We start from the raw sequence: 72,089 nt of genomic DNA, 5'->3' as shown, positions 1-72,089 counted from the left end.
GGATCATCATATATTCAATCCCTGCATATCAGGCTTTTTAGAAATTTATGGAGGACAATATAGTGTGGTTGCATTTTTTGTAGGCGGATCATCATATATCCAATCCCTGCATATCAGGCTTTTTAAAAATTTATGGAGGACAATATAGTGTGGTTGCATTTGACTGAGCGATGCATCACCTTCCATTTTTCGTTGGCGGATCATCATATATCCAATCCCTGCATATCAGGCTTTTTAAAAATTTATGAGGGACAATATAGTGTGGTTGCATTTGACTGAGCGATAAATTTTTTTCACCCGTTTATCGGGCTTTTTAGTACCCTAGCTAGTTATGACACACACACACACACATGCTCGTTCCAAAGCGGACGTCCGCACTATCGCTAAAGTGCGGACGTCAATTTTCTGCAGTGTTTCAGGCTGCGATGGCGGCTTGAATCTGGCTGGATGGAGGCCGGAGGCATCTCAGACCGCTTATGGGCAGCGATCGAGGTTGTAGTTTTCTGGGCAGCGACCTCACTTGCAACTGCAGGTTCTGGACAGCGCTGCAACCACGTTGCCAGTGACTCCACCCGACTGCACACTTGTTCGTCCGACCCCTGGCCTCAGTTTGGCAAGCAGCGCAGCACAGTCGCGGCTTGAGCGGGGCTGCAGCATCAACGTCCGTACTTTAGCGAAAGTGTGGACGTCCTCTTTGGAACGGCTGTGTGTGTGTGTGTCCTATCTAGAGTGAGGCCTCATTCTGAAATTAATGTGTGAGGTTGGAGTTTATGGTCACTTTTCGGTCTCATATCCACATCTCGACTGTTCAGTTTTTAGGTACTAATGTATAGATCATCTCTGCAAAATTTCAGTCAAATTGATGGCCATTAAGACAATCATAAGTGCCTTAAAGCTAATACAGTTCAGGGTGGACAGTATATGTGTGTGTGTGTATGTGTGTGTGGAGTAGAAATGTTAAAGTGGAGTGCCAACTATGTCAAGTTCATTAATACTTTGAATTTTGGAATTATGACTTATGATTGGAGAATATAAAAGCCTAAACGATGAATATAGGATATTAATTTATTAATAAGAAATCAAAATTTAAATTATGTACAGAAGAAGATCTAACTCAAATAATTAAGAAATTGGTAGCACTGTTTTTTTCTTTGGTTGGAACTCGGAAGGACAAATTTCTTCTTCTTCCTTTGTTGCTTAAATTTTTTTTTTTTATATAGTAAGGGAAGATATTGAGTGCGTAATCGATCTTCTGATGCATATACAAACAAACCAAAAACGACTAAAATTGAGAGAAGAAAGTAACAAGGCGACACCACAGAAGTGGCTGTATTATTGCTGGACTGGAGTGGTGGATGCTCCAAGAGTATATCCAAAAAATTAATATTCTTATAGAAAATACCAATATCAATTAACTAACTATACGTATATACCAAATGTTTGAGTAGATAGATAAGGTGAAAAGAAAATGACACTTCAATTGGAGAATTTGATTGGCTGTGGATCGCATACAGAAGGTACACACGTATTTGAGAGCTAATTATATGATGCATTATTTTGGAGGTCTATATCTAACCCTTTCTAGGTATTTTCAATCAGCATCACCTATTCACCTTGGCCGGATCAGTATTTGTAGTTGCTTATCCTACTATCAACTCTCTGCACATGTATATATATAGAGTAACAAATAAGGAGAATCAATAAATTTTGTCTCAAAAAATAAAATAAAAAAGCTCAAGCCCTGATCTCCCTAGCTATTGGCTGGTTATGAATGATGCCAAGTCTTTTTTAAAGAAATGTCGGGGGAGGTCCGAGAGTAGTAAAAATAATCTCAAGATATTCTTAGGTCCGAGCATACTTAGCAGTCTCTATTTTGACTCCTTAGCTATTTTGGAGAGCATGTTTAGCTTTTTATCAATTTTAGTATTTGCACAAGACTCCTAAGAGCATCTTTAGCAATGCTATCCATTTTTGAGTCAAATTTTAGCTAAAATAGCTAAAAAGTCATTTTGGCTAGCCACTTTAGAAATACGTCTGTATCAGTGCTCTCTATTTTAGATAATTTTGAATTTATATTATTTTTAAAATGAAGATTAAATAGTTTAAATGTATTTATTAATTACATAAAATAACTCAAAATGAATGTTTTAAATTATAGAGAGCCTCATCTCGCTCTCTATATTTAGGAGCGAGGTTATAATGGAGAGCCACTTAGGAGTTTGGTGCAGCTGCTAAAATGAATAAAAAGCTAAACATGCTCTCTAAAATAGCTAAGGAGCCAAAATAGAGATTCCGCTAAAGATGCTCTAAGTGGCTCTCTATTTTAAATTTTAGCTATCTCGCTCCTAAATCTATGTGAGATAAAACATTCATTTTAAGTCATTACTAACTCTTTAAATTTTAGCTATCTCGCTCCTAAATCTATGTGAGATGAAGTTCTCTATTATTTTTGTTAACTTAAAACATTCATTTTAAGTTGCTCCTAAGTCAATTTAAAAAGTTACAACAATTTTGTCTTCTTATTTTGGAGAAGTTTCTTCTTTTTTCATAGGAGGTATTGCAATTTTTTTCTAATATGATATAGTCTATTGACTATCTTATCCACATTCATGAATTAATTTGTCCTTGAGAGACAACAAATGCTAAAAGAGGCATGGGTAACTGATATCAACAAAGCTTATTATAGCTAATGCATGCATATATTTTGAATGTGTGATAGATCATTAATTGATGATCATTGATGATATCTCATCTGTTGTAGCTACTAAATATCATCAAGGGCTGTATACTACCACGTTTCATTGTATCGACAAATTATACTATTGGCCAAATTGGAAAGAGGCAATTCTAATGAATTTAAATATTGTAAACGTGATGATGTACTTGGATTTTATCTACCCTACAAATTACAAAGAGTGTACTAAAGTGAATTGAAATCACTATGACACAAGTCTCTTTATAGAGACATGGGCTTATCATTCTTCTCCAAGCGAAAACTTTTCTATAAGTACAGTGTTATATTGACGAGAGACTTATGGCATGTTGTCTTGGCTAATATGAAGATCTTAAAGGAAAATTGCTAAAAGCAAATCCCCAAATCCTATGTGTCATTATAAGCATATTGTTTAATCAAATCCTTGACCGATTCATATTGCCAAAGGCAAGTCCATTAATGAATGAGCTTAAAGCTCACTCATAGAATACAGTCTAAAGCTCATACATACTCATTCAATTATGGTCAAAGTGACTTATTGCCTCAATGAGTACTATGACAAGACTAAGAAATCGAATTCGAATCATACTCATAATGTTGCAACATATTCTAACTTTCGCGAAGTTATGAATTTATCTAGAGCTCTTATTGAGCCTATATGAAATTATCAATTACACTAATTGATATTTATGGCTAAGTATGCCATACTTAAATTTCAATGCTCAGATAAAGGTAAAGGTGTCAATTGTTGTTCCTTTATATTGTTATTCTTTGCTAATATCTTTATCTATAATTTGAGCATATGAAATTGGTTCTACTTGAGGTAAGATTTATTATCATAGTTTTATTGGTATTACCCTAACCTTTTACAGGAATTGCAATTCATGATGAGTCCTCTTTATGCAAAGCACACATGGTCTCACCTATGTGATCGACACACCATATCCAATATACATGGTGCATGTATTTTATTGCATACATGATTGAAGCTTGCAAAAATCAGGGGGAGATTCTCATCAGGGGGAGCATTCAAAATTATGCTACCTAGGACATATGCGCGTTGTACTCTTTTTCTCCTTCGATCAGGGTTGTTTTTGTCCCACTGGGTTTTTTGTTACCTGGCAAGGTTTTTTGACGAGGCAACATTAAGCGCGTCCAACACCATATTATTTAGTGGTGGATGGCCAAGAGGGAGTGTTATAAATATTATATAAATGTGGTTGTCCACTGTAAATACTCATTAGTTATGTCCTTATGATGTAAACACTACTCCTATATAAAGGGGTCTAATGAGAATGAAATACACACTTCTACCTCCTCCTACATTTGTTTCTCTATTCTATCTCTCTCATATTCTCTAGTTTATAACACATTATCAGCACAAATTTGCTCTTATGTTTCTTCTTCTTCTTCTTTGAACTCCATTATGATCCGCAAGCCTTATGGTGCAACATAGTTGCTTATGACCAAAGTTAATGATCTATGAGTTTTTCTTCTTTCTCTCCTAGATGAATATCAATTTTCTTTATGCGATCATTTACATATATTTATATGTATCTTTTATACAATATAATTGTTGAAAATTTATATTTCATATACGGCAATGAGAACAACATGTTTTATTGCTCAAGACTCGAGTCCTCTGACTGAGTAGTCTTAGAACCTATGGTTCTATAGACATCACACAAATGTTTTTCTCGTGTGTTCCCTATGGGATCCATTGTTCATATTTATGAACTCTTCGAAACCTTTGTTTCGTATATGAATTTTTCATAGAACATACTGTTCTAATAATTATGGATTTTAATATATCTCATCTTTTCTCTTTGTAGAAAGTTGACGCATCTAACAAAATTGGACTTTGATCCTCTTAAAATTTCTAGCAAGAACTATTTGATGCTGAAATTCACCTTATGGCTAAAAACCTTAGAAATGCCATCAAAGTTGACAATAAGTCATCTGTGCAAGATCCCGCCAAGCTTATGATTTTATTGCGTTATCATCTTGATAAGATCCTAAAAGATGATTACCTTACTGTGAAAGATCCACTTGAGATTTGGCAAGCATCGGCTGATCGATTTGCTCACCAGAAAACCATTGTTCTATCTGAAGCACGATATGAATGGACGCATTTTGCGCCTTCAGAACTTTAAATCTGTCACTGATTTTCAATTCCGCTAAACATATGATTACCTCCCAACTAAAATTATGTGCAGAATCTGTCAGTGAAGATAACAAGCTCAAAGTCTCTGATTTTTTTTGTGGACAATGGAAAACATATTGATTACATGATCAGCGGCAGTTTTCTTGACACCGATAAATTTTAAGCCTATGTTTAGGCGTTTTTTTGTCTCTATTTATTTTATTTAGTCATTTTAAGCATATGTTTTGCCACCGATTAAACATAATTACGTTTCCTTATCTTTATCTGTTTAATCATATTTATTACGTTTAAATTACCTTTATTACAATTCTTTCATAACCGAATTTGTCATGAGTATTTGTTGCAAGAGCTACAATTATCATGATAATATTTTTAATTGCCATTATCTTGTAGTTATTGTCATTAATAACTCATTTTATTATCAATTTTATTACCATTCTCCGGTAATTATTGTTAAGTAACTCATCCTATTACCATTATTTGATACTTACCATAGTTATTTATTTTATGTAATCATAATGAACATTTATTACTTATGATTATATCTACCTCATATGATTATGTCGTTTGTGAAAAATAACAAAATTATTTTCCATCGTTGGGAATTGAACTCAGGTCTTTTTGGATGAGAACCAAATATCCTAACCAACTAGACTACAACAAATTTATGATTATTTTGTTATAATGTTATATTAATGCTTGTATCAATTATTGACTCTAAATGAGTACCCCTCTATTTTTGGCATATGGTACTCACATTTTGGTATCAACAATATCAATTATATTTTCAACAAAATTGAGGTATGTATTTTCATGAGTTTGACAACTTCAATTTAATTTCCTCTTATTATCTTATCTGATAATTTAATATAAAATTGTCACTTTATAATGAGATCGAAACTACATGTTTCTTAATCCAATTACATGTGGACTTAAAATTCCTCCACTGATTGTTATACAATCAAATAGATTGAAACTTCTTGTTTCTTGATCTCCAATTATGTCAGGACGTTTGTCCCTTCTCTTTATGAGTACATGTGAACCTTTGTTCACTCCACTTTTAGAACATGCTTGTAATTGTGAAGACTCAAATAAAATGTTTTGAGTATGAGGGCTATGGTCCCTAAATCTATTATTTATTGGAGTATATGCTTATACCCATATGGACTACTGTCCCAGACTCAAATTGGAGTATATAATTTTGACATTTGTTTTCAGTGTCAAACAATAATATGAACCACTTGTTCATCAATAAATTCAATTTGAACCATGAATGTTCATGATAAATATAATGACAAACATAGTTGTCTTGCATGCATATAATGCAACTATGGACATGATCCATTGCAATTGTTGATAATTTTTCACAATTGATGCTTCCAAAAGCTAAGGTAACAATCATCTCAAGAGCTGCAGATCTTAATTGATGGACGACTCCAACTGAGCTCATATTATGTTATATATATGGAATACCACTGCATATATTGGTGATGAAATTTCCATCGACTTTATGTTGTATTAATCAACTATAAGTATACTACTATATACTATATCATGAGTTAAAAATTTCATTGAGCCAAATAAAAATATTTTGGCGTGACCAATGCGTCATTATTTTATCTACTATGTCATGTAGACTCGTCTACATACATACTTTACATTGTTGTATAATACAACAACAGTTGTATACCTTCCTAATAAGGGCATTATAATTTATCGTATATCTGCGAGTTGTCACTTTAATAAGACAATTCTCCCGTCATTAGGGGGAGAAATATTATGAAAAACGATATGAATTGGTGTGTGATATTTATCCACCATGTCTTATTATTATCTTAAGAAAAAGTCTCAATCAATTATGAGAAATTGAGAAAGTGACACTTAAAAGATAAGTTTTTGACCTAAAAATTGGTTTGGGCTCGCCACCCACCAATGGATTTCCAATCCAAATTTTTTGCACGCATATTTTGCGAATGGTCAAACTAGATGGTCTTCCCACCATTAGGGGGAGGAAACACTATTGTAACGGCGTGCATTATGTGGGATATATCCACCAAGTCCAATGTTTTAATCTCCCTATAAGGGAAGATTATACAAGCCCTATAACACTCGTTATGAGGTTATACAAAGATCCACATTCATGAATTAATTTGTCCTTGAGAGACAACAAATGCTAAAAGAGACATAGGTACCTGATCAACAAATCTTATTATAGCTAATGCATGCATATATTTTGAATGTGTTATAGATCTTTAATTGACGATCATTGATGATATCTCATTTGTTGTAGCTACTAAATATCATCAAGGGCTGTATACTACCACGTTTCATTGTATCGACAAATTATACTATTGGCCAAATTGGAAAGAGGCAATTCTAATGAATTTAAATATTGTAAACGTGATGATATACTTGGATTTTATCTACCCTACAAATTACAAAGGGTGTACTAAAGTGAATTGAAATCATTATGACACAAGTCTCTTTATAGAGACATGGGCTTATCATTCTTCTCCAAGCGAAAACTTTTCTATAAGTACAGTGTTATATTGACGAGAGACTTATGGCATGTTGTCTTGGCTAATATGAAGATCTTAAAGGAAAATTGCTAAAAGCAAATCTCCAAATCCTATGTGTCATTATAAGCATATTGTTTAATCAAATCCTTGACCGATTCATATTGCCAAAGGCAAGTCCATTAATGAATGAGCTTAAAGCTCACTCATGGAATACAGTCTAAAGCTCATACATACTCATTCAATTATGGTCAAAGTGACTTATTGCCTCAATGAGTACTATGACAAGACTAAGAAATCGAATTCGAATCATACTCATAATGTTGCAACATATTCTAACTTTCGCGAAGTTATGAATTTATCTAGAGCTCTTATTGAGCCTATATGAAATTATCAATTACACTAATTGATATTTATGGCTAAGTATGCCATACTTAAATTTCAATGCTCAGATAAAGGTAAATGTGTCAATTGTTGTTCCTTTATATTGTTATTCTTTGCTAATATCTTTATCTATAATTTGAGCATATGAAATTGGTTCTATTTGAGGTAAGATTTATTATCATAGTTTTATTGGTATTACCCTAACCTTTTACAGGAATTGCAATTCATGATGAGTCCCCTTTATGCAAAGCACACATGGTCTCACCTATGTGATCGACACACCATATCCAATATACATGGTGCATGTATTTTATTGCATACATGATTGAAGCTTGCAAAAATCCGGGGGAGATTCTCATCAGGGGGAGCATTCAAAATTATGCTACCTAGGACATATGCGCGTTGTACTCTTTTTCTCCTTCGACCAGGGTTGTTTTTGTCCCACTGGGTTTTTTGTTACCTGGCAAGGTTTTTGACGAGGCAACATTAAGCGCGTCCAACACCATATCATTTAGTGGTGGACATCCAAGGGGGAGTGTTATAAATATTATATAAATGTGGTTGTCCACTGTAAATACTCATTAGTTATGTCCTTATGATGTAAACACTACTCCTATATAAAGGGGTCTAATGAGAATGAAATACACACTTCTACCTCCTCCTACATTTGTTTCTCTATTCTATCTCTCTCATATTCTCTAGTTTATAACAATTTTGGCTAGCCACTTTAGAAATACGTCTGTATCAGTGCTCTCTATTTTAGATAATTTTGAATTTATATTATTTTTAAAATAAAGATTAAATAGTTTAAATGTATTTATTAATTACATAAAATAACTCAAAAGGAATGTTTTAAATTATAGAGAGCCTCATCTCGCTCTCTATATTTAGGAGTGAGATAGCTAAAAGTTATAATGGAGAGCCACTTAGGAGTTTGGTGCAGCTGCTAAAATGAATAAAAAGCTAAACATGCTCTCTAAAATAGCGAAGGAGCCAAAATAGAGATTCCGCTAAAGATGCTCTAAGTGGCTCTCTATTTTAAATTTTAGCTATCTCGCTCCTAAATCTATGTGAGATGAAGTTCTCTATTATTTTTGTTAATTTAAAACATTCATTTTAAGTCATTACTAACTCTTTAACATGTGCTCCGTACATGTCAATTTAAAAAGTTACAGCAATTTCTCTTCTTATTTTGGAGAAGTTTCTTCTTTTTTCATAGGAGGTATTGCAATTTTTTTCTAATATGATATAGTCTATTGACTATCTTATCCTCATATAGAAATAATTTATTTATTAATATCTATATTATGTGAGGGCATATATGGTAGTTCAAAAATTTAACTATTCTCTCAAGAATTTCCTATTCCGCTCTAGATAGGATCTGTATATATACACATTAGGTATAGGTTTTGTTGTCCTCATTACTGTTTTCAAACACCGAATTTTTACACCTGGCAATAAAAAAAAATTAAGAAACTATTTGATTATCACAACAGAAAATCTTCTCATTCCAAACAAACAAAGCTGTTGAATAAATAATATTATACTAGCCTCTTAACAAAGCTGTTCAATTGACTTTTATTTTTTTAAATTAAAAAATTTACAACAATTTCTCTCATGTTCAAGTAAAACCCTAATTTGTGTTTGGCCCAAACTCTAGGTTTCTTGACCTAGTGGTAATAGGGTTATATTAGAAGGATCTAGATTCATATTCAATGTACGATTACTTTCCTTGTATGATTGAGATTCTATGCTTTGTAATCCTCTATATAAAGAGGCTCCTATTATCAATGAGAAGACACATCGAATTTCACTCAATTTCTGATTCCCTAAAACACGTTATCAGCACGAAACCCTAACCATGAAACCTAAATTGTAGCCTTCAAATACCAGAAATCACCGCCGCCCACCTTGAAGGTCTCAACTCTAGGAGTCTAGAACCGGCGGCCCCACCCCCAGAACCTGCCGGAAAACCACCAAACCGGCCCCAGGAAGTGACGCGAACTCCTCTGCCCGGTTCAAGGCTGTTTCCTCCTTCTCTGACAGCCGTAATCCACCACTTGCAGGGCACAGATCCCAGACACCCGGAACCTGAAAAATTATTCCCTGAACCTGCCTGAAGTCACCTGAACCGGCCACCAGAAGCTACTGCCTCCCTAAACCGCCACCTGCATCTCAGCCTCTGCTCCAACTCGCTGATATAGGTCCAACCCAGCCTAGAAGAAACCCTAGGCCCAAAAGCACAGCAGGATCTCGGCCCAAAGTTAGAAGCCCAGAAGCCCAGCAGCCTGAAGCCATCTGACATCAGCCCTGCGTTAGCATCCAATCAGCCCTGCCGCGTTAGCAACCGATCTGCCACGTCATCAGAAGGTGCCACGTCAGCAACTCGGTCAACACTGCCGGTCAACCACCGCGGCGACTTTTCCTGTCAACTTCCTGCGACTTTTTCCGACCAATTTATTGGTCAAGATTTCCGGCAATTTTTCAAGGTAAACTTTTCTAAAAGTTCCCCTTTTTGAAGTTTTTATTACTTTTCTCTTCTTTTTCTCGGGGACTTCCAACCTCCATTCTTCTACCCCCTTTCTTCTTCATAGGGGAGACCAAAAGCCAAACTGTGGGGGTTCGTGCTCATTCCAAGCTTGGAGCTTGTAGAATCCTCCAAACTTAGAGTTTGTTGAGAAGAAAAACGATCAACCACATACATCATTGTTTCGATCTAATCCAAAACCCGTCTTGGAATTAGATTTTCTTGGTAGCGACTACGCTCAGAAAATCCCTAATTTCTTGGAAGTGACTACGCTTAGAAATTTTATAGTTTTTCGTGGTAGCCTTTTCCGCTCCGAAACTAACCCTACTTTCTTGTTGTTTTTCAGGATGAGTAACCTGAACAAGTTGAGTTTCGCTTCACTAGAGACAACAGGCGCAGGATACCATAAGTGGGTTCGCGATGTGCGCCAGCATCTTAAGGCTGATGGGATCCTGAGTAGGATCCAAGAGCCAAGTCAGGATGTGCTTACTCCTCAACAAGCTGCTGCTTTTGAAGCAAATAGAGCTACGAGAGAGGCGAATGAAGCAAAAGCCATCATTCTCATGACAAGGCACATGAATGACGCGCTCCAGAATGAGTACCTCAATGAGGAAGACCCAAGAAAACTATGGGTAGAACTCGAGCATCGTTTTGGCAACGTCTGTGATTCCCTGCTTCCAGACTTAGAAGTGAGATGGCATAGCCTCCGCTTCTGTGATTTCAAGTCTGTACTTGACTACAATTCAGAAGCACTTCGTATCAAGTCTTTGATGGAATTCTGTGGACAGAAAATCACTGATACGATGTTGATCGAGAAAACACTCTCCACCTTCCCCGTCTCTGCATTGACGGTAGCCAAAAACTATCAAATTAATGTCAATGCTAGACGCATCACAAGATTTCAGGAGCTAATTAGTGCCATGAACATAGCTAAAAAGCACGACAACATACTTGTGAAGAACTATAACTCTAGACCCGTGGGAACCAAGTCAATTCTGGAGTCTAATTATAGTCGCACCTCCAAGGGAGGACGCAAGAAGCGAAACCCTAAGAATAGGGATAATTCTGGACGTTCTGGTCCATATTCTCGCCCCAAAGAGGAAGGAAACCGCCATGATAGGCGTACACGGAACCGTGGAGGAAAACGTGTGAAGAGAGAGAGAGGCCAAGCCTCCGGTTATGGTGGTGACGCCACCAAATGCAATAACCGCCCTCAAAGTGCTCCCAAAGCTCCTCGATCAAGGGAACCTGACCATAATGATGCTTGTGTCAGATGTGGACTACCTGGACATTGGGCAAGAGCGTGTAAAGCATCCCAGAACGTTGCAAATGCATACAAGATGTATCGTGAAGCAAGCGAGGCAAATTACATGGAACAAGAAGATCAAGATGGCGATCTCGATCGAAGGGTGAAGACTACAAGGATCAAGACCCAGAAACTGGCGATTTTGATTAAGTCTTTTTATTTTCCAAGAGATGTAGGCAATTGCCATATTATTTTTGTTGTAGATGCCAATGGTATTAGTCTTTCTTCAAAGTAGGCGTACTCAATGTAAGTGTGATGTCTAGGAAGGTTTTGAGATAAGTGGTACTTAAGCGAGCCTTGCTCCACCGACATCTCTCTACTCACTTGGTCACATTTGCATTTGAATTACCGAAAGGAGTTAGACGATTACCATTGTTTTGCATTAGCTAGTGTATTGGATTAGATTTTCCTTGGTCAAAGAAACGATGATGTAATTCCGTTTGGCTTATTAATAAAAGTTGAGTTCTTTTCTTTATGACTTCTTTTTAATTATGAGCTTTTCTTTTAGGAATGGATGAACTTCAATGTCTTGCGGATAGTGTGACTACGCACACAATTCTACGACATAGGCAATTATTCTTAGAAATATTGCCTACATATTCCTCTGTGACTACGATGGCTAGGCCATCAGGTTTAGTTCAAGGACATGGAATGGCTCAATTCCTATTGCCAAATGGCACCTTGATTAAAATCACTGAAGCTCTCTACGCTCCTAAGGCAAATCAAACCTTCTTGAGCTTCAAAGATATAAGAGCTAACGGATTCCATGCGGAAACGCATAATGAGAAAGGAAAAGAGTTCCTTTGCATTACCTCTAATGATTGCGGACGAAAGCGCATCTTAGAGAAGCTTATGTGTCAATCTAGTGGACTTTATGTCACTGCAATTCGACCTATTGAATCCAATAGTGTCATAAGAGAAGATCTCTTGGATTCAGACACATATTGGCTTTGGCATGACCGACTAGGACATCCTGGTCATGATATGATGCTCCATATACTAAAGACTTCACAAGGACATCCATTCTTTAGAGTGAGAAGAAGCAAGAATCGAAAATTGAATCCTGGACTAAGCAAGACCGCAACAATTGTAGCATCTGGTGCTGTAGCCGTCTTGGGGCTCCATAGAGCCGCCCAAGTCCCATGTGATGACGCCACCAATGGCGCCAACCATGAGCATGACGCCATGGTTGTTCATCCCAATGGCCATGACGCCATAATTACCAATTCCCATGGCTCCAACGCCATGATGGGAGACGTAGTCACACATTTTGCTTCTAATAGCGCTACAGACGCTCAGGCCCAACCAAAATCCTCATTGGTTGCTTCTAAGGCCCCTCACTCATTTTGCAAAGCCTGTTCCTTTAGGAAATTAGGACCGAGACATTCCTATGCAAATGATCCTAAAATACTCATCCAGTTCTTACAGAGAATCTAAGGGGATATCTGTGGACCAATTCAACCATCATGCAGACCTTTTAAATACTTTATGGTATTGGTTGATACGTCGACACGCTGGTCACATGTCGCGCTGTTGTCCACTCGAAATGTTGCTTATGCTAAACTCCTCGCCCATATTATCCGTCTACGGGCTCACTACCCTGACTATCCTATTAAGTCAATTCGACTTGATAATGCTAGGGAGTTTACATCGAAAACTTTCGATGACTATCGCATGTCACTGAGGATTGATGTAGTGCATCCAGTTCCCCCCTCATGTTCATACCCAAAATGGTCTCGCAGAAGCCGCTATCAAACGACTACAGATGATAGCGCGGACATTGGTTATGCGCACCAATCTCCCTGTTTCTGCTTGGGGATATGCAATATTGCATGCAGCGACGCTAATTCGTCTACGACCCACTGCAACCCAATCTTACTATGCGTTACAACTAGTGACTGGGTACGAGCCTGATATCTCGCACTTACGCATTTTTGGGTGTGCCATTTATGTGCCTATTACGCCGCCACAGCGTACTAAGATGGGTCTACAACGATGAATGGGCATCTATGTTGGCTATGAATCTCCAACTATCGTCCGCCACCTTGAACCCTTGACATTCGATCTCTTTACCGCAAGATTTGCCGATTGTCACTTTGATGAGACAGTCTTCCCATTGTTAGGGGGAGATAAGAACACATATGTTCAACAGGAATGATACGCTTTGAGCAAGCATATAATTTAACCCTAGAAATATCATTAGTAGTATAAGCAAGTAGGGATCGTTCTATTCCGGGGATTCAGGGTACACCTGTCAATGTAAGACAATATAAACAATTAAAATAAAAACAAAGTATAATATTTACACATATAAACACTATTCACGAAATTAGGGGGGTTTTATGTTTTTGGTTTTTTCGAAAATTAAAAGAATTAAAACTAAGTATAAACAAAAACAAAAATACAAGAATGAAATGTAAGAAACAAAGATTAAAACCAAGTTCATGATCAAATTCGAATTAACCCTACATTGTTCTTCCAAGTCATGTGAAAGGAGTTGATCATGTGAAACATTAGAAAGCAAACGATTTCCCATATTTTACTTTCAACACTAATTAATCTAAGTGAAAGCACATAGACTAATCCTATCAAACATGTAATCAAGCCCTAGAAAGCTAGTCAATCATACACATTCAACGCATGAAACACATAGAAAGGCTATCAACTCAAGTGTACAACTTAGTATGAATAAGTTCACCTAATTGCAATCCTTTTCAATTGAATTCGATTTTTGTCCAAAACCTTTACTACTTTTGATTTAAGTTCATAACACAAAAAGTTGAATCATGTTCTTAAATCTAGCACCATTCATATCAAAACCCTAAGTGTTTCAAACCACATAAGATTAAAATACAAAAGATATCTATAAAGCAAATTCAATCGAACAATCACACATAAGCAACTTTGGAATCACAACATAGAATTCGAAATCCTTTATTCAATCATAAAATTTCAGATTATAAACCTTGTTCAAACATAAACGTTAACTAGAACAACTTCCAACGAAATCAAACAAGAAGAATCAAAAGTGATTACAAGAAAGAAGGTTGAATTACACCGTGAATGGAGAGGTGGATGAATAACTCGAATGATGAAACGATGAAACTTGAAAGCAAGCTTCAAAGTGCACGGCTTCAAGGTGGAATGGTGGAGATGCTCACGGCTTGGTCTTGCTTCTTCCTTCCTTGCTTGAAAACGCCAAAGGTTGAACTAGAGAATGGAGAGAGCTTTCGCGCGTAGAGAGAATTTTCTGAATTGTAAAGTGGTGTCTGAGACGTCTAGGGTAGAGAGTATATATAGGGAACGGCCAAACTTGGTCTCCAAGCTGTGGATTTTCTGTTATTTTCCAAGGAATTAAATTAATAACTCCACATAGCTTCCACCAATGAGAAATTGCCAAGTAAGCCCTAGTAAACTCTCCAAAATAAGTCTAAATCCCTTAAGTATATATTATTGCCGAAATATATAGAGATATTTTCTGATTTTCTTCACCAATTTCGGCAACAATATATTTAGAAAAAATAGGGGACGAATCTGACTTGTTTTGAACCTTTTCTTGATTTCTTTCCTTAAACTCCACCCTAGAAAATCTCTTGGCGTAATCTTTTATTTTCCTCTTGATTTTCACGCCATCTTTCTCTTCCCCCTTTGGTTTTCACGGAAAAACATCTCTAGGGTTACATCTTTGCGTCACAAACCCTAATTCCATGGGCTTTCATGGGCCTTGATCCATTTTGCCGAAAATCCAACTCAATTCGTAGGGTTCTTGGGGCTTGTTGCTTCAACTTCAAGCCTTCTCATCCTCCAACGTCTAGACACATTATTTTTCCATTTCTTTTTCATGGTTGCGTTGGAAACTTGCTTGGGAAGCCTTCCTCCATTTCGCAGGGTTTCCTAGTTGGATTAGGAAAGCTTATTTCTTCATTTCTGCTCAATTGTGTGACCCTTTTCTTCTCATATTCGCTCGTCTTGACGTTCGCAAGCTCCTCTTTCCATTCGTGAGTTCATTTCCACTTTTAGCTCGGAGGTCCTGAAAATAGAAACTATACTGAAAATAGAAACTTTCTAAAAATGAAAATAGAAACTTACTAAAAATGAAAAATAGAAACTTTCCTAAACTGAAAATGGAAACTTGCCAGAAATGAGAAATGGAAACTACAAAAATGGAAACTTTCTACAATAAGGAACTTTCCCAATCAAAGAATGGAGACTTTCCCAAACAGGGATTTTTCAAGGAAATGGCGCAGAAAAATGTAGGGAAATGCAGTTAAAACGTCGCATTAAAATGCTCCTATCAAGGAACGACAAGAATTGTCGTGGTCTATCCCCACTATGTCTCATCTCGATCCCGGTACCACACAGTCCGAACTTGAAGTGCGACGAATAATCGAGCTCCAGAACGTAGCAAACACTCTGTCTGATGCGTTTTCTGATGTTGCCAAAGTGACGAGATCACACATGCTTGCTGCAAACTTGCTTGCAAGGATCGATGTCCCCGAATACTGGACATCACGCCACTCCTGTGACACCAGGAGATGGCGCCATTGCCCAGCATGGCAATGATGTGGTGTCTATGGCCGCAAGTCTCGCAAGGAAGCGCGGTAGACCAATTGGTTCGAATGATACTTGCCCTAGAAAGAGAGCGAATGAGGCACAAACAAATCCTTTGATCATCGATACTCAAAATCCGTCCCATGAGAATGTTCCGGATTATGGTTATGTCCAAGAGACATCATTGGGGGACGCCACAATGTCAGAACTTATCCCTGAGAACGTAGAGATCTCTGTAAATTACACTAGTGTACATGGGACGTGGGAAAGAAGCTCTATCATCATTGATGATGTATTCGCGTATTCAGTGGCGCGTGAGATTATTGAGACCGATGACATCGAACCACACTCCATTGATGAATGCCAACGTAGAGCTGATTGGCCAAAATGGAAAGATGCGATCCAGGCAGAACTTGATTCTCTAGCAAAAAGAGAGGTATTTGGCAAAGTTGTACCAATACTGCCCAACACCAAACCAGTTGGTCACAAATGGGTATTCGTTAGAAAGCGTAATGAGAAAAATGAGATTGTAAGGTACAAAGCTCGCCTTGTGGAGCAAGGCTTCTCACAACGCCCTGGAATCGACTACGAGGAGACATATTCCCCGTAATGGATGTCATAACGTTCCGCTACCTTGTCAGTTTGGTAGTTTCCGAAAAACTGAACATGCAGCTTATGGATGTGGTTACAGCGTATCTATATGGGGATCTAGATACGGAAATATACATGAAAGTTCCAGATGGAATTCAGCTACCTAAATCAAGTGGCTCTAAACCACAGAGCGCGTTTGCGATTTGATTGAAAAGCTCACTATATGGATTAAAACAATCCGGACGGATGTGGTATAACCGTCTAAGTGAGTACTAGATTGGAAAGGGATATGTCAACAATGAACTATGCCCATGTGTGTTCATAAAAAGGACCCGATCCGGATTTGCAATAGTAGCGGTTTATGTCGATGACATGAACATAATTGGCACCCTTAAAGAGTTAAGGGAAACCGCTGAACACTTGAAATCCGAGATTGAGATGAAAGATCTTGGGAAAACACGGTTTTGCCTCGGTTTGGAACTTGAGCACCGTACAGATGGTATCCTGATTCATCAATCAGCTTATACCTAAAAGATGCTTAGGCGTTTCAACACTGACAAGATTAAGCCTTCAAGCACCCCAATGGTCGTCCGTAGTCTTGATCCAAAGAAGGATCCATTTCATCCAAAAGATGACGATGAAGAAGTGGTAGAGGCAGAAGTGCCCTACCTAAGTGCAATAGGCGCATTATTGTACTTAGCACAATGCACAAGACCGGATATCTCATTCGCTGTGAACTTGCTAGCTAGATATAGCTCTCCTCCAACACGATGCCATTGGACTAGTGTTAAAGATATCTTTCGATACCTAAGTGGTACGATCGATATGGGCTTGCTCTATCCCTATAGAGAGAAGAAGGATTCGGACTCATCAAGCGTAAGGGATGCCATACATGGTGGACTGCGTCCCCTCTCCCTATCCCAAAACGATATAAGTGTTTTGGAAGGTTTTGCTAATGCTGGGTACCTCTCTGACCCACACAAAGGTCGCTCCCAAACTGGCTATGTATTCATCATGGGAAAGACAGCGATATCTTGGAGGTCTACAAAGCAGACCTTAGTCGCTACCTCTTCGAATCATGCAGAGATTATTGTTCTTCACGAAGCAGTTCGTGAATGTATATGGCTTCGATCCATAGTTACGCATGTTTGAAGCAATTGTGGTCTGAAGTCTACCACAGATGAGCCAACAAGCATTTATGAGCATAATGCTGCTTGCATTGAACAGATGAAGCAAGGCTACATCAAAGGCGACAACACCAAGCATATATCGCCCAAATTCTTCTACAATCTGCAACAACAGAAGCTCCTCAAGATCAAAGTGAACCAGGTTTGATCTGAGGACAATGTGGCAGACTTGTTTACTAAGTCATTGCCTAAATCCACGTTCGAGAAACATGTGGCAAGAATTGGCTTGTGGAAATTATCTGAACTCCCATGATCATAGTCATCAGGGGGAGGCGCAGACATCAAGGGGGGATGTTTACATGTTCACCTCGAAACGTGAAGGGTGTGCTCTTTTTCCCCTTCGACTGAGGTTATTTTTGTACCACTGGGTTTTTGTTACTCGGCAAGGTTTTTAGTGAGGCAATGAGAGAAGCACCGTGTTTGGGCAACACAAAGGGGAGTGTTCAAGTAAAACCCTAATTTGTGTTTGGCCCAAACTCTAGGTTTCTTGACCTAGTGGTAATAGGGTTATATTAGAAGGATCTAGATTCCTATTCAATGTACTATTACTTTCCTTGTATGATTGAGATTCTATGCTTTGTAATCCTCTATATAAAGAAGCCCCCCCTATTATCAATGAGAAGACACATCGAATTTCTCTCAATTTCTGATTCCCTAAAACATCTCTTGATTTTTGGAAAGATTCTCCTTTTTTCATGGGAGATATTGCAAAATTTTCAAATATGATATAGTCTATTGACTATCTTATCCTTATATACAAATAGTTTGTTTATTAATATTTATCTTATGTGAGGACATTTATGGTAGTTCTTAATTATATATAAGAAGATATGTAATTTATATAGACGTTTAAACTATTTCTTTCTCATTTAATAAATAATATAAATTTAAATATAGCTAAAATATAGAGAACTAATGCAAGAAAGTATATAATATTGAAATTCTTTTACTATAGTATCTCAAGAAATGTTTTTTTTTTAGGGGAACGGAATCAGGTCCCATTAAAAAACGACGTCACTACATCAAGCTTGAGGGTTTCAAGAAACCACTCATAATATAGGTTCAAGCACAATACAGAGACTGTCAGAGCAGCCAAAGAACTCCTAATGAAAAAACTACAAAACCTAAAGGAACTTCAAGGAAAAAAAGGTGAGCAAAGCTCACTTATTCGAAAAAGAAAACAACATAAAAACCTACGCCTACACAACCTTAGATCAAAGCTCTGTCTTGGAAACTTTTGACGCCTAAGACCTCCATGGTGTACATCGCAGCAACCAACACAGAACCCTCTTCAAGCTAAGATAGTATAGGACAAAGCCACTCCTCAACAACCCATCCCAAGCCCAAGCCAAAAGGAGGAGGACAAGCAGGTGGGCTAGCCCAGCTAGGTTGCACTGCTGCAACCCAGGCAGGCTGAGGCCCAAGGTCCAACACCCAGAGCCCAAACCCACCCACTCCACTCCACCCCGCAGATTGGCCTAGCACCGGCCATCGAGAAACAGCCGTCCACCCATCACTCCGGTGGCCGGCCTCGCTCCTCCATCATCGTCATTCGAAAGAGAAGCCCGACCCAGACCTGCCTTAGCAAGCAGACGCAGCCTCCCTTTTCCGACGCAACCTGCTCCCCTCAAATACAAGCTCACCGCCGCAGAGAACTCGGAAGCTTGCCACAGACAGATGCCGCCTCGCTCAGATCCTAATCCTCAACTCTCGGACGCCGCCCAGATTGAAGCAACAATCCTCTGTCGCCGAATGGTGGATCGATTCCAGAAAACGATCAGAGAAGCCTCTGACCAGAAAAGCCTCTGATCGAAAAAACTCCGGCTGCACCCCACGATCGTCGTGTAGAACCAGCCCCGCGCCACCTCCGTACCTCATCACTCCCACGGTCATCACCTTGCCTGAGGGAAGTGCGCCGCTGCCACTCCACGAAACCTAGGTTTCGCCCGTGTTCTAACACTTATCTTGAGAAATGTATTTGTTTCTTGTTTACTGAGCTATAATTGGTTGGATCTGGTGAAGTACTTGTTCTTTATTTTGAAACTTCGTGGAATGAGTCCTAATTTATAATTTCGTATTTTTAGAATATTGACATTTTATCTTAAAAACAAATCTCTTATCAATAATCAAATAGTTCTCTCTTATGTGCAAACCCCACATATATTTGTAAAACTCAAACTTGGTCGACTCTTTAATCCACGAATAGAATGGAATAACTGCTAGTAATTAGGTTTTACAGTAATATTCACTTGCTGAGTTATTGAGCAAGAAAATTATGCTCAGTCACCGTTGAATTTAGATCCAAGAGTGATTGTGCATAATTTCTTTATTGCGTTACTGAGCAGGTGAAGACAATCGTTAGACTAGCTTTAAATAGCAAAACAAGCATATATATATATATATATATATATATATATATAGGATTAATTTCAGTTTACCCCCCTGAGGTTTGGGGGTGAAATGATTTCACCCCCTCTACTTTCAATTTTGAATTTTTACCCCCTAAACTTTTCAATTTCAATCAGCCGTGTCCAATTTTTACTGTTCCGTCCAAATTGGACGTTAAATTTGACTTTTGAGGGTTAAAATGGTTATTTCAACATAAAAAAAAAATAAATAAATAATTTCTGTTATTTATTTTTTTTTTTCTGCTTTTTAGTTTTTTTTTTATTTTTTTTATTTTTAAATTTTGTCTCCAACCTATACACCACAAGTTATAATAGGTTTATAAAAACAAAAAAAATACTCTAGGTAGTTGAAAGCCGCTCGCTGGTCTACGATATTTGTGACATATCTCTGATAAAGTGAAGAATTTAGGATATATCCCAAATAAAGTGAAGAAATATTTGTAAAAAATAATTTTACACTTTATCTGTAAATAAATATCTGTATATCCCCAATAAAGTGAAGAAATATATGTATAAAATCATTTTTGGTCTACGATATTTGTGATATATATCCAATAAATTGAAGAATTTTAGGATATATCCCCAATAAAGTGAAGAAATATCCATAAAAAATGATTTTACGCTTTATCCAGTAAATATCTGTATATCCCCAATAAAGTGAAGAAATATCTGTGTAAAATCATTTTTTACAAATATTTATTTACAGATAAATATTGGATATATATCACAAATATCGCAGACCAAAAATGATTTTACACAGATATTTCTTCACTTTATTGGGGATATACAGATATTTATTTACAGATAAAGTGTAAAAATATTTTTTACAGATATTTCTTCACTTTATTGGGGGTATATTCTAAAATTCTTCACTTTATCGGAGATATATTATAAATATCGTAGACCAGTTAGTGGCATTCAACCACCTAGAATATTTTTTTGTTTTTATAAACCTATTATAATTTGTGGTGTATAGGTTGAAGACAAAAAAAAAAAAAATTATTTTTAAATTTTTTATGTTGAAAAGACCATTTTAGCCCTCAAAAGTCAAACTTAACATCCAATTTGGACGGAACAGTAAAAATTGGACAAGACTGATTGAAATTGAAAAGTTTAGGGGGTAAAAATTCAAAACTGAAAGTAGAGGGGGTGAAATGATGACACCCCCAAACCTCAGGGGGATAAACTGAAATTAATCCATATATATATATATGACAGCTTTTCCTCAAACAAAAGAAAAGCATATATATGACAGTGAAACATGAATTTCGGTTGCAGATGCCGCCATGTATAATGGTATAGTTTTCAGAAAATAACTATATATATATATATTGTTGAGAAATGTGACTTGAATCATAAACTCTCGCAAGCGTACGAATCATGTCAAGATAGAGCCCAAAATTATCGTACCACGGAGATTAGTAGCTAACTCACAATCCTTGGGTAGTCGGAACTAAAGTCAATAAGCATCCAAAAGAAGAACAAATAAACAAAAATTCTATTCTAAGGCACCAAGCCTTAATAATGCTCGGCTTTGATTTTCACCAAAGCCTAATCAAAACTAGGAGTTTAGTGGTGGATATGCACAAATGAGTGGAAGAGTTTAATGTCTGCGGGTTGATTCTAACTTAACACAAAGTAATGAAATGTATAGCAATAAAAATAAAAATAAAATGTAAACAATAAAAATGAGAATGCCAGGTGTTAGGGAGGTTCCTTCACCAAATCTCATATGTCGAAAACTAATCTAATGCAGATGCAAATCTCCTACTTTGGCGGTAGTCATATCCAAAGCGTTTCAAGGCTCAAGGACGAAGTTCCCTTTCATGGTATTCCTACTCCGATTCAAGGGTCGTAGGAACTCACTTGACATGAATTAGAGCCGGTTCAAGGGTCCCTAATTCATATCAAGAGGCCTAGAGATCGAGGAATTAGACTACTAAGTGACCCCCCGCGCAATCACGCAACAGGTTTAAATCACTATACTTATAACCCCTCGAATACGAAATTGAAGGTTTCTAGCTTAGGAATTAGCGGCGATCAAGCCTCTAACTCCGTCCTAGATATGCTCAAAATACACACCCTAGAGTTGACTAAGCTCTTACACATGCATTTCAACCTAACAATAATTGATATAAGCATCCATTATATGAAAATTGCATCATTACATTAAATTAAACATCTTTTACACAAAATTTGGGTTAGGGCACACAACCCTAACCCCCAACAAGGAAATTACTCACAACCCATAATCATAGACATCAAAATTACAAAATTCAAATACAAAAGAGAAGAGAAGTATAGGAGAAAACAAGGGTAGCCACAATTAGCTAGAAAACTAACATGACTATCCTTGAATTATAACTCCCACAATTACCCAAGTCTTGAATCTTGTAGAGGAGAAGCCTTTGATGAATCCTTGAAGTTTTGGGTGGGTAATCCTTCAATTAAGACATTGATTTTGTCAAAAATTCTACTTTGCTCCCATATTGCGTCATTTTCTCTCAATTTCCGCAACTCCGCTTATTACCTACAAATAAATAAAAATATATTAATTACATAATAATTGACTTCAATATTAGCTTAATTCTAGTATTTAAAATGTAATTACGCACATAGAAATGAGTGTAATCAAAATGTCAACTCAATTGTAGTTCAGCAAAAGTACACATAATTATCCACTCATGCAGGGCTGTCAGATAAAGCCATTACCTAAGTAATTCAACTTTTTTAAGGAAATAGTTAAGTACATCCAGAAACTACCCTATACTACATACGAGGAAATAAAATAGCATAGGCTTTGCGGGATCCCTGGCGACATTCCTCAAGCCTAACTTGAGCTTGGTGCAATCTCAAGAAACAAAGTGACACCATCCCCATCATTCTTCAACATAGAAGTTTCCTCGATCAACTTCCACAACCTCCATAACAACTGCACCCTCCATTTCCTCCATAGCCTCATAAGTTCCCCGGTCTTCTACTTCCGCTTCCTCCATCACCATGTTTGCTCCTTTCTTTGGAAATTACTTCTTCTTAGGGTTAGGCACCCTAGAGATAGCTTCGAAGTATTCTTGCTTCCTTTTGGATGACCTATTTTCTCGGATGAGATGTACACCACACCACACCACACTTGTTAGGCAGATTAAAGTCTTCTTCAGCATTCAATGGTGCAAAGTCAACCACCCCAGAGAGTTTAGATTTCTTCCCTACCCTAGTTAGGGTAACTTGGGCCTCTCTCCAAGCCCCTGGAAGATGCAACACCTCCTCTAGATGATCCACCACTACCACCAATTTCACAACCTCCACGAGCAATGCATTGCCCACCTCAAATTCCCACCCTCGAATTGAATTCAGGTCTACAGCCAAGAATAACCTCATCAAAGCTGATGCAGGAACCCTAAGTTCCATTGCCAGACTCACCGTCGTGCTAGGGGTTGAAAGCCTAGCCTCATGTGTCCACGAAACCCTGGCCGGCTCCACTGCAACTAAACTTGCAGCCTTAGCCTCACCATTTCTAGCCTCGACCCCAGTATTAATCATTGCTGGCATCAGCACTGAAACCGTACTCTTAGCCACCACAAGTTTTGCAGTCTGTTGTGCCAAGAACCAGTCACATACCTCTGCCCCGTGCGTAAATAACTCACACGCCCTACAAAGCCCCTTGAACTTTTCATAATAGAGATGAACTACAACCTTCATGCCTTCCTTGAATCCAAAGCTCCAATCACTCCATTATCGATGCCAAACATCTATCAAAGCCCTAAATTGCTATTCAGCCAACCCTCAATTCAAAGGGAAAGGATCCGCCTGTAGAAACTTACCGATCAAAGATCCCAGCTGTTGGTATGCATATACCTCCCAGGCACAAGTACCGGAAGCACAAGGCTTATCTAACCATCACAAGGTAACGAAAGAGCTCCCAGCCAAGGATCCCGATACCCCTTGAGGAGGTATCGAGAGCTCAAACGTCCCACACCGAACTAAATGAAACCAAGCCCCTACAAACCCATTACATGAAGGTCATTTCCAACGACCAAAAGTGGTAACTGTTTACTATCGCTTTCCATTATCATTATCTTATAACGATATTGACTTAGGCATCGGAGCGTTGAAGGCCGGCACACCCGGTCTTCTCTCTAACCTTCATTTGTTTTATAGATAACCTAGACCGATAGTAATAGTGGCAGGTCGAGACACCCCGTGATTTAGTTGGACGGAACATCTCTCGATATAGCTGAAACACTAGCAAAATAAGGGTTCCTCTGTGTGCAGACGTGGAGGCAAGCCTTTGACAGCTGTTTGGCTCCAAAACCAGTTGGCTTGCAAACTATCTCTTTTGAGCGAGTGATTGCGCAGGCGTGCCAGCACCGCGGGGTGCAGTCGTTGGGGTAGTCCCTTGACCTGACTTCTTCTTCAAGCGCTGTGGACGAGGAGAGCACCAACCTCGTCACAGGGTTCTTCTCTTGCCTTTCGGAAAAGGACTTTTGCCTTACGGATAAGGACTTTGGGTGTGATCTCTTCGGTCACCAAAATCGATACTCAACGTTGTAGGCTGAGCAGAGCAATCATTGGGAAGTTGGAGAAAGCACGGGTCTTGCTAAAGCATGACTTTAGCTTCGCTGGGTTGCGAGGGCGTTACCCTTGCTTCGCTGGGTGTGTCAGTGGCAGTAGTACTAGCAGTCGGCTTGCGGGGAGACTAGGACTGGAAGCACGGTCGCCGGGTTGATCTGGTGATGCTGATAGTCGGCTCGCGAGGAGACTAGGACTGGCGGGCAGTCACCGGGTTTCAACGAGGTTGAAGGTTTGCTCCGGGGAGGCTTTGTAATCGCTGGGATTGATTGATTAGAGAGAGAGGTCCTTTTTGTGTCCTTGAACCCTAGTATTTATACCTAGGTCTTCGACTGTTTCTTGCTACCGAAGGATTATTGATTGAAGTTTCCTATTCAATCTTTGCTACTTGACTCCAATAAGGTTTCGTTTTCCTTATGGATTACGGAATGGGCGAAGCTATAACGCAAACCCAAGTAGGCTTATTTTTGGGCCGCAGGTATCGGCCCGCTACGCTAAATCCACTAAAGGATCTTGCCAAAATTACTTTTGGGCTCAAACATTGCCCCCCAGGCCGCGAAATCAGGCCCGCTGGGGTGTAACTGATTGAAGGGGACTTAGAAAGACGTGCCGGTCGCTTGAAACGATGCCATTAATGAAGGTCGCGTCTTTCCGTTTGTGAAACGCTTTCTGTCGCATCGTTTCCCTCACAAAATCCTTTATTTAAACTCACAGCCGCAACCTTGTCACTTCAGAAACCCTTCCAGTCTCTCAAGCCTAGAAAAACCATTTCTGCCAACATATTCTCTGCAAACTAACCAGAAATGGCTCCCCCTAAGAAAATCATCATTGATCAGGAAGAAGAACTAAACGAAAATGCCGCTCGGACTTGGGGCACCAGCATCGGTGCCCGCATTCATCTTAAACCTCAATTCATCGACCCCTACTCCTTCGTTTTCCCGACCATCACACCAGGTTGGGCCCAGCACCGCAGGGCGATATTCCGAACGATGCCATCGCTCTATACGGCCTTCCTATTCGCCGGCCCATTCCAGTCCTCTGAAGGACTCCTGGAGACTTTAGCGGTTGGGGTGCCCAGAACCATCGGCCAAGATAGGGAATTGGCCCTCTTCCATTAGTGCACAGGAGATTTCCTGGTATCGCGAGACGCGGGCACGAGATCTTGCTCGCTGGAACGCGGCAGGTATCACCCACACTATCGATTTGTATTTCCATCTTCCTCGCTGTGGTAATCGCTCGCCGCTCGCTACTTTCCTCTGTTTTTGGAATACCGCCACCAACACATTTGACTTTAGATTTGGTCAAATGAGCATCACTCTGTTGGATATCCTCGCCATCACTGGCTTGCCCATTGATGGTGAGCCTTATGTGCACGGCCAATTTGACTCTGTCAACTTCACCTCAACTATGGCCCAACACGGTCGCAGCGCTCACAGTGGCTCCTACCTACGATGGTTGGCGTATTACAGACGGGAACACAACGCGACCGGTGGAATCGCCTTTCTTGAGTATTGGCTGTGTAAGTTCATATTCTGCACCTCTTCCTGTAAGCCCAGTGGCACCTGGACCTTCTTAGCAACGGTCCTCTACAACGGCCGCAACATTGGGCTCGGTCAACCGGTACTGGGAGCCCTCTATCGCATGCTGTACCAAGCGACGATGCACCCATTTGAGACCAACATATCTGGTCCTTTCTGGATTTTAGATTTCTGGATCCAGACTTACTTTCAACTCTTCCGCCGCGAAGATATCCCGCTACTTCCACCGGCCGACCAACTCTTAGGTCGATGGTTCTGCCGCGAGGACAAGTACTTATCTCCCCCTTATTCTGAATGTTTTTCTTATCTGTACTTGCTAGATGCTATGCCGTATTGTGACCTAATTCTGAGTAGAAGATTCCCATCTGTGCTCGAATATGGTTTTCTTCCTGGCGATCCTCGCTATTCCGACCGCGCTCGCCTGGCTTTTCGCCGCGCGGTCTCCTGTTCGGATATCAGGATCGCCGCTGAAGAACTCAGCTACGAGCTCTATGCTCCTAATCACTTCGCCCGTCAGTTCGGCCTTGTCCAGTTGGTACCAGTCCCTCTATACGACGCCTGGAACTGCAACACCTCTTGGCGCAGATTTGGGCCCCCCTCAGGGCCCCCGCCGGCACAAAGCACGCTCGCGCTAGTTGATCTCCCTGATTGGGCCCAGGTCATCGACGCTGTAGACGGAACTGAAGAAGGTTATGAGATTTGGTGGGCGGAAGTCTTCGTCAATTGCTGGGCCCCACCAGACGACGAACTCTTTACAACTATCTTTGGCGAGCTGAGGAATCCCTATCCTGTCGATGTCGACATGCTCGCTCGCTTCTCTGAAGACATTACTGGACCCCGGCCCCTTCAAGTGATCCGACCGGCGCGAGTTCCTCGCCCGGCCCAGGCTGGAATCGTAATTCGCGAACCCCCGCCGGAGGTAAGTATTGTAACTTTACCCTCTACAAGTTCCTTCACTGTTCACTCCGTTTACTCACATTTCTTTGTACTAGGGAAGTGCGCCGCGCCCTGGCCGCCGCACAACCAGTGCTTCCCCGGCCGCCGGACAATCTGGAAAACAGAAAGCAGTGCTCGCTGAACCTGCAGCCGAAGATTCTTCTTCTTCTGATGACGACGATCCACAAACGTAAGAAATCCTCTATCCTCAGGATCACGCTCTGTGGGTTAAGTCCTAACTCCTTGATTTTGACAGGTCGCAGCTGCTCTAACTCGCAAGCGCAGTCGCTCGGACCCTCGCGCTGACCCCTGGGCAGAAGATGAACCAACGGCTGACCGATTAGTAAGAAGCGATAAGCTCACACTAGGCATTATCCACACCTTCGCCCAGACTTCCATAACCTTCTCTTTTGTAGGTTCGTCGCCGGCCGTCTGGAACCGCTGGGGAGGGCTCTTCAGCTGCCAGTCAAGGAACGACTGCTTCACAAGTGCAGGCGCCCGTGGGTCCCGAAAACCTTCCACCTCCTATCAACACCGTTGGCGACTCGGCTTCAATTCCTGTGCAGATCATAGAGGATAGTTCACCCGAGCCGGAGGAGAATGCACCCCCGCCAGATGCACCGCCTGAGGAGCCGCTCGCTGTACAACCCCCAGCAGACATATCGCTCAATCTTGACCCCAACGCGGCAGTTGGAGAACCTGTAACAGCACCAACTACAGACGAACCTTCAGTTGCACAGGTAACCCCCATTCCAAAATCCCTGCCTCATCTCTTGATTGACTCTGTGTATCTTAATAAACTTTCCCCAATCGTAGAGTAACGTCCCTGCTGAGGAGGTCGCTGTCGCTGATCCTGCTGGGCCCGCTGGTGAAGGCATGGTGGCTCAAGAACCTGCCCCCCAGGTTCCAGAAGTAGGAGCTGAGATAATTGTAGCGGCCCACATCGTCGAGCCCCAAGAAGTCCCTGCCGCGGCCGCTGTTGACGCTAGCACTATTGCCATTGTTCCGCCTCCCGAACCTCCTAACAGGCTGGAAAGGCTTGTTAGCGTACTCGAAGTGGCTCCTCCAGGAGTCATAGACGAAGCGAGGGAAGGTCTACAACGACTTCTGGGTCCTGACATTTTACTGCCGGGCGCGTCTGCCAGAGCTCAAGAATATTTGATGGTGCTTCGCCGCGAGCGCACTATCACTGATGCTGAATTTGTTGAGGTATACGAGCTCCTACAAAACCTCCCTGTGCGGATTAATGAGAGAACGACCGCGGCCGCGCAAGCTAGGCAAGTTCAGGCTTACTATCGCAGCCTTGCGCAACAAGCAGAGGCATCTCGCGACTCCTTAGGTGATCGAGCTATTCGAGTTAGGGACCTACGGATCTCGCAGAACCACCTTCAGACCCACATTCAGGACCTGCAAGCCCAACTGATCGAAGCAAAGGCCCAGTTGGTGGTGGTGACGGCCCAACTTGAGCAAGAAGAACCTCAGATAGAGCAACCCTTAGCAGCCTTCGAAGCGATGACTCAGAACTTGGCTCAAGCACGGGAAGCAGTCCGACAAGCGGAGCGAGCTGCTGCTGACGCTAGCTTTCGTCTAGATGAACACTTACTTCGCTTGACCCATGCGGGTCGTAAACTTTAGGCCTCTTACTTCAGGCCCATTTTGCTTTGTATGAACAACTTAATATTTAATGTTTAATATTTAGCCCGCTTCACTCGGCCCAAATATCACTTACAGTCTGATAATTAATGATAAGTAAAACCGTTGAAAGGATAACCCCAATTTGGGCGGTTACCTCCTTGGAGACTGCCCTGCCTCCCACGCGTTTTCAATATCTTCCATTTCAGAGATTATAGCATTTAACTGCATTGATTCTCTCATTGATGGCGTTGAAAGTGCCTCAACTGCTTATCGCGCGGTGTAGAGTTGGTCCTATAAATACCGGTTTCCAAAGAACAACGATAACCAAACCAATATGTCTTCCCCACAGATACCCTCGCAAGACCTGTTGCTCTTTCTTCAGTTTCTAAAATCTTCTCTTCATGATTTCAACCTTAGCCACAATATTCTTAGGCTTCATGGCTTAATCTCAAGACCTGGGTAGGCCTCATGGCCTAATCTCAGGTCCAGTGGCGTGTCTTTGGTTTCTAAAAATCTGGATGAACTTGCCAGTCTCAGTTAAACCGAAGAACACGCCACGCTCCTAATGCGGCAGAACCAGATTCTGAAGAGGCTGTCTCTTCAGACTGTCCGCCGGAGCATGGGGCAGAAGGGCGGAAGGCCACTTTGAGGCCGCCTGCTCTTCTCCCGCGGTCTACCTTCGGGGCCTGGGTGCGAGGCTTCTGTTTTCCCCAGGAGGTAGATGTGGTTGTGAGTCGCGCTCGCTCCGGACCCCAACTCCTGCCTGGAAGAAAGGCTCAAGGAAGGAAAATGATGGATTGTTTCCTTCCCCCTTCTTCTAGTACCGATGACAGCAGTGGCGACTCAGATCGGAGGAGGATCTGAGTAAAGGGGGAAAGAGTGCTCTGAGGTAGCGCCCAGATCCTTCTCCTTGCAACCAGATCCGGTCACTTTTAAACTTACGTTCCTGTCAAAGCCACCTTTGGCCTTGTAATTGCATGTGAAATTGTATTGCTCTATTCTGTTGTATGCTTCTGGCCACAAAGCCACTTTATGTATGAAATTCCTGCTTTAAACAGAAATCTGCAAAAAATTTGTTAGTCTAAAACAAAGCCTCTTGTATAGGCATCTATTCTTCACACACTTTGTCAAGACATTCAATTTTGAAAAAATTTTGAGGTTAACTGGTATAACTTGGATAATACAATAATGATAAAATAAAGCCTCATGTATAGGCTATTACATAATGAAGCCTCAGATCAGGCTTATTAGATATGGAGTTGCCCCCCAATGTTCATCGGGGAAGCAGAGACAAGAACTATAGGCCACAGAGAAAAGGCCGAATGATGCGAGCCGATGAAGATTAAGGTTGCCCCCCAGCCTGGGCGAGAACAAGATCAGGTGGATCTTCGAACTCCCAGACACTTGGGTAATATTTCTTCAGGAAACGGCCGTTAATAGGGTTGCGATGGATGTCGCCATCGATGTCTCTGAGGTGACAAGCTCCGCGCTCCAAGATCCGGTGGATAACAAAGGGTCCCTCCCAACGCGGGGTCCATTTACCGCGACCGGTTAACTTTTCGCCGAAGGGTAAAATGGCCTTCCAGACGAGGTCGCCTTCTTTGCAACTACGACCACGCATCCGCTTATCATAGGCGCGGGCGATACGTTGTTTTTCCATCACCAAATTGTCCAAAGCGGCCAAGCGCTGCTCGCTTAAATCTTCGTGCTCCTGCCACATTGCTTGAACGTAATCCTCGCCAATCAAATGAAGCTGTTCTTGCACGCGTAGAGAATGAACGTTAATTTCTAACGGTAAGACAGCGTCGTGACCGAACATAAGCGCATACGGCGTTGTGGCGGTGGGATTCCGTTTAGAAGTGCGATAGGCCCAAAGTGTCTCATACAAAGTGTCATGCCATTGTCGAGGGTTCTCTACCAACATCTTCTTTAGTAAGGTGATGATTGTCTTGTTGCTAGCTTCCGCTTGACCATTAGATTGAGCATAATACGGAGTGCTATGTGTGAATTGAATACCAAAATCATTGACCAGTTCCTCGACGGGGCCTCCCATGAACGCTGCCCCCCTGTCCGAAAACAGCACCTCAGGGATACCAAACCTGCAGAGAATGTTACGGAAAATAAACTGGCGAATGGCGGCACCGGAAGCCTCCGTCAAAGGCTCTGCTTCAACCCATTTAGTGAAGTAGTCAGTGGCGACGATGATAAACTTGTGCTGGAGGGAAGAATGAGGATGGATCATCCCAATCAAGTCCAGTGCCCAGCCTCGCGCAGGCCAAGGCTTAATAATAGGCTGCATTGGAATGTTAGGAACATGCTGGACTGGACCATGCGCTTGACAGTCCTCACAACCTTTGGCAAATGCGATACAATCCTTCAAAATGCTGGGCCAATAATAACCATGACGTCACAGAAGCCAGCGCATCTTAGGTCCAGCTTGATGGGCTCCACATATCCCCGTGTGCACCTCGCGCATCAATCCTTTAGCTTCGCGACCATAGACACATCGAAAATCTATACCATCCTCCCCACGTCGTCGTAATTCATCGCCTCGAAGGAAATAGTTCAATGCGAGGAAGCGAATCCTCCTGTCAGCTCCAGGATCTGGTTGTTTGAGGTACTCAATCAGCGGGATTCACCAATCCACATCAATAGGTTCTAGTACCGCAACTACAGGATCATCTGGTGGATCAGGTCGGGCAAGCCACGAAGGTAATGTGCGACGCTCAACTTTCAAAATGCGCTCGCGCACCCCATACTTCAATGTGATTCCTGTGGCCAACTGAGCGAGCTCATTAGCTGCAAAGTTACTCTCGCGTGGTATATGTTCCAGATCGACATCGGTAAATTGGTCCAGAAGCTCAACGGCACGATTCAGATATGGCACGAGCAACCAACTCGCACAGCGATATTTTTCCTGGAGCTGGAACGAGCTGAGAATCGCCGCGAATCTGAACGTCCCGTACGCCCATTTCCAGTAAGACTTCGAGTCCAATGATAAGAGCTTCATATTCAGCCTGATTATTAGTACATTGGAATGAAAGAATAAGAGAAGCGGTCACCAGCCGGGTTTTCTAGAACAATCCCCGCGCCAGCCAGTGTGTCCGTTCTTGAGCCATCAAAGAATAAAACCCAAGGCTGCAGGGAGACTGTAGCTTGGTACCAAACCGCGTACTCAGGGATGCACGCCAAATCTGGTCGAGTTGTATTGGTGCATGCAATCTCTAACTCCTTTAGTGCGGGTATCTCTAACGTAGGATGATGTGCGAGAAAGTCTGCGATGGCCTGCCCTTTGACAGCTTTCTGTGGTACATACTGGAGCGAAAACTCAGAGAGAGCCAATACCCATTTGCCAATGCGGCCTCTCAAGATAGGCCGGGACAACATGTATTTGACCAGGTCGGTTTGAGCGATGATGCAAGTGGTAAAGGATAGCATGTAGTGTCGTAACTTGCACGCTGAAAAGTACAGAGTGAGGCACAGCTTCTCCATAGGGGTGTACCTTGTCTCGCAGTCTGTCAATGTGCGACTAAGGTAAAATATAGCATGCTCGACACCTCCCTCATCGTCTTGAGCGAGCAGGCTGCCAATGGAGGCCTCAGCTGCTGAAATGTACAGCTTTAATGGGATCCCGGCTCTGGGTGGAACCAGGACTGGTGGGCTTACCAAATAGGCCTTGATACTGTCGAAAGCCTCTTGATGTTTAGCCTCCCACACAAAATCATTCTGCCCTTGTAACCTTAGTAATGGCGAGAACGGTTGGATTTTGCCTGCAGAGTTAGAGATAAAACGTCTTAGGAAATTGATCTTACCCAAAAGACGCTGTAATTCCTTTTTCGTCCGCGGGGGAGACGCGTTGATAACTGCGCTCGCCTTGTCTTCGGGGACCTCAATCCCTCGCTGATGAACTATGAACCCCAGAAAATCTCCTGCCTGGACCCCAAACAAGCATTTGGCTGGATTCATCTTGAGTTTATGTCTTCGCATGCGCTCGAATACTTTCCTGAGATCCGTGATATGGTCCTCCTTCTTCTGAGACTTGACGACTACGTCATCTATATATATCTCTAAAACCTTTCCCAGTATGTCGTGGAAGATCAAGTTCATGGCTCTTTGATACGTCGCACCAGCATTCTTCAGGCCAAACGGCATGACCACATATTCAAAAGCTCCTGCGAAGCCAGGGCAGCGGAAAGCGGTCTTATGTCTGTCTTCTTCAGCGACCGGAATCTGGTGATATCTTGCAGTACCGTCCATGAAGGACAACAACTCATGTCCTGCCACAGCATCTACCAACATATCCGCGACCGGCATGGGGTAAACATCCTTAGGTGTAGCGAGATTCAAGTCTCTATAATCGACGCAGACTCTCATCTTGCCATTCTTTTTCCGGACAGGCACTATATTAGATAGCCACTGATTATACTTGGCGACCCTTATAATACCCGACTTGTGCATTTTCTCTACCTCCTCCTTAACGAGAATCTGGGTCTCCGCATTCATTCGTCGAGGTTCCTGCTTGACGGGCCTCTTGTCAGGGAGAGTTGGTAGTTGATGACAAACCAAGTCTGGTGACAGGCCGGGCATGTCCTCATACTTCTCTGCGAAAGCAATCCTTGAATTCTAGCAATAAGTCAGTGAGCCTCTGTTTCTCGCTAGGCTCTAGGTAAGCGCTAATAGATACCTCCATAGGCTCGCTCGCTGTGCCCAGATTGACCTTCTCAGTAGGGTCTCTAACTTTGGGAGGTGTATCGTCCAGCGCTGCCAGGGCAAGTTGAATGCGGACTTCATCTTCGTCCTCCGGATCAGAAAGTTCTTCATTAACGACCTCTAAGGTCGCGATGCGATCATAAGCCTCTTTTTCCACCATGTATGATGACAGTCGTTCATGTATCGAGTGGAAGGCCTCTATCCCCTCCTCCGAGAGGTCGTAATCCATTAATCGGTTAAGGGTTTGGGCACAGCGTGGCCAGGCCTTTCCAAGCCTTCTTTTGCGAGCGTGAGCCCCCACTGTGCCAGTTCAGAGGCCGTCACCCCTGTGGGGCGGCCCTTATCATCTATGCCACTAACCTGCAATGGAGTGATAGGCTCCAAATAGTATCTGGAATCTACGTAATTTGCGGAGACCGGGAATGGACGGGGGTCTGCTTTGACCACCTCTGCCGTATCTGTTTCCCTATTCCACATAACCAGCTCTTGATGAAGTGTCGAGGGTACACAGTAACTCCTGTGGATCCAGTCTCTGCCCAAAATGGCACTGTAGGCCGCATAGCAATTCGTCACGAAGAAGGCATAGACTCCCTCGGCTGGGCCGACCTTAATGCGCAAGAACAATAGCCCTAAGGTTTTTGTCACTGTGCCTGCGAAATTTTTGAGTGCAAGAGACGTGGACTGGATCTTCTCCCACTTAATCCCAAGCAAGTGCATGGTCCGAGTAGTGACGACATTAACGGCTGCTCCGGTGTCAATCATGATTTTGCTAACTTTGATACCGCTGATGTCTGCCGTAATGTGTAGTGGTCGCATGTGCTGGACCATAGCTGGCGTTGGCTTGGAGAAGTGCATGAGTGACCCCTTGTTCGGAATCTCTTCGGTTTCCTGCTGGACTCCCTCTTCTGCAGCCGTTGCCGCTGCTGAAGTGACCTGCAATGGCTGTACACCCTCTTCTTCTGTCTCCACACAATCCTGAGCAGCGACCGGCAATGCATATCTCGCGGGGAGTACATAAACCATGTTGCAAGAAACGTCAGCTGTCTCGGTCCCTTCCATGTCATCGTCCAACTCAAACTTGGGTTCTTCGACCGGGATATTAGTTTGGAATTGCTTAGCCAAACGATCTACCAACGATTCTTCCGTGAGTCCTTTTACCTTGCAATGTTCAAGCTCTGGTGATTCCAGTTCCTGCTCCACAACAACCGGCTTAGTGCTCTCCGGTTCCAAGCGCTCCTCTGAGGTAGAGATGACCATACTTTGGATTTTCTTAGGTCGCCACTGCAAGGTGTCACCAGCCCTGTCTTTGCCCCCCAGCCTCTCAAAGACTGAAGCTTTGGCCACTGGTGCTTCACGGAATAGCCGGTGCCTGACATGCGGACGCAGGGTTGGGGAGTTCTCCATTCGCGCAAGAGGTAGTGAGCGCTCCTCTGAAATCCTGCAAAACACACTGGGCTTTGAGGCCCCTATTAGTGAATCTGTTTGTTTGTTAAAACCACGGGGAGGTCTTAATGGTTTAGCAGCCAGCGCTTCCATCTCTTTCTGGTATTGTTCGGGCGACTTGACCAGTTGGGAAGGTTTGATCAGGCCCTGATCTAAAGCCTCTAGAGCGCGTTTGGCTTCTCCAAACCTGCGCTGCAGTTTCCGTTTCCTGGACGAGCTAATCTCCAACGCCTTCCCCTTTTCCCTGGTGTACCATCTGCCCTCCTTCATAGGGTTAGCCGACGCAGGTGGTATATAGGGCTTGGTCAGCACATCTTTGCAATCGCTCCTGGACTCTTCCTGTTTCGGACCAACCGCAGCTGCTTTTAGCTTCATGAATAAGTTGGAGTCTTTGGGGGATGGTGGTGATTTCGTCTTCTCCCTTTCTCTTGGACTGGAAGGCTGATAGTTCCGTGACGAGGAAGCCCACTTGATTGGTGGTAAAGAGCTAAAGTGAAACGTCTGCTCGACCTCCTCGTGCGGTATTTGGATACCGCACTCCTCTTTACATCGCGAGCATAGGATCACGGGTGAAGCCTGGTTGGTTGACTCAATTCTACCCTTGGCTGGCGTTTCATCTACGATAGACCCATCAGTCTGCTTGCTCGGAACCAAATCCAGAGTTGTTTTCCGTCGCTGCTGCTTGTTCTAATCCACATTGACCATATTGATCCCGGTGTCTGGAAAGGGATCCACGTCAACTAGTGCCGCCGCTGTGATTGGAGTTTCTACCTGCAAACTACCGTTGTTAAGCCATACCTGAATCTGGTCTTTGAGTTTTACACAGTCCGCGGTATTGTGGTTCCACAGATTATGGAACTTGCAGTACTTCTTTCCTTTCAACTGCTCTGGTCGCGGAAAAGGGCCAAAATCAGTCTTCACCATCTTCGCAGCGATCATCTCGTCGAGGATCTCGTGAGCTTTATTGGCATCATAAGTATATGTCGCGAACTCCGGCTTGGTGAAGGCCATTGATTTAAGCTTAACAGGCTCCTTTGAAATCTTCAACTGCTTCAAGGACGGGTTCTTCTTCCCGGTTAGCTCATAGGCTGCTATATCATTATCCTCGTCCTCTTCATCGTCCTGGACCGTTTCTCCAATATTGTGATGGTAATAAGGGTCGTAGGTGGCCGGCTGGTAGCTCAGGGTCGCTACAGTACGGTGTTTACCTGGCACATACGTCCCTCTGGAAGCATTCTTCCTTGCATCTGTTTCTCTGAGGAGATGCTCGAAACTGCCCACCTCTGTGATGAGCTCCCCCATCGACTGAATCATGCTGCCATACTGCTTCTTTCGTTGTCGGGGCTCCAAACCTTTGACCGCCAACTTGACTAACTCCTTTTCGGGCAGAATGACATTCAGTTTGGCTTTCTGGATTTGAAAGCGCTGAAGATAAGCGACTGCCGATTCTGTAGGCTGTTGGGCCATCTGAGTGAGAGAGGCTAGGTCTACTTCAGGTTCAATAGTCCCAAATGTCTCACGGAAAAGTAGTTCCATTGCCGGCCAATCCGCCACTGTCCCTGGTCTGAGTTTAGAAAACCATCTGAAGGCGGCGCCCGACAGCGAAGTGCCAAAGATCCTGCACTTGAGGACGTCATCATTCTGGTACTGGCCACATTGTACCCTAAACCTGGCCATATGAGTCGCCGCATCTTCAGTGTCTTCCCCTGAAAAAGTAGAGAAGATAATGTTCTTATAACCTCGGGGGAAAGGTGCGAGCATGATGTGTGGCTGGAAAGGTCCCTCATAGACCCCATCTGGCTGGGCTCTAGGGTTTGCCAATCTGATTATCTCCTCTACCTCATCACGTCTCACATAATCTGGTCCCGGAGGCGGAGGAGGTGCCATCGTGGCTCGGTGGGTAGCTTGCCCAGATGCTGCCTGGTTTGCTATTGCTGATCCTTCCCCAACATGCACAATGCGGGTAGTAGCCTATTGCTGGAGAGTTACTGCAGGCGTAACCTCTTCCTTCGATAAAGCTGTTATCTTGACCGGGGCGCCAGTCTGGTCGAGCGCATAATAACTCCCCGGCAGTTCCTGATATACCACTTCTGCCCCATCGCTGTCGTACTGGATGAAAGTCACAGGTTCCGACGCAGTTCCTGCGCCCTTCGAGACTTGGTGTTTCTTGGTGGCATGTCCGCTTGATGAAGCAGTCTTTTCTTTGCTGCCATTAATAACCAAGGCTTGTTCTTTATTCTTCGCCGGGGCAGTAGCAACTGTAGCTGAGGAAGAAACAGCATTTTGATTAGTCTTCTCATGCTGATTTGGTGGCACGTACTTGCCTGAACCGGATGGCTGGCCAAGAGAGCCAAAGATAGCATTAGGATCCCCTAGGGCTTTGTTTAGTACATCTCTCGTCTGGTTCAATTCGGCTCTCTGCATAGCCACCTCAGTTGCCAGGTTAGCCCCGTCCTTGCGAAGATCAGTTATATTCGACGCGGTCTGCTTGGTATGATCCGCTATAGCATCCAAAATTGCCTTATGACGCTGATCCTGTTCTCTAGCGATACCTGCAGCGTGTGCCTTCAAGGCACTCTCTGATTGTGTGATCAGCTGCCGGTTACTCTCCGTATGTAGAGTCATCTGCTGCTCAATTTCGCGAAGAAGCTTTTCCGATTTCGCGGTTTCCCTGGCAAAGTCAGCATCCATCTTCTTGCGATGGTTTTCGACATTTTCCATGATGATCGCGAACTTGACCTCAGCGGTCGCTCCTTCCGGAATAGGCTTCGAGACAAAAGCCTCTTCTTCTCCACCTTCCACTGTAGTGTCAACAGAGGCGGGGATAACAGATTCGCTGGCCTGATTAACATTGATGCTCTGACCCTCAGTAGCGGTCGAGCAATTCTCACCTTGTGCAGTTGACATACCGGGTGATTGGGGCTGATGAGAGAATCGTTGCGTCACTTGTTCTTCAGAGAGACCACGACAGTCCGCGCGAGAATGCGGTCTGTAACTGGAGGTCTTATGCTTTGAGCAGTTAGCGTAGCCCTTTTGGTAAGGGTTATCGCTAGACTTCCCAATGGTTGCGTTCACAAAGAAACACTATTGTGGTCCCACTGGGCGTGCCAAAATGTTTGGCTCCAAAACCAGTTGGCTTGCAAACTGTCTCTTTTGAGCGAGTGATTGCGCAGGCGTGCCAGCACCGCGGGGTGCAGTCGTTGGGGTAGTCCCTTGACCTGACTTCTTCTTCAAGCGCTGTGGACGAGGAGAGCACCAACCTCGTCACAGGGTTCTTCTCTTGCCTTTCGGAAAAGGACTTTTGCCTTACGGATAAGGACTTTGGGTGTGATCTCTTCGGTCACCAAAATCGATACTCAACGTTGTAGGCTGAGCAGAGCAATCACTGGGAAGTTGGAGAAAGCACGGGTCTTGCTAAAGCATGACTTTAGCTTCGCTGGGTTGCGAGGGCGTTACCCTTGCTTCGCTGGGTGTGTCGGTGGCAGTAGTACTAGCAGTCGGCTCGCGGGGAGACTAGGACTGGAAGCATGGTCGCCGGGTTGATCTGGTGATGCTGATAGTCGGCTCGCGAGGAGACTAGGACTGGCGGGCGGTCACCGGGTTTCAACGAGGTTGAAGGTTTGCTCCGGGGAGGCTTTGTAATCGCTGGGATTGATTGATTAGAGAGAGAGGTCCTTTTTGTGTCCTTGAACCCTAGTATTTATACCTAGGTCTTCGACTGTTCCTTGCTACCGAATGATTATTGATTGAAGTTTCCTATTCAATCTCTGCTACTTGACTCCAATAAGGTTTCGTTTTCCTTATGGATTACGGAATGGGCGAAGCTGTAACCCAAACCCAAGTAGGCTTATTTTTGGGCCGCAGGTATCGGCCCGCTACGCTAAATCCACTAAAAGATCTTGCCAAAATTACTTTTGGGCTCAAACAACAGCCACCCAAGTTTCAAGTGAATGTAAAAAAAACTCTGGTAATGTCACGACTCCCATCGTACTCCCCCAGAATTAACTTCCACTATAATGCCAAGGTCCCCCATGCAAACGCTAGTGCAGTGTAGTTCTCCTTCACCTTGAACTTGAACATAAACCTCCCATCATCCTAGGTCGAGATCATTAGTCCCCAGATCACTACCATAGTCCCCGGAAGGCTCTCTCATCCACCTGCTTCTGAGTTATCATCTATCCTACCAGATAAAAGCCTTCATCTGCAACTGTAGCCGATCCCAAAGTTCTGAACTCGACAACTGCTTACTCTGTCAATTCCAAGGCTATCGAAAGACGAGCCACCATCTCTTCCGCCATGAGAATGATTCATAAAGCAATAGAGGAAACCCTAGTTTGCCTTCACCACCCTAACTCTTGCGGCTAGGTTTAATTTGTTTTTTTTTAGATAATAAATAATTGGTTTTGGTTTCTCATATTCCACAAACAACTAATTATATCTATATGTATTATATATATGTACTGAAAATCATAATTCTGCAGTCAATGTACATACGGATTATCTCCACTACTATAACTAAAGATATCTTCTAATCAACGAAGTCAACTGCCTATTTAATTGCGTGGTCGGCTCATGAGCTAATATAAAACTAATTAACATTAACAATAAACTATGGTTTATACATTAACAATAAACTATGGTTTATAAATGACAAAGAATATGTATTTCGAACAACAACTTTCTGTTTCACCATAAAAAATGTCATTTTTCTAATCGAACGTACACTTAGCGCACTTCACCTGGGTCGATCGATTCGGAATTGACTCATCAACATATATTATGATAATTCATGGAATCGGAATTCTACTTTCCGTTGTTTGATCTTTACATTTAGTTTAACTAATGTGTGTGGTCACATTATCGTATAATTAAGGTTGATGATAAAGTAAGTTGTATGTATATCATGCAAAAATGTACGCTAGAAAATAGTAATAGAATAGGTTGCTTAATTTGCATGATTAAGAGCTCGTATAGTAACTCCGCATTCTCTTCCAATCCGTAGTCATGTCATGCCAAATTTGGAAAAAAAAAAAAATCGATGCTTCTAGCTCGACAAAAACGTATGTATTTATTGGTGGCACTCGGAGCAACAACCTCCAAAGACTTCAGTACACCTCTCTCCTTTAAACTCTATGAAGTAGGTGCAAGGTTCTTGAATATACCATCTAATAAACAAGACCCTCCGATCCCGGAGTATGCATAGATGAGAGTTAGCAAAACTTGACAAACAAGGCCGGGGCAATCCCGAATAGATTTACTATTGTTCATTTAGGACTCACCGATTAACGCTTAACCTTAGCAGAAGGGGCCGGAGCCACGACTTGAGCTGGAATTATTGCGATTCGCACTTTAAAGCTATTAAGCGATTCTAATATTATTATTTTTTGTTATCAAACGGGTTCCAAAGGTCATGCTATGATCTAGTGTAGGAATAAAGGCATTGTTCGTTGTGAATCATCATTAATTTGCTAATTGACAATTGCAACTCTCATTAGGTTTTCTTATATCCCCATTAGTGTTTGACCTAGACATATCAAACCCAATGAACTATTCGGTTTGTGTCAATGGTCGTTAGAATGATATTAATCTGGGTATATGGCGCACATACATGCCATTTAATTTGTAGTTGCTTAATTTGATACCTTCACATAAATTAAACAAACCATGCCAATGAGCTGCGGTGATCTGGGATTAGATATAATCCTAGCTAGTGTGTAGGAATAAAGGCATTGTACGTTATGATGCATCATTAACTTGCTAATTGACAATTGCAACTCTCATTTGGTTTTCTTATATCTCCATTAGGTTTTCTCATTAGAGTTGCTCTCTTTTCATTAAAATAGAGACCTTATTCAAATTTTAAAGCAATGGAATTAAGAGCTAAGCGCACTTGGCTCAAGCTTTAAAATATTCAGAAGCATTTCATCAATTTTTGTTTTTTTTGTTTTTCATATTAAATATCTAATTAATTAGTTTATGATAATTACGACATACAATGGCTTCGACCCCTCTCTCTTCTAGGGTTTCTAGACTAACGGCTTATACATTTCTTATCAACTTCATGTTGTAGTGATAGACCAAAAAAAAAAAAACTTCATGTTGTAATGTCTGTATGCTGTACAAACCTTTCTGGGACTATCCGATGAAGTTGCAATTAACAAGCACTACGCGGTTGGACGTCTTCTCTCTCCAAAGAAGGCTTCATGAAAGGATTTTATGAATCTAATTCTCCTCTGGTTCGCAAATACTAGGTGGTCTTGTGATCTCTGAGTGTGAAGAAGGGGGATTCAAATCATTCAATTCGCATTCCAATTCCTCCAGTTCCGCATGCATGAGAAGAAATATGGATCTTGCATGGAAGTCTTGTAGGAGCACGTCCAAAGAATAATTAATGTGATACATGATTGGTTATTTTGTGACACTATTGTTGAGTCATCACATAAAAAGCAAATGAAAACATCGTTCATTTAATTGTGCGACATGATAAAATTTAGAGAGATGCATTCAATATGAGTCTAAGAAGTACCATAAATCGTAGGAATGAGACGATGAGACATTAGCACCCAAAAATTGAACCTAAAGGGGTCAAGGAGGGTGAGAGCTTAGTATAAATATAGTATGACAAAAGTATTTTACTCCCGTATTAACCACAAACAGAAGAACATAGTAGTGTCTGAGGACTGGGAATTTATACAAAATTAAGGCTTTAAAGACTCTACTTAATTACTTCATGACCAACCCAAAAAAGAAACAAACAAAAAGAAAAGCAAAATTAGATACTTAATTTAGAAAAGACGAACCAAAGTAATGAAGGAATTAAAGAACCTTCCCTTTTATAGGATATGAGAACCAGCATTGTTACATATTGATCGTAAACTCTCAATGTTCAACCTCCCATTTTAAACCACTGCAAGTGGTCTAGTGGTTCTTGCGTAGTTGGGTGTGCTCCCCAACCTAGGTTCGAATCCCGAAGCTGTCAAAGTGGCCAGGCACTGTGCTGTAATGCACAGTTGGAGCATTTCACATGCGCCGAAGGGGTTTATCTTGGGCCTAGGAAGCCTTTGGGTTCCCCTTGACAAAGTCAAAAAAAAAAAAACCTCCCATTTTATGAAACGCCAATTTTAAATTTAATTGAGGAGATTACTTATTAACAGAAAATAGCAAACCAAAGTTGCTTACGGAAATTGACAACGATCTGTGAGTACGTGTCTTTGCTAAAAGTAGACAAACAAGTGAGTAGCTTTTCATACGAGCACTGAAGAATCATCCACACTATCACAAGTAGCTAGCAAACTTTTTATACCTAGCTATATACGATGCCACCATCAAAGATATAAATAGATGAGGCTATATTATGACTATTTATATATATATATATATATATATATATATATATAAAAGAAAGTATTTAAGTAGATATTGTATCAATACATGCGTAATTTCTAGTCTTAGTTATCAAATCACAGAATTGTATGTCAAGGTGACCGATAAATTATAAATGAAGATATATAGAGTGCATAATTTTAGGTTTTTATCTGGTTGTGATCAACATACTCACATTATATTTATAATCTTCAAAATATAATTCTAATAGCATTTCAACAAAGTTTATGGAGCCATTGAAGTTGACCTATCCAACAAAGTCTCATGACCCTAATATTAAGGACAAGGAGAAAATTTTAATAAGTTTTTTCTTTATTTTGTCTATTTGTTATGGGATTTTCATTGTTAATAGGTGAGATTTGACATCAAATGGATCGTAGTATTCTACATACAACTATTTTTCTTTTCTACTTTACATATCACTCTAACAGTGGAAGCGTATGTAATGTGTCATTCTGGCCTGAGTATTCTAAATGACATATGATGATGATCATGACACCAAAAAAAAAAGAAAAAGAAAAAAGAAGAGAAGAAGAGCATTTCAACAAAAGTACTAATTAAATTGGAGATCTTTTAATCATCCAGGTTAAACAAATGGATGATTCGTTCATCCTAATATTTTATTTTTCACTATCATTTTTTTTTTTTTTTAAGGAAAGACGCTAGTGTCTTATTGATAAACAATAGGAGTGAAATACACACAATGATCCATTCCCTCTAGAGTACAATGGAAAGAGTCAATACATGAGATCTCACATGATCTGATTGTTATAAATACATAACACAAAGAACACAGCTCTAGCTAATACCATTAATAAAATAAGGTATTGAAAACCTAAGAACTCATAAACTCATGTGCTTTTATGAAAGAGCATAAAACTCTCAATATTCGAACTCATAGAGAAACTCCAACATGATCCCCATATTTTGATTTTTCTTTATTTTAGGGAAAAATGAGTCCCTTTTGCTCCAATAGATTCCCTATAACTATTCTCATTTTAAGGATAGTGTGGAAAGAGAAAACAAAATTCTCTAAATTTACGGTAATCTCTAAAATTTTAAGGAAGAATTATAGAGACTTTAGAGCTTGCTGTAAAATAGGGAATCTGTTGGAGTTAGAGAAGAAAAAAAGGCTAAAGTTTTGACTTTTGCTTCCCTATAATACATAAATTATAGGGAAGCTGTTGGAGTTGCACTTAAACCCCATTTGATGCAGATCCATATTTTTATACAAAAATCACCTGAACCCTAAACACGAACCCAACTAATCATGAGTAAAAGCATAATCCAAATATAGATCTCCCAGGCCTAATCCAAGGGAAAATCAGGTATGGTATACGTTGTGCATACCAAGCAACTGTCGTTGCCGGCAGAAATTTCAACGATGTAGTTGTTGACTTCAGATGCAAATCACTAGTCATTGCCACCGTCAAGTACAACACCTCTAGCAGCAAAGCAAACAGACCGGCGAAATCATGATAACAAAAAAAAAGCTCATCAAAAAGGTGAATTCTTAAGCAGTCGCCACGAAACTCAATAACAAAAGTACACAGAGTTAATCTTTTGAGATAATCACTTTTTCGTCATAAGATAGGAGACTCCTATCCCCGCCTGAAAGTAAAATGAAAAGAACCTCGATGCTGACTGTATGTGCCTCAAGATACTAACATATCTTGACCAACAAAACTTAGGATTAGGGTTCATGGTCAATTGGTGAAGCAGAATCAAGCATTAGATGCTTGAAAAGCTAACACTATGTTAGAGGGAACTCCGCCACAAGCCTCAAGGTACCACGTTACCACCAAGTACGGTACAAAACATGGTGGTTGTTGACAACATCTCTAAGATTAGGATTTATCGCCATAAATTGAGAGTGAAATCTCCTGGATGCTTGTGAAACCGAGAGAGAGGAAAGAGAGAGAACGAGGCACTAAAAATCACTAAAGTAATAAAGTTATTACAGCACATCATCCTAATATCTTTAATTAATCAATGCTGCCACAATTTATTTATCTCTTATATTTTAATTTTTAAACGGTCTCTTATTGTATTATTTTTGTTTTTATAGAGATGATATAATATATTAAATTGTAAATGAAAATTCATATAGGTTGGAGTATGATAAAAGAAAATCACGATCAACCTACTGCAAGTGGCTGGGAGGCATAATGAGGTTCTTTTGAACAACAATGTCAGGCCTGTTGGGACAAAAAAAAATTTCCGAGGCTAATTATGGCAAAGTGAAAGGTGGAAAGAACCCCAATGCAAAGGGGGTTGGACGTGCTGATCCTTACCCACATGGAAATAAAGCACCACATGGAAGAGGGACATGAGGGTTGTGGTATGGGCCGTGGAGGCCCTCCCAACATATGGCGCAAAGATGGTGGTGCTGGCCCTAGTGGTCATGGAAACAAGGTGCAAAAGACACCTAAGAGCCCTTCAGTCAAAAAGGAAAGAGTTGGCAATGAACCATGCTATAGGTGTGGAGTTACTAGAAAATGGTACAAGAACTGTCAAGCAAGCAACAGAGTAGCAGCCACTTACAAGAGGTATAGGGAGTCTAAAGAACAAGAGGCTCACTATATGGAAGAAGAAGGCCATGACCCAGATGTCAACCTCACAATTGCAGACTTCAATGGCAACAAGGAACTTGCTCAGTCAATGGATGCTCCAGATTTTAACTGATCTGCTTTATTTTATTTTCCAAAGACAGTTGTGAAGGCATAATGCCTTTTTTTTTTTAGTTAGATTGCTTGGTTTTAAAGTTTATTTAAATAATGGTTTGATAAATTAGATTTTTGAACAAAGACTTTGTTTTGATTATCGTTGGCTTATTAATGAATTTGAGATTTTATTATGAAGTATTGAATTTATTCGATTTTATTTACTACACATATATTCATGGTTCGAAATAGCACTATAAAGATGTAAAGCAATACATCTAGAGAAATTTTTTTATTATTATTAGAATGAAAAGATTATCATTCTACCTAAAATAGAAATACTCTAAAGAATATGAGATATATTTTCCAAATTATTTAATAATACCTCCCATTTACTTGTACGAATGAATCGAGGAGAACTTGAGTGCTTAGTTGATAGTGGGACTACCCACACCATATTAAGGAATAGGCAATTATTCATTAAATTAATAGCCTATAATTCTTCTGTGACTACGATGATTGGATCATCACAAGTAATAAAAGGGCGAGGAACTGCCAAATTTTTGCTGCCTAAAGGCACAATGTTTTAAGTCACAGACGCTCTGTATGCACCAAGAGCTAATCGAACCTTGTTAAATTTCAAAGATATACGTACCAACGATTATCATATAGAAACCCATTGTGAGAATGAAACCGAATACCTTTATATTACCTCTAATGAATGTGTAAGGAAATGCATTTTAGAGAAACTAATGAGTCAATCTAGTTGTAATACCCCAAAACCTTAGCGTAAATTCTTTTATGTAGATAAGTTGGTTTAGTACTTGTGGAACTTTAGTTTGTACCAAACTAGTCTTTTGTTTTTACAAGATGGTCCAAACCTGCATGTGCTTCCCACCTCTGATAGAATGAGAGGGAATTTATAACTCCATTGTTCAGTCCCTTGTGTGTATTTTGCTGTCTAGAAAAAGAAAAAGAAAATAAAAATAGAACCACACTTCTCAAATATTGCCACTGAACCTCAACCCGTTCTATTCTACAAAAACTCAATTCAGAGAAAGATCTTCTCTTTCTTCTTCATTCCAGTAACCTTATGCTTCCTAGAGCTGGTATATCCTTAGATTTCTTTCATACGTGGTTTTGAGGAACTAAAGGTTTCCATTCTCCATTGTACCATATTGACAAGGTAATGTTTCTATCGGTTGTACCTTGTCCTTGTTAATCCTAATTCAATTACTTGAGTTGTTGAACCTTGATTATAGTTGTTTGTTTAAGTAATTTTATTTACACTTTGGTTGGGCTGCTAGAAAAACAGAGAAATAACCTTGCATGTTGGTTCCTAATGCATGCCCAGCAAGTGTTTGTTAAAATTCCCCAACTGGCTTAAGCTCAACACTAGGGAGGAGTTGCTTAGGATCTGTGTTTTTTTTGGGTTGAGACTTAATGAACTATCTTTGTTTTAGATAAGCAAAAGGAGGAGGACAAATTAGGGCAAGCTACAAGGGGCTCAGATATTGCAAAAACCACCTGATAAACTTGAGGTAGGGAAGAAAATTGGTTTTCAAGCATCCGGAGTTTGTAGTTTTGAAAAGGAAGTTGATAAAATGATTTTGTTAAGTTCAACACCCTTCTTTCCTATGATTTCATTGACCACTTGGAACTGCATGTTTTCTCTGTTTTGTTACCAAGAGGCTGTTTTGTTTAAGGTCCTTGATGACAATGCTTGTCTTGCTTCTTTGTCCGATGTAATTTCTGCATGTTTTGTTTTTCAGTTTTCAAACTTACATGCAATAACTTCATTGCTTCTTTGAGCTAAAAAATCGAGAGCTAGTGAAATTTGGTTTAAGAAAATGGAAGTGGTGAGTATGTAGCTTGGTTGATGATTGTGAAAGCTCGGGCACAATGACCCGTGAGCTTTGAGTTGTTATGGGCACAATGACCCAAATTCCCCAGGGAAGTCCCTTGTGAGGGCGAAAATGTGATGAGTTATGATTGTATGATAAGGTACGATGAGGTATGCTACACTCCCTTCCGATTGTTGGTTTTACGCAATGACTTGTTTTCTATTTTGGTAAGTCAGAAAGTTATTTCTCAATGAATGTTTGTTTCAGCCATGTGATGTGACATTTGTGGTTTAAGAACTTGTTAAGTTTTCTTTTGAGTTTAAATTGAAATTATGTCTTGAGTTCTTTCAAAGATGTTTCAAAAAGGCCATATATAGATTTTCTTTTTCTACAACTACAATTAGACATTTTAAAACCCCTACTTGGCATCGTTTATGCTCATCCCTTTTTTCGCTCAAATTTCAGGTGGTGGTTAGTCGGTTTGTTTGAAGTTGGAATTGCTCTACCTACTACTAGACCTTGTTGGAAGAGCAAGATATTTTGGTGAGGTGTAGGCTAATTCAAACCAAATGGTTACATGTATTTTGTTATAGATAACGTAGCATGTTAGTCATTTTGGAGCATATATCTAACCAGATTGCAGCTGGTTTAGTTCAATTACTACGTGGGATATGAAAAACCAAATGGGGTTGTAATGCTTCTTGTATTTTCTTTGTATTCCCTTGTCTACTCTCCAACGTAGTAGCTATTCCTTTGGTTTGTAAGCTAGTCCTTTTTGTTGTGCCTCTCTTGTTTACTCTTAAACAAATCAACTTCAAAAATCAAAACTTCGTATTGAGGTTAAAACAGCTTTGCTGAATTTTCTGAGAAAGCTGCTGATCTGTGAACTTGAGCCTTGTGTTGCCCTACTTACTGTTCTCCAAAGGATGTGAAATTTTGATATATTTCTGTTCTACTAGTTAGTAAGTGATCTAGAAAGTTTCGTCTTATTACGATGTGTAGTGAATTTTTGGTGACTTTTCCAAATTTGATCTGCATTTGGAAAAGTTCCAGAACTCTAAATGTCTCCTCTGATTTTCTATTGAATTTGAACGACCACTTGAATTATTTAACCTCTGGTTTTTTATGTATATTGAACCATAAATTCCGATGCTCATTTCGGAACTGATTTCTTGCCATTTGGCTTAAAATGAATTTTTGGCGAATTCTCAAAGTTGACTTGCTGTTGCAATATTTTTCTAAAACCTGACAGTTCAGTCTATTGGCATCCATCATTTTCCTTACTTCTCGAACTCTGATTAGCTTGAAATTATGTCTGCTTTCATTCTGGAAAATTTCAAGTTATTTCTACACAAAATGAATTTTTCGTAAATCCTCAAAGCCTAACTGTTCCAGCCTAAAGGTTACTTATTAAGTTGTGTCAAATTTGGTCTTTTCTGAATTTCTCTTGCTTGAGAACCCCTTAAGTCATACCCCGGGTTTGGGGTGTGACACTAGTGGACTGTACCTCACTACTATTCGGATCATTGAATCCTATGCTGTCACCAACAATGAAATGTAGGACACTGAATCAATCAGGCTTTGGCATGACCGCGTAGGGCACCCTGGTCAAGACAAGATGATCCATATTTTAAAGAACTCACATGGACATCCCTTCTTTCGAGTGAAAAATAAAATGGGACAAAAATCCGCCACACTGCAAGGTGTCGGTCCTAGTACTGCTCAAATGTAGCCATTGCTTTCTGAAGTAACAGAAGCACTACTTGCCTCCCATTATGCCTCATTGACTATTTCAAAAGCACATCACTTATTCTGCAAAGCCTGCTTTTTAGCAAAAATAGAATCGAGACCTTCCTATGCTAAAGATACAAAACAAAACATTCCATTCTTACAAAGGATACAAGGAGATATTTGTGGACCTATCCATCCAGAATGCAGACCATTCAAGTACATTATGGTTCTGGTAGATGCTTCGACACGCTGGTCACATATCGCTTTATTGTCCGCAAGAAATGCTGCATTTGCAAAACTCCTAGCACAGATTATATTTTTAAGGGCTCACCACTCCTATCAAGTCTATAAGGCTTGATAAAGCTGGAGAGTTTACATCAAAAGCATTTGATGATTATTGCATGTTTATTGGGATCGATGTAGAGCATCTTGTACCCCATGTGCAGACACAAAATGATTTCGTAGAAGCCACCATCAAAAGGCTACAGATGGTGGCTAGGGCACTGGTTATGCACACTAGCCTGCCTATATCTGCCTGGAGTTATGCAATATTGCACGCAGCTTTACTTATTCATTTCAGACCCATTGCTAGCCAACCATTTTCTGCGTACCAGTTGGTAACTGGATATGAGCCTGACTTTTCACACTTACGCATATTTGGTTGTGCAGTATATATGCCTATTGCGCCCCCACAACACACAAAAATGGATCCTCAGAGACGATTAGGTATTTATGTTGGATACGAATCTCCAACCATTATCCACTATTCAGAACCCTCGACAGGCGATCTCATTACCGCTAGATTTACGGATTGTCACTTTGATGAGATAGTCTTCCCATCATTAGGAGAAGATAGGAAAAATGATTTTCTAAGGGAACGATAGGAATTGTCGTGGTTTGTGCCCACTCTGTCTCACTTTGATCCCAGCACTTCACAATGTGAAAGTGAAGTGAAAAGAATAATCGATTTTCAGAACGTAGCAGATTTGATGCCTGATGCGTTTACTGATATCGTAAAAGTGATGAGATCACATATACCAGCTGCAAATGTGCCTGCAAGGTTAGAAGTCCCCAACAAGGGGCACGGAGGCGCAGATAGAGACGTTGCAACGACACTTAGTGGAGGTGTGGTTGAGGCCGTGGCTCCCCAAAGGAAGAGGGGGAGGCCACTTGGTTTGACTGACACTCACCCAAGGAAGAAGAGGGCGAGTAAGGCACAAACCGATCAATTAATCATCAATGTAGAGAATCCCTCTCATGAGATTGTCTCTGATTATAGTTATGTCCATGAATCAATATTGGAGGACGCTCCGATGTTTGAAATGATTCCAGAGAACAAAGAAATCTCAATGGATTATGAGAGTGAGTATGAGTTGATGAAAAGATCTTCCATACACATTGATGACGTATTTGCACACTGTTGCTCAAGAAATCATAGAGCACGATAATATCGAACCATGCTCTGTTGCAGAATGTCAACAAAGAGCAGATTAGCTTAAATAGAAAGAAGCAATCCAGGCAGAACTAGATTCTCTGGCAAAGGGACAGGTATTTGGTCTGATAGTGCTAACCCCACCAACTGTAAAGCCTGTAGGACATAAATGGGTATTTGTCAGAAAGCATAATGAGAATAATGAAGTCTTGAGGTACAAGGCTTGCCTTGTGGCGTAAGGTTTCTCACAATGCCCTGACATTGCATTATTGTACTTAGCTTAATGCACTCGACTAGACATTGCATTCTCAGTGAACTTGTTAGCTAGATTTAACTCAGCACCAATGCAGTGCCACTAGAATGGTATAAAGAACATTTTCTGATACCTAAAAGGAACCATTGACTTAAGACTGTTCTTTCCCTACAGAGAGAAAAGGGGGAGCCGCAGATGGAACTACAATCCCCAAAGGAAATGTTGATGGCGAAAGTGCCACTCTGACAGGACCCGCCCCGGATTTCACCCTGAAATCCGAAGAGGCCCTGCGGGGCCCACCTTAGAAGAAATTCTACCAAAAATTTGACAGAACTTCCCCTAAAACTGGACTACCCAAAACCTGTAGAAAAACATTTACACTTCTAAATTATCCATCCTTATTCTCCTGGAGCCACCCTGCTCCCTATATCACAACATCTCCCATTTCACAAACAATTCTGAATTTAAGAATATTAATCTCAAGAGTTATCAGAGCAATCTATTTCTTAGGCGTACAAGAAGGTAGAATACAAGATAAACGACCAATACTTTTATAATGCGGAAGCTATGACAGCTATGCCTCAACCCCAAGTACGCTCGACCCCAAGCTAAACTGGCCTGCAAACTGGGCATTTAAAACCGAAGGGCCCGGGGGAAAACATTTAAAAACCGTTAGAGTGAGTGGACGAAAAATAAGTAATTTCGAATGAATAAGTAAAACTTAATGCTTTCCCAAGTTATTCTCTAAAATCTCGCATGCAGTAACAATCTTGAAAATACTTTTAATCATCATCTTTACTGCAATCTCTTAAAATCTCATCCTCAATCCTTTTTAAAACATCATTTTCAAGAGGTTCATTTGATGACTAGAAAGGACTGCTGTCTAGTCATCTCATGCCATCTGGGAGGGACTGCCACCCAGAAGTCGCATCGGAAGGGACTGCCAACCGGAACAGGAGGCGGTGGATAGAAGGGACTGCCAACTAACCACAAGTAGTTTGAAGGGACTGCCAACTAACTACCTCATGTCATCTGGAAGGGACTGCCAACCGGGCTGTAGTCTGGAATGGACTGCCAACCAGACTATTACCTAGAAGGGACTGCCAACTAAGTCATGCATGCATGCGCTGACTGATAGCCTCCTCAATAAACTGGAAACAACCTCTTTCAATTACTTGCTTTCGGAAAGAAACTCGATATTACTTCAATAAATCATCAATAATTCACCGAAAGCATAACTCATAATTATCTCGCTAACTCAAATCTCAATATCTCAATAAATCCTCGAAAGCATAAATCAAATACTCTGTAAATCAATAAATGCTTTCGGAAAGAAATCTCAAACTAACTCAAGTCTGATAAGTGCGGAGCTCAAAACTCAATAAATCTCAATAAATCAATCATGCTCAAATATTTGCTAAATCCTTCGTACTCGTATATCTTCATAAAAACTGAAATTTGAAATCAATAATTCTCATAATATTTTCTGAATCAGTAACTTCCCGAAAATCATTTCCCAACTCAATAACTCATAGATAACTATCTTGAAAATCTACTAAAAGCTCTCGGGAAGGAATTTCAATACTAACCTCGTAATTCATAAATAAAACTCAATAAATTAAATCTCATAAAACCATAAAACTCAATAATTCAAATTATAAATTAAATCTCAATGGGAAAATGCTAATATACTGCATGCACAGTTAATTTAAATAAATGTCCACTCACAGTACTATTTAGGCGATCACGCATACGAGTTCCTTCATCGAGCAATAGCTCGGTATATCGCCCTGTACACAATTATAATTCGTGAATAACAATCCGGAATTAAATACGATTCCAATGTCCTATTCTCATCAATCAACATTCCTATTTCTTCTCTGATTAAACCAAAACTTTATCATTTGCACCTATTCTTTAATTGAAGGTTTCTAGGGTAAAGCTGAGAGAAATCCGATAGTGGAATTCTCATAAATCAATAACCAAACTATTGAACTTCGGAAATTCCGATTAACATCCAAACCTCCTCCAATTTCCACCAAACACCTATCCATAAATTCGTAACAATATATACTACCCAATAAACCAAAACAACTCACCAGGAACGACCGGACGCCCCCTCACGCGCCGCCACAGGCAGCTGCGCCTGGACCCCACGCGCCGCCGGTCAACCACCATATCTGGCTACCAAATTTTACCAGCATCAACAACTCAACATTCCAAGCATCTTTCATAACTGTGGCCAAGTCAGAAAATACCTCTAAGTGGCCGAACAATTAAGCAAACCGAAGTAGAGTAAAATTTTCTAATTATGCTTTCTTCCTCCACGCAGCAAATCGCTTCAAGGTATTTGGGGAGCTTCAAGTACGCCTCAAGGCGCTTCTAAAAAGCCTGGATTTGTCGCCGGAGGTGGCCGGAATTCAGGTCAACGGTCACTTGCTACAGTAAACTTCAACGACCCGATACGTCGTTTTCCGGCCAAGCCGCCGTGAGCCACCACAGTAGGGGCCAAGAGGAGGTCAAGACGAGTCTGCAGCCACCGGTTTCACGCTTTTTGGTGGTCGGAAAGAGAAAACAACCAGAGTTGCAGAGGAGAGAGAGAAAACGCGTAGAGGAGAAAGAGAGAGCGTGCGGGAGGAGAGAGAAGGAGAAAAGAAAGTTACCAGGCGCAACAGTAAAAATTTCAAATATATACTACTTATCGTGAACAGTAACTTTCACATTTTTGCGTGTAACTTTAGCATATGAGCTCCGATTTTTATGTACCACATATGCACGCGCTCGGTTTAATGTCCACTACAACTTTCATGAAGGAAATTTTCTCAAATTTTGACCCGAACAAAAAGTCAACTTTTAGGGCCCCCTAAAATGTCGAAATGGAGCCAAAAAGTAAATGTAAATGTCGTTTACCCATCGAAAGACTTGTAAACTGGTAAATTTAGGTTTGGGACGTTACACACTCACTACACTAAAATCCCAAATAATTTTTTGGTTAGTTTTGCTAATACTGGGTACCTCTCTGACCCACACAAAGGTCGTTTCTAAACTGGTTATGTATTTACCATTGGCAACACGGCAATATCTTGGAGATCAACCAAGCAAGCCCTTGTGGCTATCCTCGAACCACTCTGAGATCATTGCTCTATATGAGGCTGTTCGTGAGTGTATATGGTTAAGAACTATCATTACACATATTTGAGGGACTAGTGGTTTGAGTTCTACCACTGAAGAGCTAGCCTACTTGCATTTATGAAGATAATGCAGCTTGCATCGAACAGATGAAGCTAGGTAATATCAAGGGTGATAATACAAAACACATATCACTAAAGTTTTTCTACAATCAGCAACAACAGGCTCTCCTCAAGATTCCAGTGAATCAAGTAAAGTCTGAGGACAATGTGGCAGATTTATTTACAAAATCATTGCCTGAGGCCATATTTGAGAGACATGTGAAAAACATAGGATTGCAAAGACTTTCCAAGCTCCCTTGACTAATGTAAGGATCATGGGGAGGTGTGGACATCAATGGGAGTCTATCACACACATGTCATCATCAAATGTAATAGGTGCGTTGTGCTCTTTTCCTTCGACCAAAGTGTTTTTTCTTCTTCTTTCCCACATGGTTTTTGTTTTCACTTGGAAGATTTTTAGTGAGGCAACAATTCATGCACCATCTTGTCTTTGACTTGACACAAGGGGGAGTGTTAAAGAAAAAACACATTATGTGCCTTCGTCAAAGTAACTGATGAAGAGAGAATTAAAGAATTAGCGATTACAGCTCATTCAGCATTTTCTGTCATTATTGTAATTGATATTTCCATTGTAATTCTCTCCCTATATAAAGAGACTATTAAATGAAATGAGTATACCAATTCCCATTTTACCTTTACACTAAAGTAATAAAGTTATTACAACACATCATCCTAATACTCTATCTTTAATTGATCGATGCTGGAATAATTTATTTATCTCTTATATTTTAATTTTTAAACGGTCTCTTATTGTATTATTTTTGTTTTAATAGAGATGATTTAATATATTGAATTGTATATGAAAGTTCGTTACGAATGAATAATTTGTTTTTTGCCATTTTTGGAGGATGAAAGAAAAGGGAAACTGCAAGTGGTGAGCTGCATAGGAGGCAAATTAAACCAATATGAACTTGCCACGTAATATGGTGGAAGAAACTTTTGGTATGAGGCGACTACTCGTGCTTTACGTAATAAACAAATGTCATATAAAGGGAGACCGAGCGTTATGGGAGAAAGATAGGTAGTGAGTGGGGTGTAGCTAGTGAAGCTATAGCATATGGTTCTCTTCTTGATTCTCCCTCGCTCTAGCTTTGACACGAACAAGTGCATATAACGGACAACACTCTTACATCATTAAATATTATTGGCTATTAATAAATCTAACTAATATTACTGTTTTTTTTTTTTTTTGAAAGGAATATATGGTAACAAAATGCTTTATAGTTTTTGAATCAAGCCCACGGAGCACAATAATATATTCAACACAAGTTAGAATAGGCCGTTTCAAAATACTTTATAGTTTAGGTTGATGCCTAGTTAGTTAATTCGTAAATAATTGATGAATTAATGATTTTTTTTATTTTAAAAAAAAAAAACCCCATTTTCTGAATTATTCTCAAAGATTCAAAAAAAAAATTCCCCTTTTTTTTTTAAGTTATTCCGAATTATACTTATTTTTTTGAATTTTTGAATTGAAAAAAATATCAAATTATAAAATATTTTAATTTTTATTTATTTTAGTGTTAATAAAAAAATGCATGTTTAAGATTAATTTTGAATTTTAAACTTCTATGATTAAAGATTACCTGATTAATAGTCATAAAAATTTAAAAAATTATTATTTACACTTATTGAAATTTTGTAAATCGAAATGGTAATATTTTGAAAAAAATTATGGTTCACCTTAATTTTTTTCTTCAAATTTTATTGTTTAGAAGTCATATTAACTACATATAAGTACTAGTAATGACATATATTGATCTGTATTTTTCATTACATGTCTTTTTAAAGACGTATTTATCGAGTTTTATAATTTTTCATTTTTTAAATTTATGACTGAATTTTTTAAAATATTTTTCACTAAAAATTACAGAATTATTCAGGTGCATATTTTTAACATTTAATTCTTGTCCTGAATATTACTAACTATGAGTTCATGTTAAAATAAGATTTTAGTCGTTAACTAGTTTATTTCATTTTCAATAAGTTGAAAACTTGGAATCTCGATCTGCTGTCATATAGTTAGCCATTTTCAGTGGATCTCACCCAAAAAAATTTAGGATTCCACACTGTCCATTATCTATGAACTAATTGCTTAGATCCTTCAAGTACTATTAATGTTATGGTTGATTAGCGTAATTTGTTAAGTTTTGATCAAATTGAGATATATGCCAAAATCTTACATGGAATGAAGACATCTCCGTTTAGTAATTGATGTACCAAGAAACAATACACTTTTAAGTCTTTCATTTATGATGGATTTTTACAGCGTTTGCTAACAAAAAAGAAATCAGAGGAAATTCCCTATTCGATCTTTCAAGGATTAGATTACATTGTGCTGGAATAGTTTGATCACATATTCCTTCTTCTTCTTCTTCTTCTTCTTCTTCGTAACATTAATTGACACATTGTACATGTGACAATAACAAATGTTAACAACAAACTTCTTTAGTCAATGAATTGTCAGATGACAATTTAACATACAAACTCAGTAATTAGGTTCTCTTTCTTTTCTTATCAGTGACATAAAAAATTGTTATTAAATTAAATGTTCACCCTCAACCCTAATATATTGTTGATAATAAGTTGAGAGTGGAACCAAACCTTTGGGCCAAGGACCCTTTTTACAAAACTGTTGAATATATATATATATATATAACCAACCGAAGACTACGTAAATTGGGTAGCTTTGTTGCAAGCAAGCAAAGTGCAGTGTACTCTAGCTCGATCAAGTCAGTTGGTACGTGCCTACATATGCGCAAATTGCAAGAAAAAGTTGCTATTCATATACAAAGGTTTAGTTTGAGAGATCAATCAATGGACGTCAGCAGAGCACAGATCAGAAGAAGAAATAGTACCCACCTTTCATTCCTTCTGGTCCTATTTATTCTCCTTTTTAAATTTTATATAAACTTTTTCTAGGCTCGGCGATAAACTTTCCCAGAAATAATTGATCTATTTTACCAGAGAAAGAGACTGTGATTTGGGAAAAAGGTTTGGATATTGGAAAAAGGGAGATATTCGCCCTCCCCCCCCGCCCCGCGGGGCAACAAAGTATTGCTTTATGAACAAAGGAGCTTTCAATTCCCACACCACATTTGATATTCTTCATCAGAAGAGATCTTCCCCTCCCATTAATTATTGCACTCATTGGATGGTCTATCTGGTGGCACAGAAACAAAGAGTACTACTGCTGAAAGCAAAGCAAAAACAAAGCAAAGAAAGTGAAAGAAAAATAAAGAGAGTGGCAAAATGTTAGAATATGTTTGGAAGAATTCCCTCTCCCTCTTGATCCTCCTTTCCATTTGTATTTCAGGATTGGGAAGCCGAGTTTGCCAATGAGACTGCGCCACTAGGCAAAATGGGTATGGCGACACGTCGCTAGGTTTCTTGGCTTGCTAGGGTTTTGTGCGTGGTCCAAAGCCCTTTTTGCCTCTAAAACCACTCTACTGTACCACAACACCACTATCTCAATGAGCTAGGGTATTGAAATTGATGGTGGCCAGCTAGCTTTTGCTTTGCAGAATCTTGGTATATTCTTGGGTGTGTTCCTTGGTTGCCTGGTTTACAAGTGTGCGTTCAGGCCACTAGATCTTTTAGTTTAATTTCTTAATTTTATGATTTTGTTTTATATATCTAGAGTCGATGAAATATTACAGAACCTATTCAATCCGTAGAATATTACAAGAAGATGCTGGTGCGCGCTGTGCTTCAAATTCCAAAACTCTATATATCTCAATCCAGACTATACGCTGTCCTATCAGCAAGGAATTGAATCGACTACCCTCTTTTGCTTTCTGATTAATTGTAGGGTGACATTTTTTTCCTTCTTAATATCCCTGTACGTAATTTTATTTTGTTAATTTGTCCTCTTTTCCCTTTTGGATCGGATGAAAGCTCTTCACATGTTATAGCACTTGGGAGGGATGTGTGAGAAATTCTATGCTGTAAGAGTATAAGAATATCATCACGTACAAGACGAGCCATAAAGGCAATGGTTGGAGAGCATATGTAATGTGGACATACGTACAAGAAGTACTGCAAACATGTCTAGAAGGGTAGGCTATTAGGTTTTTCCTTTTGTATGTTCTTTTACAGTAGTCGGGTGCCATGGTAAGGAATACTGTCCAGAAGGTTTAAGAATCTATTTAGTGCATGAAAACTGTAAGGTGATTCCAATGGCATTGAGCAGTAGTTCTTCCAGCTGCATGCTAGCTAGTTTATTTAGTTGGTATACTTTTTGACATTAAACTAGATATTGAAAAGAGTTTATGTAACAACACTGTATTTATAGAGACAAAAACGCAAGTTACATGCAGGTCATTTCGTGGTGTTTTGCTAAGTCGACCTTGAAGATTAATGAAAACTTGCTCAGTTACTTCGATCAATATCAGAGGCTAACTTCAGATAAGATGATATGTAGCTCTAGTATTTCATGGGGTTTATATCTGTTCAAAAGGATTTTTGAAAAGTATGTCTTTTTTTTGGAAAATATTTGAAAAACAAGTCTACGTATAAGAAACAAGGGGTTGTCTAGGATACCTTGATGTATGCCATACCTTTGGTTATTTTTTTTTTTTAATAAATTAATGCAGTGGAAACCTATTGAACTGGTTAACAGGTTACCTACTTAAATGTTGACATGTGTCATTTTAAAAAATAAAATTTACCATATTAACAACACATTCTATCTTGATATGTAATATTGTTCAGAAACATGTAACAAATATTATCAAAATAATAACTTACACCTAGTTGAACTAAAATTACGACTTATAATCACACTTATTTTGGTTATTGTAGTTGAGTGGTCAAAGATGTAAATATCATAGTTGGACAACTTTTAACAAATGGAGAACATTGATTATCAAATGGAGAACCTCCTAACAATACTGAGTACTTACATATCTTTTGGTCTAATATTAATTTTATCATATCGACAACACAAATGTTGTCGCAATTACAAAATGGTTGATAATCTTGTAAATGATGTAGTTTTTGAAGTAATTACTACAAACAGAAAAAATTTACCACTTCTACATTAATGGTCAGGGGTTGTAGTAAAATGTGTAGTCATTAAGTAATCATTTCAGTAATGATAACAACATAAAGATTTGCCACTCTGACAACAAATTTGTTGTCACACTTGTTAAATTGTCCATAAAATAGTACATTAGTTTAGGTGGAGCAATTACTACAAATAGAACAAAAAAAAATCCTTTTTACATCAATTGACGTGGATTGTGGTAAAATACATGGTCATTGAAGTAATCGTTTCATTAATGATAAAAACATAAAGATTTACCACTCTGACAACAAATTGGTTGTCACACATGATAAATTGTTCATAAACTAGTACATAGGTTGTAGGTGGAGTAATTACTACAATTAGAACAAAAATTATCGTTTTTATATCAATTGTTGTAGTTTGTAGTAAATTATGTCAACTGGAAGTAACTACGACTTCGACGATGGATTACACAATATATTACTTTAGTTATGCAATGGAGAACTTCATTACACCAATGAGGACATACGTGGTTTTAGTCAAAATATAATGGTTTACTTATATGATAACACATTGTGGTAACATTCGTAAATTAGTTCAAAAAACAGTAATACAAGTTGTACGTGAAGTAGTTTTTTTTTTTTTTTTTTGAAAGAAAAGACGACAAACTATATTAAGTGATAATTGAGAGTTACATGGAGCGATGCAAAAGCATCGAAAGAAAATAATAAAGCATAAAAAGATGCACAAACGCATCTGGAGCATTTTTATGCGACGTTTTAATAATTATTTCCTCATATTTTTCTTAGTTATTTCCTTTATTTAATCATTTTTAATTTAGTTTTTATTTTATAGGTACATTGAAATAAATGGAGAAGAAATTATCTAAAATGAGGAAATGGAGTTTTCCTGGTCCAACTAGGAATCCCAGTCAACGCAGGAATCCTGATGAGGCTAGAAAACCTGAAGGCATTAGGAGACAACATGATGACGTGGGAGATATTTTGGAGAATAAAATCTGCATTTTGTCATGAAAATCAAGAGAAAATCAAGGGGAGGATGTTAAGGATAAAGCCATAGAAAGATTTAAGGGAGAAAAAGTCCAAAACAAGTCCAGATTCATTCCTATTTTCACTCAAGATTATTTTGGCCGAAAATTAAGAGGAAAATCAAATTAAATCTTGGGAAAATCAGCAATAATATATTTGGAAAGATTATGGATTTATTTTGGAGCTTTTTGATTGGTTGAGTGACATGGCAGAGCTGACATGGCATTCTGTGATTGGTTGAAGCTGTGTGGCATGATTGGATAGTTATTTGAGGAGATAAATCAGAAAATAATCATGCAATTAATTCAAAAATAATCTCCCTAAATCAAGGTGTTAAATTGGAGGTTTCTTATTGGTTGGATGACATAGCAGAGCTGACGTGGTGTTCTCTGATTGGCTAATGCTGTGTGGATCAATCTTGAAGACTTGGAGACTAAGTTGTCATCCTCCTATAAATAGGAGCATTCTCTAGACCATAACACACCATCACACAACAACACCACCACAACAAACACCTCTTCATTCAGAAAATTCTCTACATCCTCTAAAGCAAGCCACGGATTTCAAGCAAGGCCGAAGCAAGAGAAGAAGGAGCCATGACCTATTCCTCCACCATCCACCATTGAAGACTTGCTTTCAAGCTTCAAGGATCACAATGAAAATCATCCATCTTCATCTTCCATCCACGGTGTAATTCGACCTCTACTTTGTAACCTTTGTTTGAATTTCGTTGGTTTTGTTTTAGTTGACATTCATGATTGAACAAAGTTATTATTTCTGGAATTTTTATGATTAAATGAGAATTTCGACTCTTATATTGTAATTCGAGAGTTGCTTATGTGAGTTTGTTTAATTAAATTTGCTTTATAGATATCTTTTGTATTTTAATCTTATGTGGTTCGTAACACTTAGGGTTTTGATATGAATGGTGCTAGATTTAAGAACATGAAATCAACTTTTTGTTTTGTGTAACTTGAATCGAAGTAGTAAAGGTTTTGGACAAAAACCGAATTTAATTAAAGAGGATTGCAATTAGGTGGACTTTTTCATATTAAGTTGCACACTTGAGTTGATAGCCTTTCTATGTGTTTTATGCGTTAAACATGTCATGATTGACTAGCTTTCTAGGGCTTGATTACATGTTTGATAGGATTAATCTTTGTGCTTTCACTTAGGTTAATTAGCATTGCAAAGTAAAAAATGGGAAATTATTTGCTTTCGAATATTTCACATGATCAACTCCTTTCTCATGACTTAGATGAACAATATTAGGGTTTAATCGAATTTGATCATAGTTTCAGTTTTGATCTTTGTTCTCTCATTCCACCCTTGTATATATGTTTTTACATTTTCTTTATTTTATTTATTTAATGTTTAATTTAATAATCCTAAACCCCCTAATTGTGTTTATTTGTATATATTTCTTTCTTTGTTTTATTTTTGTAAATAATACTTTGTACTTGTTTTAATTCTTTAGTTGTTTTTGCAATTACAGGTGTACCCTCAATCCCCGGTTAGAACGATCCCTACTTATTCTATACTAACGATGACATTTCAGGGTTAAATTATGCGCTTGCTTTAAGCGTATCAGCATCTATAATGAAACAGAAACAATAAAGGATAATAAGATGCACATACGCATCTAGAATGAAAGGTAACCAATATGTGACTTGATGCCAAACGACATCGCTGCACAGCAAATGTCACGAGAGCAGTGTAAATGTAATAGTAGCCGTAATCGTAAAAGGTGATATGATCACCTAGGAGAGGTGATTCGCTCACCAGGAGTTCGAAAGTAACCGAGGATGTCAAAAACTCGAAAATTAAGAAACGAACTCCTAAGAACCAGAACCAATACCAGATCAATATGAGCAGATGTCTCGGATTCATGATCTGAATTTGTAAGTGACCCAGATCCCAAATATGGATCCAAAGCAAGTCTTCCAAAGCAGACTTGACAAGAGCCCAAGCCCATTTGAATCTAATTTGGGCACCCAAGCATCAGCTCCTTTCTGGACACCCGAACGTCTGTGCACCCCAGCCTACAACTGGCGAATGTCACTGGTGGAAAAACCCACGGCGCCACCCTCACCAACCACAACCAGCCCCAGCGCTCCTCATCCAGTCGTGCCACCACGCCACAGATAAAAAAACCCCTCGTTGGGAGGACCTAGCACCACCGCCAGTCGTAGCACCCTGATCCTTGACACAACCTGAACCCAAGACGGGATCTTTCGTCCAAACGGCCGACACGCCGCAACCTTCAGCCACCAAGCAGTAGGTCCGGGATCCCAGATTTGGTTCGGGTCCCCTAAACCATAGTGCGACCACCGATCCGACTGCAGACCTGCCGAAGCCACTCCTAATCCGAATCCTGTGGATCCCAAACCTTCCATTCGCCCGCAGCCACCAATCCTGGGCGCCGATCCGAAAACAAATCCAAACCCCAGTGCAAAGCAGTCTGGCTAGAAGAGAAATCCATCGCCTCAAGACGGGTCAAGGACCTCGACTTCTTGGATAAAAATGGAAAAAAGGAAGAGGCAGCTAGGGCCGTACATGACATCTGCGACACCAGGGGAAGCGCCGGAAATTTACTCCATCGGAGATGGAGGAAGGTGCAGAATCGCCTACCCATGGGAGGCGTTCTTTGAAACCATAAGGCCGGTAAACTTACGTGAAGTAGTTACTACATCTAAAACAAAGATTATCTATTTTTACATTAATTGTAGTGGTTGTCGTAAAATGTATGTAAAAAGAATTATATTTGGTTAAGGAAACTACTAATGATATAATTAATTATTAATAAAGACTATTTAACTAATCTAATTCCTCGAGCCTAGGTCAGAAGGTTTTTGTTTTTAATAAGTAAAAAATGTAATTGTCAATTGATAATCAAGCATTAATCATACATTAATGGGCTAATGATAAAATTAATTAGTAATAAAGACTATTTAACTAATAGTAATTCGGTGAGCCTAGACTAAAAGGTTATTTAAATTTTTTTTTTTATAGAAAAAAAAAAGTAACTGTCAATTTTCAATTGATAATAAAAAAATAATTGGCTAAGAGCTAAACAGGTTACTAAATTTTAAATATTTTAGACCATTAGATATATTACTAATTCAATGATCTAAAATATTTAACAAAATGGGTGTATGACAAACACCCAGATACCTAAGAAAATTCTTATTAGACACAATGTAATGAAAAATAAAATCATTCACAATATTCTTAACAATCTTTGAAATTTTGTTAATGCTACAGACCAATGAGAGTTCACAATGTTACTCATTATTTGCAATGTACCCACACACTTAACTAATCTAACGGCTCTCGGTTCTAAAGTTTCAATATTCTAAGGAACTACAAAATGCCCCAACAATCTTACTTATTTAGAGATAACCAGGTACATATATACGAAATGAATAATACACATTCTTTAAAAGATTAAACAATAAATTCTAAAAGTTAAGAATAGACCGAATAGTATGATAACAACAATAAATAATTCAAAAGATTCAGTAATGTGTTTTCCAACCAATAGATTCTAATCTCACGTATATACCCTATTCAATTTACCTCCCATCAATTACACTGTGCTTGCCTTTTAACTGGATAAAGCAAACATGCATATTAACAGAAGTATTTTTAACACGCAAGGACATTGTCCCATCGAAAAAGTGAGACCGATACCTACTGATATCGTATACGCACAAGTAGGATTCGATCCCTCACAACTCAGTGAACTGGTTTAATTAGCTGAATCACTTGTTCTATACAAGTTAGTGGATAATAATATTACCTTACATTGCTACCACAAAACTAAATGAGGAAGTGGTGGCCGACACCCAACATAAAGAATGAATACCATATTAGCTTAGCTAGCTCAGTATGTGTTAATTAGGAAATGTCATGTTTAATTTATACATACATATGCTTCATGATCAGGGCATTACAGACAGACACAGATGATGATGAAGTTGAAAGCAATTCCACGCACCACGCATTTCATAATCTAAAACGATGCAGACATACTAAAATGATGTGCTGTGTGCTCAATTCCATATCCGGGGGGCGGTGGAGCCATCACGTACGTTTTAATTTGTACGGACAAATCTTGCAAAATCTAGTGCAACCATATATCACAAGGTGGATTGGTCTGGAAACCAAGGCTTGACCCATATTATATTATACTCTTAATTCATTTTAACAAACAAAATCATTATAAACGTTAAAAGAAGGTAACATGCAATGAGGGAAAGAAAGTTCTTGGAGGAAGAGAGCATCGCTGTGCTATCGACCAGTAGTCTTCAACGATTAAGTTAGTGAGATAGAAAATTTGTACACAAGAAAAGAGAATATTCAGTGCACTGACAGAAATTGATAGATAGATAATATTAAATATATTTTTTTGTTATAGAAAAAAAGTTGTCTATAAACATCTACGGTTGAAATATGCTGAATCTGCTGGTTTACTTGTACCACCGGTGCATAGAAGAATTTTCTACATAAAGTGAGTCAACCCATTACTTATGCAATTTTTTTTTACAGTTTATGAACAATAAAGTTAGAATGTATATCACTTGAGATGAAAGCAATGAGTCTAAGTAGTAATTGTGATCGAAATACGAGATCAGCTATCATTAGGTACTCATACATACTATAAAATAAGTATTATGTATATATACGTCTAGATGCTTCCAGCTAGTAATTAGTTGTATAGTTGTATTTGAACACAAAATGGGTCGGTGATGATAAATTGCTTACTGTAATGGGTAATGGAGACATGGCAAAGCAAGCGATCAGATCATTGTCCGCCTTAAAATGTTGTACTGGATGAGTGTGCTGATTCCAAGATTTGATTCCACGTGCTTTCAACTCTTAACTTTGTCCGTCGCATGGTAGTCGAGGTTTTGCTTTTACCAATTAGTCAAGGACAGATTTTCATTTCCAAAAGAAAAAATTTCAGTTACCGTCTCCAAATTATGCCGCTAAGACTAATTTGATACCTGAACTCTTAAAAGTATCAATGTGATATCCAAAGACGTATTTTGACATCAACGTGATACTTCCGTCAAAAATCCCTAACAGCGTCATCTATTTGCTGAAGTGGCAAGCACGTGGCCCCCCAAAAAGTGAAATGACCAATTTACCCTTTTTTTTGTTAATTCATTTTTTTTTCATTTCTTTTTCTTTTTCTTTTTTCTTATTGTTCTTGTTCTTCTGGGATTTTGTTCTAGCCAAACCGCCGCAAGCTCCACTCCTCCTCCACCCAAGAATCAAAGAAAAATGTCTTCTGCTTCTTCTTCAAACGCAGTCTTCTTCTTCTTCTCTCTCCTCCTCCTCTCTCTCATCTCCTTCTCCTCCGCCCAAACCATCACCAAGCTACCATCATCCTCTTCAATTCCTGCTACAAATCCATGTTCTTCCAACTCAACTCCCGACAGACGGACCCAAAACGAAAGTTGGGTGACATGATTAAAAAAAAAAAATCAAATCTGGGAAACCAGTTCGCTGCACACCAAATTCTGGTGAACCTTAGCTCCACAACCATCTTCTTTCTTCACAGAGACCGTTACCCATTCGCTGATAGCACCTCCGTTCATCAAGCCCCCTCCTTCGCCGCCACAGCCTCAGCATCCTCCTCCTCCACTGCCGCCGTCATGTCAGTAACAACATATACCAGAAACTCTGATCAAAATCACAATCACAAGGCCAAAGCAACATATAACTATGAATTCATGTATACAAGAACTAAAAACAAACCAAGCATAAACCAAAAAGGCAAAACCAACCCAGATGGCAATTGAGCACAATTAGACCAAGAAAAAAAAGACTTGGCAGCTGGTACTTGGTACCTTTGGATTCTCCCACACACTGTCAATTGCTCGATTTGAGTGAAGAGTTAAAGTTGAAGAGCGAGCTCCACTGCCTCAACAACAATGGTGAAAATCACAGAACCTCTCATCCCTGCAAATCAAACACCTCAAGCAAAAGCAGATGAACCACATCCGGACTTCGATCCCGAAACCATGCGAGGACTCCTCCTCCACCTCTTCCTTCTCCCTCACAGCCTCGATCACCTCCTCCTCTTCGTTGTCGCTGACGCTCTCGATCCTCTGCCTCCTTACCTTGCTCTCCACCTGTCGAACTGCCCCTCCGATTCCCCTCCCCACCACCGAACCACCCCCACAGCCCCATAGCTGATAGCCGATCAAAACAGCGTCGCCGCTTCGCCATCGGAATCCACTTCATAAGCCACAAACACTTTTGATAAAAAAAAATTGGATTAAATTTAGTTTACCCCCCTGAGGTTTGGGGGTAACTTCATGTTAGTCTCTGTCCTCTCAATTTAATCAGTTTAGCCCCCGAGCTTGTCAATTTTCCTCAACCGTGTCCAATTTCTCAAATTCCGTCTAAATCTAACCTTAAATCTGATGATGGGGCCCACTTTCAGGGCTAAAATGGTCATTTCATGACCAAAAAGGCAAAAAAAATAAAATTCTTTCTTCTTCCTCTGATCCCCAAAGCTTCCTCAACCTCACATACACATATCAGCTAATAAGTAGAGAACCATTAAACTCAACTCATCCTCTCCCGACTCAATCATGGTGTTCATCCACACCATAGCTCCCGAGAGCTTCCTTAACCTCCGAAAATCAAATCCCAAGAAACCCATTAGTCCATTACCATAATCTCCAACTCATCTTTGCTCCAAAATATCTAATAGAATACAAACAACAACCAAGTTAAAAATACTTCAAACTGTTGCTATTCAAGAAACTACCGCCACCAACCTCACTTCCACTAGCGACCAGGCCAGCACCCCGATCTGTCCAGCCAGGAGCGACGACGAGAAAAGGATTCCAGTCGTCTTTGACATGACCTCCATCTCCAGTAAAATTCCATGACTGCGAAGATCGCGTCCGAACCCAGACTGCCATAAAGAACCACACAGCCACCACTATTAGCCAACACCGAGATGCAAGATAGGAGATCTGATCCCAAACCAGGCTGACCGCGCCCAGAACCCACCACCGCCACCTCAAAAATCTAATCTACACGCGTGCAAGCCCCACCCAGAAGCAAACAGAGAAGCATCTTTGTTTCGAGAATCGGAGACTTTTGCAGGAGCAAGGAAAAGAGGAGGAAACAACGAGATAAAGAAGAGGAGGAGCGGCCATGGCCAAACAATGGGTGCCCAGAGCATTTCAGGGCAGTGATGAGATCGGCTCGTAAGGTGGTTTCCGGCGTCACTGGACGACGCGAAGGACGGACATGATTTGTTGAAGATTGGCGAGCATGGTGGTGGTGGAGGTGAGTTGCGGTGTGTAGCTAGGGACCAGTTGGTAGAGGAGAGAGAAACTCCGATCTATTCTCTCTCCTCTCAAGTCTCTACAATCTGAAACCCAAGAGCTTAGGGCTTATGAGGGAGGTTGAAGATTGCAAGGTCCGGCGAGGTCAAGATTTTGAGGAAGTTGAGGATAGTGATTGATTTGAGAAAGGAAGAACCCAGAAAAACCAGAGGGGTGGTGGTGGGATAGGCGAACTAGGTTTCTGGGGGTGCAGGAAGAAACCGGGAGAAGATGGGGTGGTGGTGAAGAAATGAATTTTTTATTTTTTATTTTTGGCCTTTTTTTTGTCATGAAATGACAATTTTAGCCCTAAAAGTGGGCCCCATTATCATATTTAACGTTTGATTTAGAAGGAATTTGGAAAATTAGACACGGTTGAGGAAAATTGACAAGCTCGGGGAGTAAACTGATTAAATTGAGAGGACAGGGACTATTAACTACAGTTTCTTCACTTGTTCATACTCATACAACTTTGCAGGGTTGTGTTTATATTGTAGATGCCTATAGAGTTTATTGGTGTAGTTGAGTCAAAGGGCATCACACTGGACAAATGCATGGTTCTGCGACTAGTTGAAGCAATTGATAGAGTGTTCAGAATTTTCTTTGTATATTGTATCTCTAATATCTTCAAAGTTTTAGCCAATATACATGCACTTTATTCTTTCTTGACATGGTAAAGACCATTCTCTGCAACCTTTACCTCTTTGATGTAGATGTTTATCTTGTTGGGACCGTTATGTTAATATATTATTCTCAATTGACATTGCTATCCAGCTACCTCTAAATGGAGCACTAGTGATTGAAAAGTTGACAATGGGAACTCTTAAAAGTTGTATAGTAGCATATAATTTCTAGACTAAAATATCAAGTACACTAAATCTTATTATGTGTCATAGGAAGATCGAGGCACAAAGGTAGACAATTATTATGATTAAGTACTATGTAGGATATGGACTTAAAATCATTGTACATGTTTCCATGGCACTTGCATGGTATTTAGTATTTACAACCTACATTTACATCCTTGCTGGCATTATTTTTTGGTTTGCTTTCATCGACAAAATAAAGCCCTTAGCTATTTAAAGTGGATATTATTTTTCTTCCCCTTCATTACTCTCTGAATTTCCACTTATGGTGTTTAGTACTTCTTAATATTATCAAGATAACTAGATGATTATTTGGGTCTGTAGGAGAGGCCTAATTTAAATTAGCTCACTTGATGAATTGAAGATGAAGTGATATTATCTATTCACACGTGTAGCGAATACCTAGTTGTCATACAAAGTACATACTGCTATCTTCATTCACCACTAATTCTTTTTTTTTTTTTTTAATTTGTGTTCAGTAATTAACATGTTGCATCACTCAATCATCTATACTTAAATGTTCTTGATCTCTTATCTCCTAGTTTTCTCTTGTTCAGGGATGGAGTGAGTGAGTCACAGTTCAACCAAGTCTTGAATGTAGAATTGGATCAGATTATTGAGTTTTTAACAAAATCTTCCAGGCTGGTGGTTCTTCCACAATGGGCCAGTCTCCTATTTCATTCATGTTTTTGTATGTGCGCATCAAAATGTGACATCTTAATCTATTTCTCATTTAATATTTTCTTATATTTCTGTTTGGTTATGAAATGATGATTTTGCTCTTTCTTCAGATGTTGGATGATGAAAATGAAGGGTGTTAGATATATTAACAGAGAGCATCCTTTTGGTTGCACCAGCACAAGTTTCTTCTATTCCATTTTCATTAGACTATGTTCACATTCTTAATACTTGCAACTGTTGTGCTTTCATCATGGATATTATGTGCAGTCTGGCGGCTTAATTTTTTTTTTTTTTTATATTAGGTGCATGATTATTTATATGAACTTCCCATCAAAACGCTTCCACGAATATGACACATTTTAGAAGAGAAGTTGAAGAAGAGAAATGTTTTGATGCGTAGACAGTTGCGTATGATTCCTAAGGTGTCTTTATTTATGCATTTCTGTCTTTTTTTTATCAGTTTGACTACCATAGATTGAAGTATGTATCCTTGCTGTAATTTGAACTGGACTGGAGGTACACTAAAGATACGAAAATAAATAGAAAAAGATATGAAAAGAAAGAGAAAAAGAGAACAGCTAAATTAGGAGTGCAAGTTATTACTGACTGTTAAGTCTTCAAGGTTTGATGACGACTTCCAGAATCATTTGCTGAGATACTATTAAATTAGACTATTTATTGCAACACCCTACTTTAGAAAACTCTTCAATTTTCTTTTGTTGTTGTTGTTGTTCTGTTGAAGTCTTCTAGTTAATGTACATACTACCAAATGATGTTTGCTAATTTACTTTCTGTGAGGTCATGGAAGTGTTGATGTACATCTTTGCAAGCATCTCAAATGAATTTGATGATGAAAGGTTTGAATCTCTTTATTTTTCCTTTTATTGCAAGTTCTATACCTATAGGCTTTGTGTAATATGCTTCCTTGTGCCAGCTCTACTTGTTTCCAGGTTTGCTGTATGTTGCAGCTAGGTCTAGTTTCTTGAATTTTTATTTATTTGAACCTTCCATGCTCTCTGAATGATATTGCAGCTGTTTTAGGTAGTATTCACTTGTAATATAAGTTCTTACTTTCTCCTTCCTCTTCAGGTTATGATTGAAGATATTGCAAATCAGATTAAGCAACAATAAACCTATAAGGTGCTGTAGATTGAATTACTTGACTAGAGTTGTTGAATTGTAATTTGTTACACTTTAGAATATATATATATATATATATATATGTGTGTGTGTGTGTGTGTGTGTGTACATATATATATATTGTATGTATATCAGTGTTCTAAAACTCGGCCGCCCAGGCCGCCTAGGTGGTCTAGGCGGGCGACTAATCGTCTAGGCGGGGGCAGTTGGGCGCTAGGCCGCCTTTCAGGGTGGATATATCAGTTGTTTCATGGAGTATAAAGGCTCGGAGAGAGAGAGAGAGAGAGAGCGAAGGAATCGACTCTGATCAGAGTAGTTGAAAAAGTAGAAGGCCAGAATATTGATCGTCGTTGTGGTCTTGGTTATTGATTCCAGTTCTTTTGTGTGATGATTGACTGAATAATGAAGAAAGTTAAGAAAAATCGATGAAAAAAGAGATGAGAGAGAATGTGAAGGCGGTGGCTACTGGTTTCCAGAAGATGGTTTCGCACAAGAGAGAAAGAGAAGGGAATGAAAATCAATGTAGTAGTTTATTGTTTCAAAGAGAGAGAGAGAGAGAGAGAGAGATAGGATGGGCACATGTGCAGGGCAACAAAATGCTGCTTCTTCTTTTTGTTGGATAATTGAATACTATACTTTTTTCCATAATCAATTAACTCAATTCTACTGCCTACTTCAATTCCACTGCCTAGCTATAATTTTATTTAGTTAATTAAATAAGTATTTAGTTAAAAAAAATAGTTAATTAAATAAGTATTTAGTTAAATGCTATAAAAATTAAAATAAAAATTAAAAAAATACAAAACCGCCTATTCCCCCGCCTAGGCGTCTGGGCGCTAGTCCCCTATCCACCACCCGACTAGCGCCTAGCGTTTTTTAGAACCTTGATGTATATGTATGGATATGATATTCTGGTTCAGTTCATAACGCATTTGGTGGTGTATTTTGAGCTGTGTATAATTAGAGGAAGATTTTTTTTTTTTTTGGATTCTTACAAGTTTTAAGGACACATGAGTATTTTTTTTTTGTGTCCTCTAAAGGATTTAAGGACACCATTTCTGGAGCTTTTAGAACACAGTTTGTGTGTCCTAGTATCGAAAAGAGGACACAGTTTCTAGAGCTTTTAGGACACAGTTTTGGTGTCCTCTTATGGATTTAAGGACACCATGTTCAGGGCTATTAGGACACATAAACTGTGTCCTCGTATAGAGAAGAGGACACATTTTCAGTGTCCTTGTTTGGGACGTACGATGACACCCGGATAGAGGACTCTTTAAAAAATACTGTGTCCTCATATGTATTTAAGGATACGGTTTCAATGTCCTTAAATCATGTTATTGTAGTAGTGGATGTTGTGGTGATTGGTGTTATCAATGGTTCATTGTGTATTGATTGCTAGTTTATTTCTATTATTCAATTGTTTGTTTTCTTTCTTAATCTCCTGAACTAAATTATATGTAGGGAGTACTGTTTTATGAATTGATTGGTTTTAATGTAATCTCTTGAACTAAAATATATGCAGGGATTACTATGAATTCTATTGTTTGATTTAATGTAATCTCCTGAACTAATTTATATGCAGGGATTACTATGATTTTGATTGTATGCTTTTTGGTGATCTCCTGAATTAATTTTGTATGCAAGGATTACTAGTTTTATTTAGTTTAATTTGTGAGTGCAGTTGTGGGTGAGACTCGTAATGAGTGAGAAATGTTTTATCACGTCATTGCAGTGATAAATGCTTCCTGTTGAGAGGAAAGAAGAGTGATTTATTAGCTCTGTTGGGATTTCAAATGATTTGGTTTGTCACGGTGGTGACTTGTTGTTTCCTTAAAAAGAAAAGGATTTTGATTTTTGAGATAATCATTGTGTTGATTTGTTGTCCTTGAGTCAGAAATGTGTTTTGTGGTTATTAGAGTTTACTCACATGAGTTTGTAAAAGTTTACCAGGTTTGTTGTTTCAACCATGTGCATTATTCCATGGTGTAGGGGTTATTGGGCATGTCAGAGTAACTACCATTTAAGCTAAGGTTTGTTGCTGCCGTAGCTTGGATGTGGGAGTGTACTTTTTTTTAGTCTTCCGCTGTGTAGTAAGTGTGTTTACTTATTGAATTGTTATTTAGTTTAATTTGTAAACTCTCAGTAATATAATATGTGACTCTAAAGAATGAGTCGGTATTGACATTTGTGAGCTCGGTTGTTTTATTGCTTAGTTTAAATGAAAAATTTTCAGAGTGTTCTCTTGCTTGTTAAGT

Source organism: Rosa chinensis, chromosome 5 (assembly GCF_002994745.2).
Source record: "Rosa chinensis cultivar Old Blush chromosome 5, RchiOBHm-V2, whole genome shotgun sequence".
NCBI lineage: Eukaryota > Viridiplantae > Streptophyta > Magnoliopsida > Rosales > Rosaceae > Rosa > Rosa chinensis.
The sequence above is the reverse complement of the archived record's forward strand: the minus strand, read 5'-3'. Positions refer to the sequence as shown.